The 70,598-nt window shown below is 49.7% G+C and overlaps 3 protein-coding genes across 3 annotated transcripts; 2 read left to right on the forward strand and 1 right to left on the reverse strand.

Moving 5' to 3' along the window:
* Positions 1–19,272: 19,272 nt before the first annotated feature.
* On the forward strand, positions 19,273–59,552 carry LOC102818118 (zinc finger protein 135-like). Its single transcript, XM_006877340.1, has 7 exons — positions 19,273–19,331; positions 19,612–19,709; positions 19,970–20,043; positions 20,497–20,613; positions 20,658–20,768; positions 25,473–25,480; positions 58,559–59,552. The coding sequence occupies exons 1-7, from the start codon at positions 19,273–19,275 to the stop codon at positions 59,550–59,552; spliced, it is 1,461 nt and encodes a 486-aa protein (XP_006877402.1).
* On the forward strand, positions 27,969–32,917 carry A1BG (alpha-1-B glycoprotein). Its single transcript, XM_006877332.1, has 7 exons — positions 27,969–27,998; positions 28,085–28,157; positions 28,378–28,650; positions 29,805–30,077; positions 30,411–30,707; positions 31,364–31,657; positions 32,598–32,917. Exons 1-7 carry the CDS (start codon positions 27,969–27,971, stop codon positions 32,915–32,917), a joined length of 1,560 nt encoding a protein of 519 aa, XP_006877394.1.
* ZSCAN22 (zinc finger and SCAN domain containing 22) lies at positions 40,514–51,216 on the reverse strand. Its single transcript, XM_006877331.1, has 2 exons — positions 50,814–51,216; positions 40,514–41,562 (listed from the first exon to the last, which is right to left on the reverse strand). The coding sequence occupies exons 1-2, from the start codon at positions 51,214–51,216 to the stop codon at positions 40,514–40,516; spliced, it is 1,452 nt and encodes a 483-aa protein (XP_006877393.1).
* Positions 59,553–70,598: the final 11,046 nt, after the last annotated feature.

The following is a 70,598-nucleotide window of genomic DNA, read 5'->3' on the forward strand; positions in this document are numbered from 1 at the left end:
TACTCGCACTCCTGTCTTGTCTTTTTATCCTAGGTTTAAATCAACAATGCAGCACGAAATCTTTAACCTATAGTTCTTGAGTACAGGGGAAAGGTGAGTCTGGGCAGTAATGATTGGGAACAGGATTAAAAGGGTTTGAACAGAGAGGGAAACACTAGGATGATATGAGGGCCCCCTCAGGCCCCGTGCGGGAGGCCTCATCCTTCCCCAGCCTGCCACGGGTGAAGGTGGGAGTCTCATAGTGCTCCAGAGACTGGGACAGTGGTGGGTTAGGACGAAATCAAAGGCTCAGCCAAGGGGACGTTTCCAGCATGGACGGTGGTGCCCACTTTGACTACCCGCATTCAGCCTGGTGTGAATGCAGGTAGCTAGGCTGTGTGCTTTTCTTCCAAGGCCTTAATTTCCCCAAAGTGGAGATAGTACAGGCACCCACCTATTGGGGGTTAGTGAGGCCCCGCTGGGGCTGATCTTTGGGAGTTGTCCCGGATCTGCTTTCAAAGGAGCGCGTTCTGAAGACTTCTCTAGTCCTCTCTATTGGTAAAATGGACGGGATGCTCCCACCTTCCTAGACTTTCGGAAGGACCAGTGGAACCCAAGAGTCCAGTGGCCACACAATAAACTTTGTAATCACATGGATACACTGGCTGTGAGCATGGGGCAAGATACCAAACCTCTTGGGGCCTGTTAATCTGAAAGACGCTTCTCCTCAATAGGCTCTGCTGTGTGCTGGGCCCCAGAGAGCCACCCCAGTGGAGGAAGTAGTTAATAAGGAGCTCTGCCCAAATCCTGACTCTCACAGCATCATGATTATAATAAATAGTGTTAGAGGTAGTTTCAACCTCAACAGTAGATAACCCAACTCAGGACAAAGGGATCAGTGCAGTGTTGGGACAAACAAATGCATTCTTTTTCCAAAAGTAACATCTACTCATTGGAGAGAATGCCTGAGAGGTATGATCACAAAGGCACAAACACCCAGTCCTCGCAGCCATGTTGATTTGGATGTTTGAAATACTCTCTCGTGTGACTCCACTTGGCACCCTCACTGTGGAGTCTTAGATCCCTCAGGTTGGATGGGGAGGGAGTATGAGAAACTTTGGTCAGTGGGGTGGGAGGAATGGGCATAGACAACAGGACTGGCTAAGTCACCAGCAACTCTGCTCCAGGCTAGATGCAGATGGTACAGGGGGCAAGACCACTTCCTAGGGTTCTAGCTGGATGCTTGGCTGTTGAGGGCAGGGCGAGTCTAATGTGGGTTCAGACTTATTCCTGGGAGTCTGGAAGTTGGGTACAACCATAGGACTTATTACACTCCTCATTCCTACAGAAGTTCAGAGAGTCACCATGGCAACAAGGGAGTATCTATAAAAACCTAAATGTGTCCTTCCATCCTGGAATCACTCAAGAAAAGCCAGTTTGAACAGTGGCCTTCAAGGTCTGGAAGATAAGTTCTCTGTCACCCATCTTCTGCCCTCCACCCCACCTCTCAACAACAATCCAGCCACATAGGCCTCTTAGATGGCCCGGTCCTGTCTCAGGCCTTTGCACTTGCTGCTCTCTTAACAGACACACTTTTTCCTGAAGAGTCCCATGAGCGACCCTCACTTCCGTTCATGCCTCAAATCCCACTTTTTACACGAGCCCCTCACTAACCACTCTATTTTAAAATTTGAGAGAGAATACACATATCATAGAATTCTTTGGAAGTGTGTTATTTAGTGGTTTTGAGTGTATTCAGGAGTCCTGGTGTGACACTGTAGGATAAGCACTGGACTGCTAACCACAAGGTGGGCAGTTCAAATCCACCAGCTGCTCCTTGGAAACACTATACAGGGTTGCTATGATGGCATTTAACAATCACGGTGTATTCAAAGTGGTGTAACCCTAACAGTTTAATTCTAAACATTTTCATCATCCCCAAAAGAAACCCCATAGCCATTAATTGTTGTTGTTAAGTGCCATTAAAACGATTCTGACCCAAAGTGACCCTGTATAGGGTTTCCAAGGAGTAGCTAGTGAGCTTGAGTCACTGACCTTGCAGTCTGATGCGTTGGCCCACAGTGCCACACCAGGATTCCATTAATAGTCACTTCCTATGTCTCCCTCCCTCTAGCTCCTGGCAACCACTGACCTACATTCTGTCTCTAAATTTGCCTACTCTGAACATTTCATATAAATGGAATCAGAGTATGTGGCCTTTGTGTCTAACATCTTTCATTTAGTGTAATGCTTTCGAGGCTCATCCATGTTGGAATCACAGGTCATCTTACCTACTGAGCTGGTCACCTTCAAATCCTGCTGAAACTTGTTACTATTTTTTCTCCCCTCTTTTAAGCTTCCGAGATCCTGTGGAAAGTTAGTCAAGTTGTCCATAACTTCTCAGCCATTAGGGTTTACATCCATGTCTCTCAGAAAATGTTGGATTTTTTTGTATCTCTTTGCTTTTCGAGATCCAGCAATCAGGACTCTGGTTGGGGGTGGCCCCAGGATGAAGGCTCAGTCCTGGGATGCTGGGCAGAGAGGAGCTCTTAACACTGAATCTGGGGAGTCACCCTGAGCCCTAATAAGAGGTCCTGGACAAAGTAGAGGCTCCTTGACACTCCTCTCAGGAGGGAGACCACTGTGGGAAGGAAATTTCATAGCCAAGATGACTCCCAGGGATTTTCCCACTTGCTTTCTAGTATCCCACTGACTCAGGATCCCCCTTGTGTTAGGGCCAATGTGTCAAGTGCTTCTCTGATGCTGTACCCAGCATTAGCCATATAGGATAAACATAAACAACAGGGCGTGTCAAATCAGGGTGGGCATGCAGACCTCCCACAGATCCTGGGTGTCCAAGTGGCAAGGCCTTCAGGGAAGCTACAGTCTCCTAGAGTGTGAGGGGCCTGTAGCAACATCGGATCACTCAGGGGAGTGTGTGAAGACGTTTCGGAAGAGCATGCAGCGTCTTCAGCAGTGCACTCAGAGGCGTGAGAAGCCCTGTGTGTGTTCCTGTTGTGGCCAGGCCACCTTGAGTACGGGAGGGCTCACCTCAGAAGCCACACAGAGTTCATGTAGCCTTCAGCCAGCAGTCCAACCTGCCTAACCCCCATGTCAGTTCCAAGCATGGCTCAGGCTTTTATGGTAGCTCTGAGCCACGGCAGCAGAGGGCATGTGAGCCAGCAGCAGGTGCACACAGGTGAGTCGATCTCTGTGTACGGTGTGAGGAGAAAGCCCTTCGGCTGCTGCTCCAAACTTACTGAGCACAGTAAGCTGCACAGAGCTACATAGGCCAGAGTTTGTCACTGAAAAGGGAAACAGATTCTGAGGCAAATGTTGAGTCTCTAGACACCCACAGGTTCAATAAAACTACTGCTGTTGAGTGAATTCTGACTCAGAGATTCTAGGACAGAGTAGAACTGCCTCATATGTAATCTTTATGGGAACAGACCGCCACATCTGTCTCCTTTCGGGCGGCTAGGTAGGTTCTAACCTCAACCACTGCACCCACAGAGCTCCTTACAGGACTATGGAGAGGACCTATTGGAGCGCCCCTAAGGAAGACATACAGTGAGAGGAGGTAGGTGGGACAGGCAATCATTGGATGCACTGTGTGGGTTAAGGTGTCCTTGAATGTGAGAGCTACAGACTCAATCCAGACAAAACGAGGTAACATAAAGCGGTAGGAGATGTGACCACCTCATTCTAGTTGGGAAAGCAAATAGGGTAAACAGCACATTTGGGGCCAGGCATGCACAAATCAGAACCAGTGGGCAACACGAACCACCTCACAGTTAAGTGTCGTCAAGTTGGTTCCGACCCATAGCGATCCTATATAGAGTTTGAGAAGCAGCTGGTGAGCTTGAACCACCGACCTTTAACCCGCAGCGCACACCAGGGCCACCCAGAGCTGCTCATTTCCCAATCTCAAAGCCCCGCGGCTGATTCCTACCACCAGCTATTCCACCCGAACGAGGCTGGGAATGGCCAGAAATGTGTGGACCCAGGTGCAGGGACAATCGATGATTGCTGTCTTGCTGTGGCCACCTCCTTGGCGACTGCACAAACCCGGCTTCACTTATTGAGCGGCTGTTGCCATGACAACCAGAAGCCTACGGTGGACGAAGAGGTCTTTTCCAACGTCTTTCCGGCTTTGTCTGGACCCAAGCAGCCGGCCTAGGTTTCCCAGCAGCCCCCGTGTGGACTCCTATCACCGCTGCCGCGGTCCCTTCTCAGAGCCGCGGCGGCCCGGAGGCGGTAGAAGTCTCCGCGCTGCGTACGGGGCGGGAACCAGGGGGCCCGCGCGGGCCGCTCCCACCGAATAAGTGGCATCCTGTACGGACGTGCCACCCCGGCCCGCAAAGCGGGGCCCTCCTGGTGCCCGGCACTGCCGCCATCCCCTGCCCTACGCTACCTCACCCTGCCCTAGCGAGTCGGGTTCAGGACTGCGGCTCCAGCTGCCTCACTTCCGGTTCGATCTCGCTATCCGGGTGAGCCGCGTGCGCCACGTGCCTTTAGTTCCGGTTGCTGTGAGCTCTGGCGCCCGCCTGCTCACCTCCTGGGCAGGGCGAGTGAAGCCTAGGACCTGGTGTAGAGACTTAGTACATGCCCGGGATATCAGTACTGGGACTCGGCGTTCTGCTGGAGTCAGCTTTGAACACGTTAACCCACCCTTTGTCCCCTCTGCGACTCCAAATGTGGCTGGCTATTGTGCGTCCAGCCCATCCCCTCAGTAGTCCCTGGCGAGGGGACGTGTCCACTAGAGTAGCCGCAGTGCAGGGTCAGGGAAAGGCTTCCTGGAGCTTGCAGGACCACGAGCCGGGGTTGTACCTCCATTCCACGTTATCACCGTGGGGCAAGGGAAGGCTTGTGAGAATCCCCCTGGACAGGAGTTGGTCAGGATCCAGTGTGAAATGACACAAAACGCCTTTCTGGTGAAACTACCTGATGTGGCTTTAGATGAGCTGTGTGCAGGCTTTTCTATTCTTACAAGGAGTCATTTGATACCTTGTGAGAGTTTTTCTTTGTAAAAGTAACTATTAGCATTGTTTACATGCAATTCACTTAGGATCCTGATTGAGTCGTAAAAGGCCTGGAATTAAAATGAGGAGCGAAGGGAAGGCTGGCGCTGGGAAAGACTGACTTGTTCCCGGCTCTTGCCTATTTGGGAGAAACAGAAAAGTGGAGGAAAGGGTACGTTAGTCCTTTCAAAGATAAAGATATTCATTCACTGATTTATAAAACAAAATAGTTAATGAGCACTTAATATGTCAAAGGTAGTGTGACTAAAGCCAGGGAGGGCAGTAGGGTCAGAGCAGGGCTAAGCAGAGGGCAGCCCTGAACTCTGATGAAGGAGGGTCTTTTGGGCTGCCGGGACCTGAAGCTGGGAGCTTTGACCTGGGGAACAAGCACACAGAGGCACAGGTGACAGGAGGCTGGACCAAGCCACAGGGAGAGGATGGATGAATTAGTGGCAGCTGTAATAAATGATGGCATACAACAACAACAATAAATGACAATGCACTTAGTATAAAACAACACAAAATGATTCTCTGATAGTTTTTTGAGACCCAAAGTCTAAAATCAACGTATTAGCAGGGCCATGTTCCCTCTAGAGTCTCTAAGGGAGAGATAGTTTCTGACTTTTTGCATCTTCTGACGTCATTCTGTCTCCCTGACTTGTTAGCTCATCACTGCTAACTTCAAGGTTAACATCTTAAAGTCTCTGTCTCCATCTTCCTGTTGCCTTCTCTTCTCCCTCCTAAATGTCTTTCCCCTATAAAGGCGTGTGCCATTGGATTTATGGGCTACAAGGGTAATCCAGAATGATCTCGTAGTTAAGTGCCTTCATGTTGGTTCTGACTCATAGTGACCCTGTATAGGGTTTCCAAGGAGCAACTGGTGAGTTTGAACCGCCAACATTGTTGTTCAAACTGAGATCTGTAACTTAATCACTTTCTGCAAAGACCCTTTTCCCAAACCAGTGTTCAGAGTTACAGGGGTCTGCATTAGGATGTGGACATACTTTGTGGGGTGGCTCCACTCCACCCGCGGCAGCCTCCCGGAATGGATCCTACCTGGTCCACAGTGACCCTGTACTCTAGTGGGCCTCCACCCTGCCTTAGCTACTTCGCTGATTGCATGATCAGCCATTTTGGTTTGGCCAGGCTGACCCACGTGTCTTCTCTTAATCTTGGAGGGGTCTTTGGCCCATTGTCCCTGAAGGTTCTGGAGGTCTGAGTGGGCACCTAGCCTGGCTGCCAGCCATGTTCGGACTGGTGCTTGAGGCTGGTGCTGTGCTATTAACTGTGCAACAGCACCATGAAAATTACCAAAATGTGACAGAGACACAAAGTCAGCACATGGTGTTGGAAAATGGCCCCAATGGACGTGCTTAATGCAATTGCCCAAAACCTTCACTTTGTGAAACGCAGTGTCTGAGAAGTGTAATAAAGCAAGACACACTAGTTGTAGTTCCAGATCATTTTCATCATCTCAGAAAGAAACCCTATAGGAAGTAGCTGTCACTCCCCATTGTCACTGTTCCCTATCCCAATCCCTGGCTCCTGGCACCCATTGATCTTGTCTGTCTCTATAGATTTGTCTATTCTGACATTTCATCTAAATGGAATCGGATTATCCATGTGACTGGTTTTGTCACTTAGCAGAAACTTTTTAACAATTCATCCATGATGTAGCATGTATCAGTACTTCCTTTTTATGCTAATAATACATGGGCAAAATTTTTCATTTCTCTTCAGTATATACCCAGGAATGGGCGCTCTGTAATTCTGTGTTTACTAATGGGTAACTAATGGGTAACAAAACAAACAAGTGAGATGTTAGGGCTCATGGGTTGTAGCTTTCCCACATACAAGTAACCAGCCTCCTTACCCAGGTGGCCTTCTCCCACTGACCGGTCTGTATAGTGGTCACACAGCTGAATCAAACCCCTCACTTGGTGTATTACAGCCACGACGGGTCCAGCTCTTTATCAGACATGGCTTCTCTGAATGGCCAGGGTCGGGGTGGTGTGGGGAGCAGGGGAACCTCAGGAGACTGTTCTCTGGGCTCTAGGTGGCACCAGGTGTGGCAGGGGTTGTGAGAAGGGTCAGGGAAGTTGCTGGCTGTAGTGTCCTCAGCCCACGGCCCTTCTCCCGTTTTCCCCAGGGCTGAGGAATGCTGGCAGCTGTCCAGTGAGTATCAGTTGCTGGGTCATTTTTGGCCCAGCTTTTTCCCTTCTCCCTTCTGGGAATTGCCAGCCTTCCCATTTCTCTTCTGCTCTTCCAGATCCAGCAACCAGGACTCCGAACTGGGGTCGGTCCCAGGATGGAGGTTGAGTTCTGACAGAGAAGAGTCCCCGAGGCAGATTCCTGGGAAGCCACCATGAGCCCCAAGGAGAGAACCAGGGTGGACACAACCATCAGGCGTCCCCTGCAGGAGGGCAGCCCACGTGGAGGGACTGATGGCTGCAGGATGCATCATCCCGTTGGCACGAGTCCTCAGCCTCCCAACCCACTCTGAAACTAGACGGCGTGTGTGGGAGCCGTGTGGCCTGGACTCTGACCTGGTCACTCCCCAGGACCCACACACGAGGGACAGCCCATGTCAGTACCCGACAGGTCCCAGTTCCAGCAGCTAGAACTGCCCAATGCATCAATTCACAGCCCCCCATGGGGACCAGCCGGCTGCATGTGCCCTCCATGCTGGCCAAGCGTTGCCCCAGAGCGATCCTCAGAACACACCATGTGGGATCCTCACAGATGACAAACCAGACGCCCCTGCAGCCGAGCCTCATCCATCAGCTTCCCTCCTGGGAGGGACCTCACCCTTGTGGCCGGGGCAGGAAGCTACAATCAAAGGGCCGCAAGTCCAGGGCCCAGCGTCGCAGCCCAGCGTCTGTACGTCTGCTCTGCGTGAGGCATGGCCTTCACGCGCACCTCTAACCTGCTGCAGCACGAACGCATCCACACCCGAGAGCGGCCCTATGAGTGCGCCCAGTGCGGCAAGGCCTTCGTGCGCTGCTCCGGCCTCTATCGTCACCAGAAGACCCACTCGGCCCGGAGGTAGTGCCGCGGCCTGGCCTTGGCCCGGAGGACCCGCGCTGACAGTGGCGAAAGGTGCCCACGGCCCCACTGGGTGCCCGCCTGCACCGAGAAGAAGCCGTACAAATGCACCGAGTGCACCAGGGCCTTCGGCCTCCTCTCCCACCACGTGGAGCACCAGCTCGTGCACACGGGCCAGAAGCCCTACGCATGCCTGCTATGTGACAAGGCCTTCAAGGGCCACTCGGGCCGGGTACACACCGGTGAGCGGGCCTACGGCTGCCCAGAGTGCGGCCAGACCTTCCGCGGTTGCTCCGAGCTCCGTCAGCTCGAGCGCCTGCACTGGGGCCAGAAGCCCTACGTCTGCGGCGACTGCGGAAAGGCCTTTGTGCGCAACCGCAGCCTGGTGCGCCATGTGCGCACGCACACTAGGGAGCGGCTCTACAGCTGCGATGTGTGCGGGTCAGGCTTCAGCCAGCGCTCCAACCTCAAAGAGCACCGGAAAACGGCACACGGGGCGTCCATGGCGCCCTGACCCGACGGGGAGAACAGCTGGATGGGTTGGGGCACCACGGCGCTTGCGCAGGGCACTCCGCCGGGTGAAGGGCCCGCCTCCTGGAAAGCAGAATTCAAACCGTAAACGTTTATAACAGTTATTAAACTTCATTTTGTACACATGTTGTCTACATGTGTCCTGTCAGTGGCTCTTGCTCAAGAATTGCATGTTACACTCTCTTCCCCCACCTACTAAATCCTGGAGCTCTGGTGTGGCTCTGTAGGATCAGCATAGGACTGGAAACCACAAGGTTGGCGGTTCAAAGCCATCAGCTGCTCCTTGTAAGCTATTCAGGTCACTAGGGAACAGTTCGACTCAACAACAACACTGAGCTTTGGTGTGACACTGTAGGATAATCACTGGACTGGTAACTGCAAGTTCAGCAGCTGGAACCCACCAGCCACTCTGGGAATCCCTATACAGGGTCCTGTGAGTTGGAACGGAATGGGTGGGCTCCATAGGAAGCAGTGCTAACCTCCTGAATGCAGCACTGCTGGATTAACCCAGATGCTGGGCTCAGGGAGATTTTTAGTACTGACCCTGTCCCTGGTAGTCTGTGGGAAAGAGAGGTGACTTGATGCCCCAGGATCATGGTTAGGTAAGAGGCACCGTGTCAACCTAGGATTTCTCATTGCCCTATGTGGCTTCAGTAGTCCTTGGTGACCTCAGGGTCCTCTCACACTTTGTGTGTAGCCAGGTCCCTAACAACCTCCTGAGACCTGGAGGGAGGGACCCCGCACACCTACTGATTCTATCCAGGGCTAATGGTGGGAGGCTTGGGATCTAATCTTGGAGAGGATTCCCCTTCCACAGGGCAAGAATCCCAGGCAACCTGAGCCAGCGTGTGTTTGGTGGGTGAGGGCAGTTGCAAGTTACTTTGGATTCCGGGCAAATCCCACATTCCAGTAGCCTTCGAGGTCTGGGAGGAAGCAAAGATACCAAGAGGCCACCAGAGAGGTGGCAGTCCACCAGATGCCTAGAGCGGCATGTTGCCTATTAATCACCCTACAAGGTTTTCTTGGCTGCAGGGCATCAAACTGGTTCTTCATGGTTCAGTCACAGATGACCAAGCGAAACTGAATCTGACTAGGGGAAGGTTAAAGCCAAGTAGAAATTTCATCTCCTTTTGAGAGAACATGGCTACTGTACACACTACGTAGTAATTACATCTCTTGATCGGTGGAGTCAGAAACAACTGTTCCTACTTAAAGCTGGCGACCTGAGCACATAGCTTTCAATGTGTATCGCTCTCCACAGTACTGACAATCCAGTCTGTTGAGCCCCAGATGGCCCTATCCAGAAGGAGACCCCAAAAAGATTACCAGGACTCGAGTTCGATGCAACAGCAAGAGGTTTATTTGCCAACGTGCTGGGGTCCATCTTCACTCCTAAAACCAGGAGACAAAGGCGACCCCCCTTTACAGTACAAGCCAGTTTTTATAAGGTTTTAGGGACAGAATTGTGCCGTACCATAGATACAGTTTCTGATTGGTTAACAATTGGCAAAGTATGAGAAGTTACAGTTTAATTGGTCAGTACTGGTGGTCTTTGTTCTTAGGCTAGGGCAAAGGAAAACATCTGGCATCTGGCCTTGGGTCCTGTTTATTTCTTATCTAGTTCTGCTGTTGCTAGGGGTGAAAGGATATTCTAAGGCAGCATGAGCTGATTTAGCACGTTCCTGGAACAGGAGGACGTGTTCAGGCTAATGTACAGAATGGAGATTGACCTCGTCTCTGGAGGGAACTAATAACTGAGGCCTTGTCTATTTAAAATGCTTTCCTGAGCCTGACTAGAGTTTAGTCAAGCAGTCTCTAGGGTAGGCAAAATCAGGTAAAATCAGTTAGGTCCTTACAAGTCTTCCTCATCAGCTTCCTAAAAGGCCTCGCTATGCCTCTTTTAAGGAGCTCTGGTAGCGTAGTGGTTATGAATCGGGCTGCGAACTGCAATACCAACAGTTCGAAACTACCATCGGTTCCGTGGGAGAAAGATGAGGCTTTCTGCTCCCGTAAAGATTTACAGCCTTGGAAACCCTGTGCATGGTCACCGGCTCCACGGCACTTAACAACAACAACAACAATATGCCTCTTTTGGGAGTCCTGGTGTGGTGCTGTGGGTTAATGTGCTGTACTGCAAAGTCGGCTCAAACCATAAGGTCAGCAATTCAAGCTCACGAATTGCTCCTCAGAAACCCTCTACAGGGTCACTAAGTGTCGGAACTGACGCTTTAATAACAACATGCCTCTTTCAAGTCCCCCATTCCCAGATTCAACCTGTATTTTTTCTCAGTCTGGTTATCCTTCCAGTATACCCACAAGTTACACATTCTGAGTCACTCGCAATTTTGCTGAATCAACCAGTTGGAACTGGTTTGCAGTCTTGCTTGGCTGGAATCTTTAAGGAGGCAGTTTGCCAGGCATTTCTTCCACCAAGTGGATTGTTGTTATTAAGTGCCATTGAGTCAAGTCTGACTCATGTTGTTGTTGCTAAGAGCTGTTGAATGGGTTCCAAGCCATAGCGACCCTGTATAGGGTTTCCAAGGAGCGACAGGTGAGGTTGAACCACTGACCTTGCGGTTCAAACCGACTTTGCAGTCCAATGCATTAACCAGGACTCTTATAGCTCAGTGGTGAGGTGAGTTCCAACGGCCGCTAAACTTTTGTAACCTCACCAAAACTGAAAAGGAGCTCTGGTAGTGCAGTGCTTACGAAGCGGGCTGCTAATCTCAGGGTCAGCAGTTCAAAACTACCACCTGCTCTGCGGGAGAAAAACGAGGCTTTCTGCTCCCCTAAAGATGCACAGCCTCGGAATCCCTGTACAGGGTCACTATGAGTCGGAACCGACTCCACGGCACATAACCACCAGCACCAAGACTAAATAGCGACTCCTCAGCAATCGGATAGTTTTAATATGACTCTGATTTCAATTTTCCCCCTTTCCATTCCCCATGCCCAAGGGACACGCCCACACTCCCCGCCCAGAAACTGAAGTTTGCAGCACTTTGCTAAGTACTCTGTTCTGAATGGCCCATTTTATTCTTGCTTTAAGCTGGTGGACATAGTGCCCGCCCCCAACAGCAAGTTTGTGGGAGGAAGAAAAACTTACGCCTATGTATTATAAAGAAGCAACTGTGTTCCAATTTAACCAACAGAATGTTTCTCACTGGGTTTAGGGAACCCTGGTGAGGTCTTTTTTGCAATTCCTGTTCACAAGCTCTCAACTCCGTTGGAGGGGAAATGCCTGGACTCTGTAGAGCTAGGTGCGGATTTGTGAGCATTCCTGGAGACACCTTGCACGAGACCATTGCAGACTTTTATTAAGTACCTACTGTGTACCAGACCTGGCTGCAGGTTTTACATTTCCCCATGTCAGAGATGTGACAAGTGTCCCCTTCACCTGTCCTGGCCAAGCGCAGGTGAAGAGAAAATCCCTCCTCCTTCACCCCTGGTCCTTCTGAAGCCATGACTAGTGACTTGTATCTTGTAACCTCTGCAGATGTACCTCTTTATTGCCCGTCACTTTACTGAGCTTTGCTGAAATCACGTTTTGTTTTTTTTTTTTTTTTGGCAAAATTGAAGGTTTGTGGCAACCCTGTGTTTAACCGTCTGTAGGTATCATTTTTCCAACAGCACACGCTCATTTCATGCCTTTGTGTCTCATTTTGCTAATTCTCACAATATTTCAAACGTTCTGTAGCACAAGCACTGGACTGCTAACCACAAGGTCGGTGGTTGACACCCACCTTGGAAACCCTATGCAGAGGTGCGATGAGTCAGAACCAACTCGATGGCACTTACCAACAACAACACGGCTTACAACACAGATGACAGTAGACTGTAGACATAACATTTTAGGTACTAGGAAATCAAAAAGTGTGTGTTACTCACTTTATGGAGATTTTCTATCGTGGTGATCTGGAAGCTAACCTGCAGCATCTCTAAGGTATACCAGTATTAGGTGTTCAGCCCATGCCAGTCTAACTGCCAGTCACTCTGATGTGTGCACTGACTGCACAGGACGCTGTTGGCAGACAGCTTTTCCTTCATCAAGCCCCACCAGATGGAAACCAGGGAGTGCACTTATAGGTGTAGCGACTGTCATTAGACTTTTAGGCATAGTGGGCCCCTCTTTTGGCATTCAGAGTCTGTTCTAGAAAATGATTCTCTATCTTAGCTGACTGTTTGTCGTTAGCAAGTGCCATAAAGTTCGTTCTGACCCAGAGCCACCCTGTATAAGGTTTCTGAGGAGCAGCTGGTGAGCTTGAACTATGGACCTTGGGATTCAAAGCGACTTTGCCATCCAGCACATTAACCCACAGTGCCACACCAGGACTCCTAGCTGACCATGGCTGCTTATAAATTAGATGAAAACTTAGTGGTTTGAAACAACAATTAAAATCTTTCATTTCACACAGTTTCTGTGAGTGAAGAACTTAGCAACAGCTTGGCTGCGTGGCTGTAGCTCCACAATTCCCATGAGATCATCACCAAGATTTTGGCTAAGACCTCAGCCTTATGTGTTTGTTAATAGATGCAAAACTGGTCAGTATCCACAGGACAATAATCAATTGTAGATCACCAGACAACATTTATTTTATTTTCTGTGGGTACAAATATCCTGCATTACTACCAGTTTTCTACGACTATATCGTTGAAAAACACCTAAAACCAAAACAAAATGATGAAATTCTCTGCTAACCCGGAAGTGTGAGCCAGACAGCAAATCCAGTAATGCTGTGTTTTTTTCCCTGGCCATTTCAACTCTTTCATAATTTTTCCTGACACTGCCCTGATCCAGTCAGCTCTGGGTTGGGTGTCAGAAGAAGAATGTGGTAAGCAGCCTCTGACCGTGTCTCCTCGCACTCACCCCTGATGATTCCCTTCCCTTGAAATGTAGGTTGGACTCAGTGAGTGACTGACTCAAAGGGCTGCCATATGGCAAAGGTGATGGATGTCACTTCCATGATTAAGTCACAAAAATGGCGGCGGGTCAGACCTCGTCTAATTACAGGGAGAGGGTGTGAACACACATCAACCTCAGCCCAGAGCTGATTTCCATGAGGTGGAGGTCAGACACACCTCGACACTCTAGCCTTTTTTTTTTTCTCTCACCCATTCTGACACCTGTCATCCCTCCCACGACACTTTGTACTGCTCTGCTGGCCGTACAGAACTCACAGACTCACTGTCGTGGAGTTTCCTAGGGAAGTAGCAGATTGCAACTCGGGGTCAGGATCGAGTTGGAAGTAACACAACAACTCAGGTACAGTTCTTCGATCAGGACATGGCTCAGTGATGCCCACAGACAAGTCTCTTGACCCTTGTTGACTCCCAGCTGTGTCTGCCCTGCTTAGGCGAGTCTAACAAAGTTCTCTAGCTTTACTAAAGCTCAGAGGCTCCCCCACTCCACCAGGAAGTCTGCTGAAAGGCACTCAGCTCTCTCATGCCACAGGTTGCTCAGACTAGCCTGCAGGTCCCAGGCTGCTGCCATCTTCAATGTTAGAATTCTCTGTGTTTCCTGGGTCTCCGCAGTTCTCAGCCCCGGGACCCTGGGTCCAAAGGATGTACTCGATACCTGGCTCTTCTTGGTGGTAGTGAGGTCTTCCACCAACCTCTTGGACTGGTTCCTTTTAAGCCTTTTAAAACTGACCAATCCCATATACGGGTTCCTTACTACATATTTGTATTAGCAAAATTGTTCAAACCCCTTGGTGGGCCACAGGCATCTTATTGGCATAGTTCTACCTAATTATGTTGTGGGAGTTACAAGATCATGGCTAGATGAATCATATTAAAGTGCCATCAATTCACTGCACTGCAGATTATAAAAGTTTTTGAATTTTGTCTTGATAGTGTACTAACTTTATTGTCTTCTTGTAAAGATGGATGAAGTAAGTTGCTATGTTGCAGAAGCCTATATGGCAGGGAATTGAGGGTGGCCTCCAGCCGACAGTCTGGAAGAATCTAAGATCCTCAGTCCAACAGCCCATGAGTAACTACAGCAGTCACCAACATGTGAGCCTGAGGGCTGGTCCTGCCCCAATGAAGACTTGAGATGCATGTGTGCCAGCCAGTTGCTGCTACTGGAGACTATGAAGCAGAAGATACAGTTAAGTTCTGCCTGGATCCTTGACCCACAAAAAGTGAGAAAACATTTATACATTGTTTTAAGCCACTAAGTTTTGAGGTAACTCAGAACAAAGCAAAAGATAGATATATTCAAAGCAGTGAAAGACAAACAGGCTATTGCTAAAGACATGATCAACACATTTTTCAGCTACTCAAGATTCCTGCCAACCTGAGTGTGTGAAGAGACAGTTAGTTGGCCACCTTGTCAGCTGATGTCAGTCTTGCTACTGTGTAGGAAACGAAAGAGGAGTAGGAGTCATTAATACTGATCCTCAAGAGCTCTGCTCTGTGGGTCAAGGGAAATAGCCCCACCTCTGTGGATGTGAAACCAAGCTCCTCGATTCAAGAAGAGCCCTTTTTAGGAGTCACACAGCATGTGATACCTTGGTAGCAAGTGGCAGAAAACCACTCCCAGGTTGGATTAAGCACAAAGGGAATTTAATGATCTTGAGAATGAAAAAAAGTAACCCTGATATCTGGGAATTGGCCTGAGACTCAGAGCAAGGACTTTTGCTATTAGGAGTTACAAGTTGGGTCACATGCCAACCCAAGGACAATTATGATGGTCCAAACAAAGCTGTTTTCTTTGAGCCAATTCTGACTTGTAGAGCCTCTAGAGAACAGAGTGGAATGGTCTCATAGGCTTCCCAAGCCTGTGCTCTTCACATCTACATCGGAGTGGGCATTAGGCTCCAAGTGCCACCCTTCTGGTTAGCAGCGGGGCACTTAATCACTATGCCAGCAGAGGCTCTTTCTATAATGGCCAGGGGCATGGAATCCCTGTTTAGATCTATGATTAGGTCACATGCCCACCCCTGCCCAAACTATCTGAAGAGTGGACGGTTCCCTAGAGGTTATTGACAACACTTGATGTTGTTGTTGTTAAGTGCCATTGAATCGGTTCCAATGCATAGCAACCCTGTCTATGGTTTCTGAGGAACAGCTGGTGGGCTTGAACCGCTGACCTTGGGGTTCAAACCAACCTTTCAGTCCAGTGCGTTGTTCTGCAGCACCACATTTGATAGTGGGGGGAAATACAAGTATTCTGGCTTGGACATATTGTTCCCCTACATGAAATGTTGATCCAGCACATGGGTGTGTGAAATGCGAGCTGGAGACGGTAATTGATTAGGTCAGTGGATGTTGGATATTCCAATTAATAAGGAAGACCATAGAAGAAGTGATTCATTGAGTTATAGTGTTGGAAGAGTATTGAAATTATCATGGACTCCCAGAAGAACAAACAAATTTATGTTGGGAGAGTACAGCCAGAATGTTCCTTAAAAACCAAGATGGTGAGACTTCATCTCTCATACTTGCGACATGTTGTCAGGAGGGACCAGTTCCTGGAGAAGGACATTATGATTGGTAAAGTGGAGGGGTCAGCGAAAAAGAGGAAGACCCTCAACGAGATGGATTGGCACGGTGGGAGCAGCAATGGGCTCAGATGAGGATGGCGTCAGACCAAGCAGTGTTTCCTTCTGTTGTGCAATAAATCAAAACCCACTCGACACACCTAACAACAACAACATGGACGTTGGATGTTGGTTCCTGTTGAACGGATGAGGGTGAGAAACAGAGGCTGGCCTAGACCCGAGAAGAGCTCCTCCTGTGTCTGAGATCCTGGCAGCCCTGCGGGAGCAAGGAGAACCCAAGTGGCTCCTCCCTTAAGCCACCTTTACCTGGGCAGCCTGTCCCTGCATTGGAAGGCAATGGGCCAACTCATGTTTGTGAGTTCAGGTCCTACCTCTTTCATAGTCTCACGGTTCATTCAAGTACAGTGTGTAACTAAGGAGCAGGGACGGGTCTGAGTAAAAGGGCGGGACTCAGGCTGCTGGAGCGTTGGCAGTCCCCATAGGAACCGAAGGAGGCGCGCCCGCGATTGCGCAGGCGTAGTGGAGAAACCCTCGACCCACCTGCCGCCCGCCACCCTAAGGAGACTGCGTCCCCCTAGGAGGCCCTACAACCACCTCACAGCTCGCCTCTACAATTCCGCTGTCCCGGGGGCTGCCCTTGCTGGGCCCGATGCGGTTAATTGGAAGGACAGCTGCTGTCCATCCAGGCTCAGACCCACGCCCGCGGTCTTGCCACTAGTCTTCGCTGCGCGGTACAGGGCGAGGATCCAGGAGCGGAACTACGGGATCATCGAGAGTGAGGCCTCCGCCCTGCCAGAGAGTCCCGGAAGTGGCCACTGTCGGGGCGGAAGCGCTGTGCCCCGAGTGACCGTGGTCCTGCGCTCCCTCAATACCGTGCTCCCTGCGCGGCTACCGATCATCTCATCTCCCGCAGCTCGCTCCTTCGTGAGCTCCTCAGTCGTTCACTTCTGTACTGCCCCTTCCGTCTGCTCATTCATTCACTCAGACCTGCGTTACTCCTCCCGCGCGCGGATCCCGCGCATGGTGCTCTAGGCCTTCGCCCAGCCATTCATTAACTCAATCTGACCACCGAATCTCTCGCCACTTTTGGGTCCATCAGGCTGGGCCTTCGAGCCTTTGTATATGCCGTCTCCTACGCCAGGAACACCCAGCTCGTCCCTCTTCTGTCCGGTGCACTCCATCCCCCATGGCCCAGCACTGACTTTGCCTCTTACTGAGTCATCACATCCCCCACTGGATACCCTTTGACCGGTGTCCCTTTCTTTTACCCAACCTGTATTTGTCCTTTTATTGATTATTTTGTTTGCTAGTCCAGCTTCCAAGTAGAGGAGAGCCCAGGCCCTGTGCGGGAGGGGGGGTGCGGAGGAGGGAGGTATTGGGAAAGATACAATCACTCCCGACCCAGCAGAGGAGAGCAGGGCCGTGTTGCTGGGGCCTGGGAGATGGGTTTAACCAGGGACGTGACCTCTGACCTGTGATTGGAGCATCACATGGAGAATAAGTGTTCAGGGGCGAAAGCTGGAGAATGAGGCCTTCAGGCAGAGAAAGGGCACCCAGGGTGAATACAGATACACAAGGGCGCTAGAGTTGAGAAGGGAAGTGGTAAGGATCGTCAGGGGGACAATTTCTGTTGTCATTCAACCTTCAGGTCTGTGTCCTGCTCTATTATCCAATTGAAATAAAGTGGACCTTGGTGTACAGAGAAACAGATTTTATTGTCTTCGCAGACAAGGAGCAACTCAGGGTCTTGTGACCAAAATTTTACAGGGTTCCTCAAATTGGGGGCACCTGGGTGTTTATTACCTTAGTCTTCCAGGATTGTGACTTCTTCCTGTCCCTCCCTGCCTCCTAACTAACCTCTGTCCATAAAAGGAAGTCCTGTGTGGAGTCATGTTCTCCCTGATCTTCTCTAGGTTTACCCCTCAATTCTAAAGTGGGTCCTGGGTCAGCTGGAACACATTGGTTATGGTCTGCGCATGCTATCAGATCTGGTTCAAACTGGAGGGACCCTGCAGTTATTCTTTGCAGAAGGGTTTTGCGATGGGTCGGTAGCAAGTAGGGGGTCACAGAAAGAAGAATACTGGCCTAAGGGTTTTCTGCTCACTTCAGGATGGGGCCAGATCCCAGGCTGGGCTGCATCTGAGAAGGCAGGAGCTCCGGTGGACAGGTCTTCCTATTCTTTAAGAGAAGACACAGTCTGGGTTTCTACTGAACTCTAATGACTTTTAAAAAGGTATTAGATACAGTTTACAGACCATAACCTTCACCCTTTAAAAGTGTATGCTTCATCGGTTTTCAGTACAGGCATACTTTGGAGGTAATTATGGGCTTGGTTCCAGACCATTGCTATAAAGTGAATCAAATGAATTTTCTGGTCCCAATGCCATTTCACCGCCACTGCCAACCAGACTCACTGTGTCCTGTGAGCAGGCAACACCGAACCACAAGGATGGATGTTTGGAGCTTCAATATAGAGGAACCTGGAACAGGGAGGCACTCCTGTGTTCCCCAAACCCCACCCTGATGGGCTGCGTCATCATCCTCAGTAGGTTTACCTAACAAGTCTGTTCTGTGGGCATAGAAGAGTGGAGGAAAGGAGACAAGGGAGCCAGAGCAGGGGCCCTCAAGAAACAGAAAGGAGAGGGGACCTTTGGGAGATGACATACTTCAGTGTGTCACCAAGACACATCCACACACAGGTGGGCAATGATGCTGACGTTCAGGGGCTGACTGCAAACACTGTTAACCTGACTCACTGATGCACACGAAGTCACAGACCTGCAGATGCCACCCAATCTCAGAAGGACCTCAGCTGTGCTCACAGCCCCACCTCTGTGTTTCCAGGTCCAGAGGGAGTGTCCTCGGCCATGTGACTACTTGGTCCTTCGCAGGAAAGGGTATGATGGTTCTAAGTAGAGCGAGGCGTTGGTCCTGGCTCCTGGGTTACGCAGGTCCTGCGCACACTGATGACAGATGAACCCGCCCCAGGGGTCCCTAGGCAGCGTTTCCGGCATTGGCATTTCGGATACCAAGAGGCAGCGGGGCCCACGAGGCCCTGACCTGGCTGTGTGTTCTTTGATGTCAGTTGTGGCTGAGGCTAAGGCTCACTCCAAGGAGCAGATGCTGGAGCTTACTAGGGCTGGAGCCGTTTCTGGATGCATTGCCCTCCCAGCCCCTGAGATCAGGTCCACATGTGGGAGCAGCAGTCCAGCAGCCCTGAGGAGGCTGCAGCCCTCATTAAGGGGCTAAGGTGGGCCTCGGTAGTCCAGGTGAGCAGGGACTGAGCCGGAATCTGTGCTACTTTCTTCAGAGCCTGGAGCCTGGAGCTGAGCCTGGCTCTGGGCCGACATGGTGGTGATGGGGACTCTGGGAAAGGAACGTGGCCTCAGCGCTGTTCCAAGTTCGAATCCTAGAGCCAGATAGTCCTCCAGTCCATATCTACATGTGGGCGGGGGTACTGAGAAGAATGGACCACTCCACAGATGACCCCACATTTCCTCACCCTGCCCTGCCTGCCTTCTTGTCCCCAGGTCTCAGCCCCTAGTCCCAGTGAGGAGGCTAGCACACAAGACAGAGGCGGGAGAGGGACAGGAGACTCCCTCAGACGCCCTCCCGGCCTCCCTTTCAGGTGTGATACACATCTGCCAGCCTGCTCACAGCCGGGGGGTGACCGTGTTCCCTGGGATCCGGGCTCATGGCTTTGTGCTGTGGGCACCTGCTTTGCTATAGACTGAGTAGGTCTGAAGAGCTCCCACATGCTGACTGGGGGGCAACGTTACTGACTCTGGGGACATCATGTGGGTTGGGTGGTCACTTGTAGGCTTCTGACTGGGGTCACATCTGGGCTTGCCTTCCCCACATAGGCGCCTCTACCCCTCTGGTGCTCAGCACTGTCAGAAGATGGGAGTGAGGGTCCGGAGCTGCTTGGTGTGCAGGATGAGGCCCGAGGCAGGCTAGTGCAGGTCAGGTGGGCAGAGGGCACTTTTGAACTTTTCCAGAATCCTGTCCCACCCACAACCTGGTCCCCAGCAGCCCTCCTCATGAACAGCTGTGAGCAGCCTCCAGAGTTCTCCTGGCTTCTAGAATCACAGACAGGGCTAACGTTTGAAGCCCAATCCCAGGCTTCCCTGTACTAGGGTGGAGACAAGATTGGCTTCTTTGGCTGGCCCCTGGTCTATTATTGTACTCATGTTCAGGTTCAGTTGACTTGAAAGAGAACTGCCCTATAGGGTTTCCTAGGCTGTCATCTGTGGGTGTGTGCGCCAGAGTAGACCACGGGGAGCCTCGATGGGAGCCGGAGCCCAAGGAAGCTTCCCAGGCCAGATCCCTGGGGGGTGGGAGGTGGAGGGTGGGGGTGGGGACAAAGCCCCAGATCCGAGTCCCCCATCTCTGGTTGCTGGGGAGCTGGGCTGCAGTGTGGCAAGGTGTTCATCCCGAGCTCCTACCGCCTGCACAGGGGCGCCGAGGGTGGCAAGGCCTTCGCCTGGAGCCCCAACCTCAGCCAGCACCAGCGCATTCACAGCGGGGAGTCAGTCAGAGACCTTCCGCACACGCTCGCAGCTCATCCATCCACCAGCGCACACACAGCGGCGAGCGGCTCTTCGTCTGCACCGAGTGCGGCCAGGCCTTCATCCCTGGCGCCAACCTGGCCGAGCACCAGCGCGTGCTCACCGGCGAGAAGCCTCACGTTGGCGCCCAGAGTGGCAGGGCCTTCAGCCAGCGCTCCAACCTGCTCAGCACCAGTGCGTCCAGTCGGGCGCCAAGCCTTTGGTCTGCGCCGACTCGGGCAAGGCCCAGCACCGGCGGCGCACCCACAGCGGCCCTTTGCTTGCTCCGAGTGCAGCCAGACCTAACGCGGCAGCTCAGAGCTCTGCACCAACGCCTGCACTCTGGGTAGAAGCCCTTCATCTGCTGCGACTGTGGCAAAGCCTTCGGGTGCAACTCGGAGCTAGTGAGCCGCCGGCGCACGCGCACTGCACACGGGCGAGCGGCCCTAAGCGTGCGGACAAAACCCTTAAGGCACGATTCCAACCTCAACCGGCCCTGCGAGCCCAGACTCTACAGGGTACTTGCATTGGCGTCACTAGGGCTAGTGACAATCATGTCTCCCCCCCCCCCCAACTCCCTGGATCCTCTCCAGTACCAGATCATATTGATCCTTGTTATTGTTAGGTGCCATGGAGTCGGTTCCGACTCACAGCGACCCTAGGATTTCTGGGGAGTAGCTGGTGGGTTTGAACTGCCGACCTTGAGGTTAGCAGTCCAGTGCTAATCCTACAGCGCCACACCAGGACTCCCTAGCGATCCTTAGTAATGTTTATTACAAATTTTAATCATAGAATAATATGATCAATATAGTTGTAATTGCTTAGATGTGGAATTTCTTAGATAACATGAATATGAAGGACAAATGTTTTGTAAAATCCTTCTACATTGAATTGCAGCATTATTAAATAACTGCAAAGTCATTTGAATCGCAAGACTGGCGGTTCAAGCTCACTAGTCACTCCTTGGAAACCCTATACAGGGTCGCTATGGGTCAGAATCGACTCGACGGCACTTCACAACAACAATTACAAAATTACATAACTGAGTGGAAGTTGTTTTTTACTTTTCTCAGTTTCCTTTCATTAAGGAGCCCTGGTAGTGGGTTAATTAAGCACTGGAATGCCAACCCTACAGTTCAAATCCAGCAGCCTGTCTGTGCTGTGCTGGGAGCTGGGAGATGAGGCTGTGTGCTCCCTTAAAGATAGAGTCTCAGAAACCCTAGGGAGCAGTCCTACACTGTCCTGCTGCGGCCCTGTGAGATGGAATGGACCCAGTGTTGGTGGGCTTCCTTTAATTACCACTTGATTCTCAAAACAGGATATTGACACAATACTACTGACTACAATGTTGTTGTTGTTAAGTGCAATGTTCCGACCCATGGCCACCCTGTTTAGGGTTTCCAAGGAGCAGCTGGTGAGCTTGAACCACTGACCTTGCCGTTCAAACAGCTTTGCAGTCTGAGGCATTAGCTAACAGCGCCCACCAGGACTAGCTAAAACCCCAGAAATTTGGACAAAATCAGCGACTCTAAAAACGCGGGCATCAAGGAAAACAGCAGCTATGTTTGTAGTGTTGCAGATGGATTAGATGTGCCATTTAATGACAGCTCTGACCCAAGGGTACTAGAAGGTTCAAAAGTAAGTTAGCACAGAGTCTGCAGGTCTATAGACACAGGTAAACTGGGTTTATGAAAAATGTTTTTGCTGTTGTAACTAACTACAGGAATATTTTTATAAAAAGTAATAAATTCCTGCTGAAATATGGCACAAAAACTTTATGGGCAGTCATTTTGGTGCCACCTCCTCTAACAGTGTCACTTGGTGGTGTTTACACCTACACCTGCCTCGTGATGCTATTGGCCCTGAGCCAGAGGTTGGGGCAACTTGTAGGGCTTCGGGGTTCCTCCTGGGCTGCACGCTGTGCTGGGAACGTGGTGCTGTAGGTGGTGAGGCAGTGCAAACCCTCATAACTGGACAAACAGCCCCACTTGTGAGCCTCAGGACCTGAGGGAGATGGTTCTCAGCAAATGTCTGTCCTGGGAGTGGATGACCCACAGAAAGGGGAGGCAGGAACTGGGCCTGCCGCTGGCATGGTGCAAAGATTGAGATCCATTCAGGTTCCTGGAGGGAGAGCTGGGGGAGTCCCCTCCCTGCGCCCTCCCTACACCTTTCAATTTGTGCAAGGACATTCTGTCTCCAGCCTTGAATGGGAAGGACAGAGGTTTTGCTTAGGGAACACCAGAAGGCCTACAGTAGAAGTTTGGGGGTGATCTCACCCTTGTCAGCTCTCAGTTGCTCCCACCCACCCTGCCCTGCCTCCATTCTCCCCAAGACAGTGAGGCAGAGAGTCCATTTGATTAGTTAGGGTGGGGGTGGTATGGGCATTAGGGTTGGGGGGGGTGATGTGGGCATTAGGGTTAGGGTGGGTGGGTGGTGGTGTGGGCATTAGGGTTAGGGTGGGGGTGATGTGGGCATTAGGGTTAGGGTGGGTGGGTGGTGGTGTGGGCATTAGGGTTAGGGTGGGGGTGATGTGGGCATTAGGGTTAGGGTGGCTGGTGGTAGTGATGGTGATGATGGTGGTGCCCGTGAAATCCTTCAATATTTCAAATTGAGGCTTGAATTTTTTCATTTTTAAGTTCTTTCTACTTTGAAATGCTGAATATGTTCTCCCCTTTTGGTTTTCTAGATCCAGGATTTAGCCCATTTCATTATAATACTTAACTTCGTCTTCTCGAGCTGCCCTTTGAAATTTTCTGTTTAGTTCTTTTAGGCCATCATTTCTTCCATTGGTTTTAGCTACTCTACGTTCACGAGCAAGTTTCAGTGTTTCTTCTGACATCCATTTTGTTCTTTGTTTTTCTTTCCTGACTTTTAAATGACTTTTTGCTTTCTCCATATATGATGTTCTTGATGTCATCCCACAACTACTCTGGTCTTCTGTCATTAGGATTCAGTTTGTTAAAACTGTTCATGAGATGGTCTTATATTCAGGAGGGATATACTCAAGGTTCTATTTTGGCTCTCATGGACTTGTTTTATTTTTTTCAGCTTCAGCTTGAATTTGCCTGAGTAACTGATGGTCTGATCCACAGTTGCCTCCTGGCCTTGATCTGGCTGAGGCTAATCCACTTCTCCACCATTTCCTCCCACAGATGTTGTCAATTTGATTCTTGAGGATTCCATCTGGCAAGGTCCACCCATATAGTTGCCATTGATGTTGTTGAAAAATAATATTTACAGTGAGTGAATAATCCACTGATCTTGCAAAATTCTATCATGCGATCTTCAGTGTTGTTTCTATCATGCGATCTCCAGTGTTGTTTCTATTATGCGATCTCCAGTGTTGTTTCTATCATGCGATCTTCAGTGTTGTTTCTATCATGCGATCTTCAGTGTTGTTTCTATCACCAAGACCGTATTTTCCAACTACTGATCCTCATTGTTTCCAACTTGTGCATATTAACTGCCAGTAATTAGAAATACACCTTGATTGCTTTTGTGATGAATTTCAGAGTGAAAAAGTTGGTAGATTTCTTCATCACTGGCTTTGGTGGTTGGTACATAAATTTGAACAGCAGTCATATTAACTGGTCTTCCTTGTAGACATACAGATATTATCCTATCACAGACAGCATCGTATTTCACAATAGATCTTGAAATGTTGTTTTGGACAATGAATGAGACATCATTCTTCTTCAATGTATCATTCCTGGTATAGTAAACCACATGATTGTCTGACTCAAAATGGCCAATACCTGTCCATTTCAGGCCAGTAATGCCTGGGATGGTGCTGTAGGATAAGCACTGGACTGCTAACCACAAGGTTAGAGGTTCAAGCCCATTAACTGCTCCTCAGAAATCCTATACAGGATCACTATGAGTCGGAACAGACTCTGTAGCTCTTAACAACAACAACACCTATGATACAGATCTTTGTATGTTCCATTTTATTTATGACAACTTCCAATTTTTCTCGATTCATACTTCCATACATTCTGTGTTCTGATTATCAATGGATGTTTGCAGCTGTCTCTTCTCCTTTTGAGTTGTGCCCCATCAGCAATTGAAGGTGCTGAAAGCTTTGCTCACTCATGTCACTGACGTTGACTCTAAAGAGTTATCTGTGGCGCTGTAGGATAAGCACTGGACAGTAAGGCCGGTGGTTCAAGCCCACCAGCCGCTCTTTGGAAACCCTATACAGGGTCACGATGAGTCGAAACCGACTTGACAACACTTAACAACTGCCTCAGTTGTACCTTCCAACCTAAGGAGGCTCATCTTCAGGTACTGTATAAGACAATGTTTTGCTGATCTTACTAAGGTTTTCAGGCACAAATCCTCAGAAGTGGGCCAGCTATTCCTTCTTCCTCGTCTCTCTTAGGTGGGACACTCCACTGGGGGTCACCCTGCTGGTATTTGAAACACCAGTGGTGCAGCTTCTAACATGACAGCAACATGCAGGCCACCACAGTACGACAAACAGACACGTCTGGGGCCTCTGACCGAGACCAACACTAGATAGAGTTTCTGAGACTGAATCTTTACAGGAGCGGATCGCCTTGTCTTTCTCCCGAGAAGGTGGTGGGCTTGACCTGCTAACTTGTGGTTAGCTCCCCAAACCTAACCCATGGTGCCACCAGGGGCCCTACATTAACCCCCAGAGGTCAGGATTTACACAAATGGAGGCTGATTACTCCGTTACGACCATGAGGGTCTACTTGGAACCATGGACTAGCCAAGTTGACACATGTTCTTTTGGAACCATTAAATCCATGACAAGATCTAGTCCACACGTTTCTCCCACCCTCTCAGGATCCGTATTTGAGACCCCTCTTGATACTAAGTACTGTCAGTTAGAGGATGAATGAAAACCACACAAGGTATTTCAAACAGAAGGGGATTTAACTCAGGAACGTAGTTGTGCAGGATTTGGAAAGCTCGGTGAGCAAAAGTGAGACGTTTCAGAGACTCAGAGACAAATGCTTGCTGGAAACTGTGGCTTCCCATAGGGCTGAGGCCGTCAAAGGAAGAGCAGGGGCTTAGGAACCCGCCAGCTAAGAGGAGGATGCAGCAAGGCTGGAGCAGGCAGTCCTGCAAGAAACTGTCTGCCCTCCATTTGCTGGTTGCCAGAACCATCTCTTCAGATCACTGGCTGACCTTGGCCTGGCCTACTTGGGCACTCCCTCAGCCATCTGCCTGAGGTTCAGCCAGGAACTAGAGTTCAGACAACAAGAAGACTGCAGGGTCCAGAGAAAATGAGCTCTGTCAGAACATCCATTGATTTACGAGAGGCAGACAACACACTCCAGGGAAACTTCCCTTTCAACTGATTTCACACTAGATCACTTTATGGAGTGTGATCCCATTATATCAACACCCACGGATGCAGCAGTCAAGGAATCTTATTGTATTGGGAAAATCTGCTGCTGCAGTATAAAACAAAAACACCTCTGTTGTTGTTGTTGTTAAGTGCCGTTGAGTCGGGTCCGACCCATAGCGACCCTGTACAGGGTTTCCGAGGGTGTAAATCTTTACGGGAGCAGAAAGCCTCATCTTTCTCTCACGGAACCGCTGGTAGTTTTGAACTGATGACCTTGTGGTTCGCAGCCCAATTTGTAACCACTACGCTACCAGAGCTCCTTCAGGTGCATAGTAATGATCAATAAACACTAGTGGAATGAATGAATGAAGACAGGGAGGCAGGAGTCTTGCAAATAGGGAGGTTGCTATACATCTCATCTTAGCAGGAATCCTTCATGGTGCAGTGAGTGGTTAAGCTCTCAGCTCCTAACTGAAAGGTCGGTGGTTTGAAACTACCAGCTGCTCTGGGGGGAAAAAAGATTACAGACTATAAACCTTCACTCAATTCTCAATAAAAAGTTAAAAATAAAAAAAGGTAACACCTAACTCAGGGTCTGAGTTGAGGAATCTGCCCACGGGGCCTTCTTTGGGGTTTTCTCACCACCACGGGTCAGTTGGCACCATGTGGGATACCCAGACTGAATTTAGTAACCAGACAGACCAGCCCAGCTGGGAGGGCCTCTGGGACCAAGAGGGTCTTGGTTTTGGGGATCATTCAATGCCTTTGATGATCTCACCTTGCTGACTTGCCCGTGGTTTGGCCCCATTATCATCACAAACCACCCAGCGTACTGCAGTTGTTGTTATTAAGTGCCGTCGGTTCTGACCCATAGTGACCCTGTATAGGGTTTCCGAGGAGCACTTGGTGAGCTTGAACCACCGACCTTGCAGTTCACACAACTCTGCAGTCTGACGCCTTAGCCCACAGCGCCACACCATGAGTCCCATCGCAATAGTCATCTTTATTATCTCCCTGCCCACCTTGATACGTTGGGGACCTTGAGATGGGGAGATTATCCTGGACTGCACACTTCCAAAGGAACCCTGGTGGTATCATTGTTAACCACTCAGCCACTAAAGGTTGTTGGGTAGGACCCACCTAGGATCCTCGCAGGACAAAGACCTGGGGATCTGCCGAGAAATCCTATGGGGCAGCTCTGTCATTCAATGGCACAGGTCATGGATTGAATGGTGTCCCCACAAAATAGTGTCAAGTTTGTTAGGACAGGATTCCCAAGAGTGTGTGGTGGTTCTTCACTTTGAGGCCCCTAGTGTCCGTGGAGTCCTGGTGTGATGCTGTAGGATGAGCGTTGGACTGTAAGGTCGATTTCAATCGCAAAGTGGCACTTCAAACCCACCAGTTGCTCCTTGGAAACCCTATACAGGGTCGCTATGGGTCGGAACCAACTCGACGGCACTTCACAACAACAGCCTCTATGTATGCTTGTGGTGATGATACCATTTGGGAGTGAGTTTTCTGTTATGTTCATGAGACAGGATTAGGTTATATGTTAATGAGAATTAGGTTATGTTGGTTCAGGATTAGGGTGGGATGCATGACCTTTGCTTGAGTCACACCATTAATATTACAAGAGACAAAAGGATAGAGACATAAGCAGAGAAAACAGACCTCATTATCATCAAGAACGAAAAGCCAGACGCACAGTGCATCCTTTGAAACTGCCGGACTCAGGAGAGGACTGATGCTAAGATACGGGGAGATCTCCAAGGAACGCTGAGCCAAGGACTTTTCCCTAGAGCCAGCAGGGAGGAAGTCTTCTACCAGAAACTGTGGCCTCAATTCTGACTTCTAGCTCCTAAACTAGGAGAGAATAAATATCTGTTACAGCCACTCACTTGTGATGGTTTTGTCACAGCAACACTAGATAAGACAGTACACAACTGAACATTCATTATTGTCATGACTGAAATCCTGAGGCTCTGCTTGGTCTCCCTAGGGACACCCTTTGCCCTCCCCCATGCCGGCTACCGCCCTCGCCTTCCTGAAAGTAAAAACAAACAGGAGGAGGTCAGCGCCCCACAACCCCACCTCTGACAACCAGCTTAGCCTTATCACCTCGGACACTCACTCCAGATACGCACTGGGCCACTGGACAGAGGAAGACTGACCACCATGTCTGCCTTGGTGGTCACCCTGCTGATTTGGGGTGAGGAGCACCTAAGCCAGGGCCCTGGGGGTGGGGGTGGGGTGGGAAGGGCAGGAATGGAGTTCTCAAAGGTATTGTTCCCACAGGCCTTGCCTTGGTCCCAGCCACTAGGGCAGCTACGTGTGAGTATCAGGGTTGGGAGCTCTGGGAGGTGAGACATATGCAGTAGATAAGCCCCTAGTCCTGGCTTCATCGTGATGACCGTGGTCTCCCTGTGCAGATATTGACACAACGCCAAGCCTATGGGTGGAGGTCGAGTCACTGCTGGACCCCTGGGCCAATGTGACACTAACGTGCCGGGCCTATGAAGGCAGCCTGGGCTTCCAGCTGTTCAAGGACGGAGTAGCACTCGAGCCCGTGAACCTACTTGCTTTGGAACACCGGTTTGTTCTGGGAGCAGTGACCAGTGAAACCCGTGGAATCTACCGCTGCCGGACAGGCATAGATAACAGGTGGACACAGTTGAGCAACCTGGTGGAGGTGTCTGGCACAGGTGAGCAGGGACACTATGAAGAGTCCATGGGGAAGAGGCTATTGGGGGCAGCTCTTCCCTAGTCCTCACCCTCCATCCTGGCCGTTGACCCACCTTCCTGAGGGGCTGCGTGTCCTGGCTGAGTCCTTGATGTTTTTGAACCTTGTTTTCCCAACCTGTGGTTACAAATCGGGCTGTGAGCCACAAGGTCATCAGTTTGAAACTACCAGCTGCTCTGCGGGAGAAAGATGAGGCTTTCTGCTCCCGTAAAGATTTACAGCCTCGGAAACCCTGTTCAGGGTTGCTATGAGTTGGAATCGACTCTACTGCACATAACCACTACCACCCAATGATATGATATTCCTATGGACCCTAAATGTTGTGAGAAACAAATGAATAAAGCCCCAGGAAAGTCTTAAGTAAGGCAGCCTGATCTACCCTACGGCCGTATAAAGGCATTGTTGATGTTGTTAGGTTCTGTCGAGTTGTCTCTGACTCATAGCAACCCTATGCACCACAGAAGGAAATCTGTCGGCTCCTACACCATCCTGATTGTTTAGCTTCAGCTCACTGCCGCTTCCACTGTGCCAGTCCATCTCGTTGGGGGTCTTCCTTTTTCACTAATCCTCCAACTTAGCAAGTGTAATGTCCTTCTCCAGGGACTGGTCCCTCCTGATAATATGTCCAAAGTCTGAGAGACGAAGTTTTGCCATCCTGGTTTCTAAGGAGACCTGTGCCTTACTTCTTCAAACATACCTTGGCTATATTATTGCAAGTTCAGCGCCAGACCACCGCAATAAAACAAACATTGTAATAAAGTGAGTCATGAATTTTTAGGTTTCCCAGTGCATAAACAAGTTATGTGTACACTAAGTGTGCAACAGCATGATGAGAAATTTGAAATGTGAGAAATACCAAAATGTGATAGAGACACAAAGTGTCTAGAAAAACGGTGCTCAACAGACTTGCTTGATGTAAAGTTACCACAAACCTTCCATTTGTAAAACACAGTGTTTGTGGTGTTCAATAAAGCAAAGCTGTAAATTGAGGTATGTCTGCCCTATGCTCTTCTCTGTCTACTTCTGCCTCCCTCCTTTTTCCTCACGAATACCCTCATCGCCCTAATTTCCTTCACAAGACCACTCACCTTCCCCTATTCTGACCCTGTTCTGCAGAGTCCCTGGCCCCACCCTCCCTCTCAGCTAAACCAGTGTCCTGGATCACACCCGGTCTGAGCACAACTTTGGTGTGCCGTGGGGTGCTGCGTGGTGTAACCTTCCTCCTGAGACGGGAAGGCGATGATGAGTTTCTGGAGGTGTCTGAGGCCCCGAAGGACGTGGAGGCCACTTTTTTGGTCCATCAAGCTGGCAACTATAGCTGCAGCTACAGGTTGCACGATACCGGCAAGCCCTCCGAGTCCAGCACCGCTGTGAGTGTTGAAGAGCTCGGTGAGTGCTCGCTGCCCTCCACCTTCAATATCCCTCTCGCCCAGGATGGAGCCCGAGAAACGCCGGCCATTCGGGTTCCTGGTCTTGATAGTTGTACAGGACCACGAGGACGGTGTTCCTGGGGGGCTTTGGGGAGGGTAAGGTATGGAAGAGCTTGATTGTTGCTATCTAATCAGTTCCGACTCATAGCCACTGGTGAGTTTGACTCGCTGACCTTGTGGTTCAAACCAACCTTGTAATCCAGTACTTTATCCTACAGCGCCACACGCTGGGCAGACGGGGATTTCCTGGAGGGGGCGGGGCCATTCCCACAAGACCCTCCTTGCCTTGCAGAGGCCCCGCCCCCACCTGCTCTGAGCGTCAAGGAAAGGGCAGCGGCTGTCCAGCTCCCCGGGGACCACAGCGTCTGCTTCTGCGTGGCGCCCGTGATCCCTGTAGAATTCCAGCTGCGGCGGGGAGAGGTGGAGCTGCGGGTAGACATGTACTCCAGCAATCCGGGTACAATCAACTTCAATATGGGCAGTCTGACCCCAACAGACAGCGGCCTCTACACCTGCCGCTATCGGATGCAGGACGAACACAGAACCTGGTCCAAAGATAGCGTTCCTGTGGAGTTACTGCTGAGTGACGGTAAACTGGGAGGACTTGGGGGCCAGGCGAGCTTAGAGACCTGGACGTTCCGTCCTGGGGGGTGGACGGTGTGTGGAGGAAGAGACGGCACTGGGTGCCGCCCGAGCGTGTGGCTCTGGGATCAATCCTGACTCACCAGCTGAGCCTCAGTTTCCCATCTGAGAATGGGGTGATGACCACAGCAATCCTCGAGGGACCGGGTTAACGCTAGGGCCAAGCACAGGCACCACCTCCCTGGGGTCCGTTCCCGCCTCCAGGTGGACCCGGTGGGCGCTGAGGCAGGACTGTCCAGAGGAGGCAGTAACCCCAGCGGTCAGGCCGGTCCTGGGAGTGAGTGACCTCCACCCTGAGTGAGCGTAGTCACCATTCTCTGAGCGCAGACTGAGCCCCGGACCCCAACACCTGCCAGTTCCCGGCTGGGGTGAAGCCAAGACTGAACTACCTGTGTCAGGAGCCTAGCCTCGTGTTTCTATAGACTAAGAAGGAACAGTGTGTGTGTGTCTGTGTGTTGTGAGTGTGTGTGTGGAGGCCAGGTGGTGGGGGCGGGGCGGTTTTCAGCAGAGTAAGTACACCTGGGGGGGCTCACAGAGGAGGCCACCGGCTCTGCAGTGATGGGGGAAGCGTGAGTCCCTCACCAGCCCGCCACCTCCTCTCAGGGACGCTGCCGGCGCCGAAGCTGCAGGCCGAGCCGAGCGCCAATCCCACGCGCGGGGCGCTTGTGCGGCTGCGGTGCCAGGCGCCCCGATCCGGCCTGCGCTTCGCCCTGGAGCGCAGTGACGCTCAAGGACACCGGGTACAAGACCTTCTAAGCCCCGAGGGCTCCGTGGCCGTCTTCGAGCTGCGCGACGTGTCTGTTCTGGATTCCGGCAACTACAGCTGCGTCTACGTGGACCCCGCGCCGCCCTTTGCGGGCTCGGCGCGCAGCGCGCCTCTGGAACTGTCGGTGGACGGTGAGTGCGTAGGGCCTTCGGAACTGTCCTCTCGCTGGTTAGCCTGCTTCACCTGGGTGCCAGACGGTGTCAAACGGGACGCACTGGCGGTGGTAACCCAGGATTCTGGGGACGCCAACCTTTTCCGTTTATCTTCCACGGTGGCGGTGTGTAGTGACCTCGTGGTTGAAAACACGGAGGCTGGACTTGGGTTTTTTTCTCTTTTCATTGTTGCTAGCCTGCTTTTCCCTGTGGTAAACACATGTAAGTTGTGAACATCACACTAATTAGATTCTGACCCTCCAGGTCCACCTGTGTCTGAATCCCGTAGGTGGAGAGTTAATGTTTAATTTCTGCAGTGCCAGCCCCGATGTCCCTCAGTAGAGCCAGTTGGGCCCCCGTCTTTGTTGTTAAATGCCATCGAGTCGGTTCCGACCCATAGCGACCCTGTATAGGGTTTCCGAGGAGCGACTGGTGAGCTTGAACCACCGACCTTGCAGTTCAAACGGCTTTGCAGTCTGACGCATTAGCCCACAGCGCCACACCAGGACTGGACACTTTGCTGGGACATAGTTTCCCTCCATCATTTGATTTCGTTTCCTCAAGGGTTGGAGGCCTTGAGTGCCAGATGCTGGGGACCCCAAGAAGTATCAAGAGCAAACTTGGACTTGGGAACTGCAACCCCCTGGGTGGGGCGGGGTCATTCACCAGGCAGAGGGTTACAGGACAGGCTGACCAGAAGTGAGGGCAGCAGGAGTAGGGGCATAGGGGACCCGCCGGAGCCATCTCTGCTCAGGGTCAAGGATGGGGAGGAAGGGAGGGCAGCAGCTTGGAGGGTGGAAGGGTTTTAATCGAGGTGTGGGGGGGGTGGGGGGGTGGAGGCAGGCAATCGGAGGTAGATCTGGGGTAGCCACTGTCCTATTCCAGGGCCTCACCCTACTGACTTGGCTGCTCTGTCTAGGTCCCCCTCCCAAGCCTCAGCTCCAGCCCTTGTGGCAGGGGGCAGTGACCTCAGGCCAGGACGCTGTCCTACGCTGCAAGGGTCCTCTGTCCGACTTCAGTTTTGAGCTGGTGCGGGATGGTGAGGTGGTGGTATCCAGCTATGGACAGGACCTTGTGCTGATCAATGTGAGTCCCCAACATGCTGGTAACTACAGCTGCCGCTACCACACCTGGAGGCCCAAGTCCTTGCTGTCAGAACTTAGCGACCCCGTGGAGCTCCGGGTGACAGGTAAAATTCCCTTGGTCCTGGGGGCTGGGGGGCATCCAGGGGCACAGTGATGCTCAAGGGTGCCAGGTAAAGGCTTCCTAAGCTCCTAAGTTGCCAGACTTTACCGCATTGTGCCTTCTATCAGGAGTATCCACTCCTGGCCAGTGTGTCTGGTGTCTCAGTGTGTGTGTGTGTGTGGGGGGGGGGGGGCAAGAAGGAATTTGCAGGCTGAGGGATGACAAGTGCAAAGGCCCCAGGGCAGGAAGTGGCTTGTTCATGAGAGGCCTGTTAGGGGGCGAGGTGGGTATAAGATCCTGCCCCCAAGTTATTGTGGTCCAGAGTTCAACCTCTCAAATTTCACTTTTGTCAGATTTATCAAAAGGAAATTGATCCTGCTGCAGACCTGGGCTGCCAAAGTGACCCCTGGGAAAGCGTCTCTGGTCTGACTGCAGCTGGAGGCTGGGAGCCCTCTGTGCGGCTGTCTAACCCTCATTCTGCCCAGGAATTAATAAATGTGGAGAGACTTTGTTTTAATAGGTTTCTGGCCAATGGGTGTCCAACAGCCTTCAGAGGGACTTTTAGGGTGGGGGCTGAAAGTGGGCAGATGGGCCCTGGGGCTAGGCTCTGGGACCTGTGCGTTGGCAGGCTGGGTTGTCTGTTTTTTCCCCACCAAGCTGGTGAACCACAAAGTCCACAGTTCGAGCTCACCAGCTGCTCTGTGGGAAAGATGAGGCTTTGTGCTCCCTCACAGATTTAAAGCCTTGGAAACTCTATACAGAGTTGCTATGAGTCGAAACTGACTCGACGGAACTTAACAACAGGTCTGGGTAGACCTTCCTTGAGCGTGGGTAACCCCAGACACACCTCCACCATTCTTGGGGGCATCTGTTCATAACTACAACAAAACCAACACAAACACTGACGTCAGGTTGATTCCTCGTGGTAACCCTATAGAACAGAATGGCTTCCCAAGGCTGAAATCTTCACTGAAGTCTAGTGTCACATCATTGTTGTTTTTATGGAGTCACTGGAGGGGTCAAACGGACCGACCTTCCATTAGAAGTCCAGCACTAAGGCACTGCGCACCAGGACGCAATTCAGAGGCCGGCGCGTTGTGCGGACCTGTCCGTCTGCTTAAGCAGCCACGCGGGGGCGCTGTGGACCGGATTCCAAGTTCGACACTGCAGCTCTCCTCTGAACTCATCCCTCTCCCTGGACTCTGGCTTAGGGTAGTGTCTTCTTTTGGATTAAGTATTTTTTTTGTATCCTATTTTTAAAATTCCTTTTTTAAAAAAAAGACTATTTTTTTTAAAGTAGGTTTAATTTTACAGAAAAAAAATTGTTAAAAGATTTGCACATGAATCCCTTCCCTGGCATCACTGTTTGTTACTTTGAATTTGGTGGTTTCATTGAAAAGCTGTTCATTTTGAGGGATATCATCAAGGTCAGTTGGCATGACAAGAGTCCATAAAGACAATGTAATATTGTACTTTGGTTAGTGGGACTTCAAAGCTTGAGAGTGGCTATCTTAGATACAATTACTGGTTGGTCTCCATCTGGAGCAAAGAAGGTTGATGATCATCAAAGATGCGTGGTAACAATTAGTCCAAAGGATTACTGGAGTTTTGGAACCTCAGCTCTATGCCCCTGAGATGTGATCACCACCGCTGACCACTCTATAACATTGAGGTTCTTAAGAGGAAAAACTGTGGAACAAAACTCAGATCATAAAAACAAGATGAGGTTTACTGGTTCGTCAGACAGTCTGTAGACTGTGGTTCTTGGTCACCCTTCAAGCCTGGAACTGAACTCACTTCCTTGGCTAACTTTCTGCTGAACAATAGACAAACCTAGCAGATGATCAGCAACACTCCTTAGAACAATCAACTGTATGAGATCAAAAGGGTGACACTTGGCAGGAGACCAAGTACAGACGGCAGGAAAGATGAGGAATAGAAACGGAGGAGTGCTGTTACATTTTGGGGATTCCAATTAATATGAAGCAAAGTATGAATCGAATGAAAACCTAATTTGCTTTGTAAACCTTCACTAAAATCATAAGCACAAACTACACACCTAAAACTACTGATTCAATTATTTTATTTTTTATTGTAGTTTGGGTGAGCTTTTACAGAGCAAATTAGTTTTCCATTCAACAACTGATACACATTCTCTTTCGTGACATTAGGTGCAGACCCTTGATGTAACTGCATTCTTCCCACTTCCTCCTCCGCTTCTCCATTTCCATTTGTCCTTCTTTGCCGTCCCTTCCCACCTTCTGCGTTTTCTCGGCAAATACTGCCCAAATAACTAGTAGTGGTTATGAGTCAGGCTGCTAACCTCAAGGTCAGCAGTTCGAAACTACCAGTCATTCTGAGGAAGAAACATGAGGCTTTCTGCTTCCATAACGGTTTACAGCCTCAGAAACCCTATACAGGGTCGCTATGAGTCGGAACCAACTCCACGGCATATAACCGCCACCACCACGCTGCCCTTTTGGTCTCCAGGGGTTGATTATATAGTGATTCTGTTGAGTAGTTATGTAGATCTTCTTCTCGACTTTTTATTGTGAATTGAGAGCAAGTTTACAGAGCAGATCATCAGTTTAACAGACAACAGTTAAACAAGTCATTGGTAGCTTGTTTCATCTCATTGACTGTATGCCTCTCAGTGTAACAGGAGTCTTGGTGTAGCACTGAGGGTTGATGTACTGGACCGTAAGGTTGGTTTGAACCACAAGGTCGGTTCTGATGGACTGCACAGTTTCAACAGCTGCTCCTTGGAAACCCTAAACAGGTCGCTATGGGTCGGAACTGACTCTACAACACAACAAGAAGTGTCCAGTTTCAAACTGCTAAACCTTCCTGAGGCATTGTTCCTTTTACCAAAATACAGTGACCCTGGTGATGCAGATGGCTAAGCACTCATCCACTGAACGGGCTGTGGTCAGAATGCACCCAGAGGTGTCTCAGAAAAGCTTGACGATTGACTTCTGAACAAAAATAGCCATGGGAAACCCTGCGCAGCAATTTCTCTCAAACACATGGTATCGTCATGCGTCAGAACTGGCTGTGTGCCCCCAACAAGGCTTTTTGGGCTAGAAGTCTACTTTGTCTGAAATGAACACAGCCCTATCATCTTTCTTTACGTGAATTCCTGCCTTGTGTCTTTATCACCTTTCCCCTCAACTTTCCTATAGCTTTCTTTTAGGTGTGTCTGTCCTAAAGAATACATGGCTGGATTGAAAGGAAATGTAGCCTTTTACTTGCTCTGTTGAATACAGTTTTGTTTATTGACACTACTGATATATTTTGGATGCTTTTCAAACCCCATTCATGGTTGGCTGACCTTGACCAGTTACTACCATATCTACTTATCTCCTCCATAAAACAGGGATGACCCAGGAGCCATCAAGCCAAGTGGTCAGGTCCCCTCAGGGCAAACCCCCTTCCAAGACTAAGACTCAATGGGAATACATGCTCTGATTAGTGACCAAGTTAGTCTCCGATAAGGAGAAGTGAGGGAAAAACAGCAATGAAGCTGCGAGCTAAGCCCTACAACGTTCAATAGACTCCTGTGAACCTGGGTGGAGACCTGGTTGGCCAGCAGTGTGGCAAGACCTGGGGACTCTTGGGCCCAGAGTCAGTGACATAGCCACAGAGGACTAGATTGGAGAGTGAAGTGTCCAGCTGATAAGAAGAAAGGGCATATGTATAAGAACACCCACACTTGCAGATAATACCCACTTTAGAGCTCAACTAGAAGAGGAGGAAAAAAAGAGTAATCTGATACAATTTGATGAACTTGACCTACACCTATGGATGCAGTAGCTCAAAAGAGGGAGCAAATCTTTACAGCAAGAATCATTCCCACCCCCTCCATACATAGACAGGGATGGGCAACTTGGACATTGGCTACCCAAAGTGGGGGGCGCTACAAAGGCAAGAAGTGACCAGCTTACAAGCTTTCAAGAGGGAACCTATATCCAGAAGGCATGGAGGAAGGTAGAATCTCCACTGAGTAGTATACAATCTGTCTAGGCAGGGCTGATGAAAGGAGTTGGGGATAGGTCTCTTGTGATACAATAGTGAATAATTGTTATCAGGACTGACTGTGAGGGTTGGAAATGTAAAGGTAGACGTTTTGTAGCAAAAGGAGGGGAGTAAGTGACTTTGCAGTCTAGGGGTGGAGGTTCCTGGGACCATCAAGGGAGAAGAGCAGACAGCGGGGAACCCTACCCAGAGAAGCAGTGATACCAGAGATGGAGGCAGAGAAGATGACATGGAGAGATGGAGCAGCTGGGGACTCTAGACCCAGAGAGGGAGAGGGGCTGTGTGCTGACCACCGGGGGCAGGCTTGCAGGGTGTATTACCTTTTGGTTGGTTGATGATGCATGGATGGGATTGTAACCATGGCAACGAAACGCTATAAAATAGGATGAACGTAAAGCTAATGTTCTCCCATATAACCTATCATATAATTCACAATAAAACATTAAAAACAAAACGAAAACCAGGATGGCCATGCTGACCTCAGAGTGCGGTGTGCGGGTTAGAGGAGAAAATGCATATGATTATTTAGCCAACTGATGTATGTCTCTCTCTCCCCTGATTAGACAGACACGGGCAGACACACATCTCCTGATACAATGAGTGGAGATGCTCAGACTTCACGGAGACCACGCTGCAACTCCTCAGTGGCAGAGACTGAGTGAATGAGGCCTGGAGAGTTGTGGGGCAGGATACTGCGAGTCCGAGCCAGTAGATGGGGCCAAGCCCCAGGTCAGGTGCTACAGAAGATGAGGCTCAGTATTCCTAACTCAGAGATGAGGACGTCACTTACCTGAGGTCCCTGGTGGTCAGGGACAGAAACTGCCTCTGCGACTTCATTTTCACCTTAACCCTTTTCACCCCTTGCAGCCCGCAGAAACTCCTGCAGTCATCTCACTGGAATCTACAGCTCTCGTCTTTGAGTCTGTCCCTCAGTCTCTGCTGCATTGCGTGTGGCAGTTTTTGTCTTCTTCTGGGCATCTCATGGACTCTCTCTGCTGGGAGGGTGGTCTGCCTTTACAATGCCCATCAAGGCTGCCTACGTGGAGACCTTTGGCTCAGAGCATCCTCTCAGGGAATCTGGGGCTTGGGTTTCTCAAACACTGTCTCTTGGTCTCCTCTGCTTGTCAGAGTATCTTCCCTCTTGTCCTGAACTCACAGGAAGATTCTCTGTCTCTATGACTACTTAATGGTCCTAAAGTATATCATCTTGTAGCTAAGGGGGGAGACATGTTCCTTCTGGTCATGTATTCATGCTGTATGACTTGGAACAAAACTTGGCAATAGTATGGTCAGGCCAGGTGCACCTGAACAAAGGTCGCTTCCTCTTACCCCTGTCCCCCATTCCACGCATTCTGCGGTATAAAACCCAGAGACCCCTTTGTCTCATGGTCTTTTACCTCCAACATAAATATGGAACCTTCTGTGTACAGATTTCCTGTGTCAACTCACCCTGGGAAGCTGGCCCCATGAGGAACCTTATCCCATTCTTCTGTGTCCTAACCACTGTGTAAGTAAATAAAAGCTTGGCATCTCACCGTTGGGTGATGTCAGCGAATTGCTGAGCGCTGCAGCCCTCTCTAAGTCCATTTCCTATCCCAACTCACCACGCTCTTAGATGTACCCACCCAAGGTCTCTGTCCATCTAGATCTCACTGCCTGTTCGCTGTCTCTCTTTTCAGCCTGTCTCTGTTTACTCACGGCACAGAGAGAATGAGTGCCAGCCAAGGAGAGAAAGGCAATGACCAGGATACGGTAACATGGCAGGTCACATGGTTCACACGCGATGGGATCATCAGAAAAACAGGCATGGACACCGACCTCCTGACAGAAACAGAGGTTGAAAAATCCAGAGAGCTGGAAGGATGCTAAATTGGGAGGAGTCAAAGAGAGAACAAAGACAGATTGTTGGCCTCACCAAGCCCACAATTCCAGGAGGCACTGTGACCCTAGCGTGGGCACACTCAATACAGTAACATTTTACTGAGGCTGCTACATGCCAGGTAAGAGGTCGCTCTTGCCCTGTAGGGCCATAGCCTGGTAGAGAAATGTAAGAGTGACGGGGTCAGAATGCAGTGATGGCCACAGGGTCAGGACCAGCTGCTGCACATTCATCCGCGGACACTGGTCAGGGCCAATTATAGCTGGTATGCTGTGGGTGCCAACATTAGACATGGCCCTCATTCTTGCGAAGTCAGTCTCCTCTGAAACACAGAGGGTGAGCGCCAAAGGAGTAAACAAATGCATCATGGCAGGAGTTGTGAGAGAGGTAAGTGCAAGGTGCCCTGAAATCAGAGAGGGGGTTGCTAACCTGGCTGGGGGACTCAGGGGAGATTCCACTGGGGAAGAATTCTGAAGCATCTTGGAGGATGAGAACTGTTGCCAGGTTACCATGAGGAGAGAAGCAGGTTTCCAGGCACAGATATGAAGGCACAGAGGTTGGGAGAAAAACATGGCCTCTTCAGGGACCACAAGCAGTTTCACAAGGCTGTTCCCTGCATGGCGGTGCTGCCTTAGGAGACGACGAGGCTGACCGGAGGCCAGGTCATCAGTTTCCTTGAATGTCAGGTGAAGGAATCTACAGTTCATCGTGTAGGACACTTTTAAATCCTTTTCACACTCAGAAATATGGCAGCATTTGTACAGCACATATGAGGGGAACCAGAAAATCTCCTCGAGGCTCAGATTATACCTGGAAGCCATTCAGGGAGTTTTGTTGCAGCAGGTGACACAGTACAGAAGTTTCTGTAACGGAGTGACATAGATCTGTGTTGTAGAAAGAGTCACGTGGAGGTTGGAACAGACTGGGAGAGAATGACATCAGAAAAGGTGAGGAAGGAAGGAGAGCCCTGAGGTTATCCAGGTGAGAGGTGGTGAGGGTTTAGATGAGGTGGCAGTAGTGAGGATGATGAATTCCAGGTGAGCTTCAGGTAAGGTCCACAGGGAGAAAATGACAATGGCCAAGTGCCAAGGCATCATCATCAATTAAGACGGGGAAACAGGAGGGAGACTGAGTGTCTGAGGGAGGCCCCATGGGAGAGGGAACCTCACAAGTGGAGCCTGGAGTTAAATATGAATTAGGGTGGGGTGGAAACAGTTGGCTCAAAGGCACAGAGGTGGGTGTGGTCGGGCACACAGGAAGGAACATGTAAGAAAAGTAACCAGCTGGGAACGAGCAGCTTCCTGACCAGAGCATCTTGGGATCCGAGTCTTGGCAGACACTTCACACCAGTTGCTTCTGTGACTTTGAAAACTCATCTCACTCTTCAGTTCAGCTATGGTCTCTGAGCCAACCCTCAGTGTTAGGGAGGGTGGCAGGATCCTGCTTGAAGCTTCTCCAGCTGACCTGAAGCATTGGGTGGTCATTAAGAATCTCCACTGTAGTTGCAAAATGCAGAATTGCTCCTGGATAGTTTCAGAGTCTTTTGCATTTATTAATTTGTGGGACTCATCACCCCATTCTTTTTTTCTAGGATTCAGGGTTTCTTTTAGATGTTGAGTCTCCAAGGGGAGGCTGCACTGTTCCTTGAAGGCATTTTCAGTCACCGTAGCACTGTGATGTGAATCCTTAGAGGAACCCCGAGGAGGGCTGAGCTACGGCTGAAGGCTTTCCCACAATCACTGCAGCACTGTGATGTGAATCCTCAGGTGAACCATGAGGGCTGAGCTACGGCTGAAGGCTTTCCCACAATCACTGCACTTGTAGGGTTTCTCACCTGTGTGAGTCCTCTGGTGCTCGATGAGGGAGGAGCTCTGGGCAAAGGCCTTTGGACAAGCCTTACACTGGTATGGCTTTTCTCCAGAATGGATCCTCAGGTGTCGGATCATAGCTGAACAGTCACTGAAAGCTCTTTCACACACATCACACTTGTATGGTTTTTCCCCAGTGTGGATCCTCTGATGCTGAGTCAGATGGGTGCTCTGGCTGAAGGCCTTCCTGCATTCCTCACACTCATAGGGCCGCTCCCCTGTGTGGACCCGCTGGTGCTGGGTCAGGTGGGTGCTGCGGCTGAAGGTCTTACCGCATTCCTCACATTTGTAGGGTTTTTCTCCAGTATGAATCCTCTGATGCTGAGTCAGGTGGGTGACTCGGCTAAAAGCTTTTCCACACTCTTTACACTCATGGGGCTTCACCCCTGTGTGGACGACTTGATGCTGGGCTAGGTGAGTGCTCCGGCTGAAAGCTTTCCCACACTCTCTGCAGGCGTAGGGTGTCTTCCGAGAATGGCTCTTCTGGTGAGCCTGGAGGGCTGAGGGGCTCCTGAACATCTTCCCACAGCCATCACACTTGGAGGACTTGAGCCCTGAGTATATGCATGGAGGACACTTCTCTTCTGAAGGAGCCTCTTCTCCGGAGGCAGAGTTTGGACACATAGCGGGACTGGGCCTCAAGGTACCAGAGTCACACCTGGGCTGGTCTGTGGAGGCATCCTTGTGAGACCCTGAAGTTGTCCTGAACTCCATCTGTTGGGTGACAGACTTGGTCCAGGTCTCCTCTGAGAGTCCTGCCCACCTCTCTGAGCCGTCCTCAGGGTCCCAAGCATTGCTAATAAGTGCTGGAGACGTAAGCGTCATGAAGGTTTCGGTGACTGTGTCTGATGACTGTGACTCTTCCCAACTGCTCTGCTTGCAGCTTGCTTCTGCGGGCTCTGGTCCCGGCTCCCACCCTGAAACAACCCGGACCACAGTGTCACTGGCTTCACTCACACAAAGCTTCTCACCCCACCCAGGCTCTGACCACACAGGCCCCGTTTCCAAGAGGGCATTTCTCAATGAGTGTCTTCGATAATAAAGGCGTTATGAGGCGTCCACCCACCACACAATCCAAAATTGGGTCAGGGGATCCAAGTTCTCATTTTCTCCCCTGTCTCCTGTACCCAAACCCTATGCTTTAAGGCTCTTCATTTTGGCTGAAGTGTCAGAAGGAAAACACTGAAGTTTAAATAATCCAAAAGAGTAAGGGAAAGTGAGTTGGACCTCAGCCGAATTCTGGGCCTAGCATGGGCCTGACATGCTCAATGAATATTGGTTAAATGAGAGAATCCATCCTCAGTGCCAGTGACTGACATGTGCTTCACCCGGAGGCCCAAGTTCATCACCGCTGCTAGGGGTAAGTGGGGACGGCTACGGTGGAGCCATGGTCTCCAGCCCCCAGGAGGCCTGAGGCTCACCGTGTCTTAAAGGCCTAGCACACATCAGGGTAGTTGAAGGTCAGAGTGTATATGAGATAGAGGTGTGCCTCTACTGACTGCCCTTGTTGGGTAAAAGGGCTTCCGAGGACACTTAATCTGGCAACGTTACTGGACAGATTCCAGGAGAAGAGAAGCCAAGTGTGGGGAGCAGTGGGGAGCAAACGCTAGCGGAGCCGACAGTGGGGGTCCAACAGCGCCGAAACGATTCCAGCTGCAGCTTGGTTGCTGTTTGGCTCTGGGGCCTCAGGCACGTACTACCTGTCCACCTCACAGGACTGCAGGCTAGTATCAGACTCTTGTCACATGGCAGGCCCTGATGCACTGTGTAAATTCAATGGCCTCATTTCACCCTTAAAACCGCCCTCACAAGAAGGGACTGTGACAGGGACATTTCACAGATGGAGAGACTGAGGCCCAAACAAGAGAACTTACGTAAAGTCCCAGAGTCGGCCAGCGGTCAAGTGGAATTTCAACCGGGAATCTTCTCCTCCCAGCTCTGGCACCCTGTCCCTGCCACCACCCACAACCTCTAGCTGGGTCCCTTTCCCTGTGGAAGTTTCATCAACTTTACCTGGAGAATTTGGTCTTTGTCCTTGGTTCTTGAGAGACAAACGCTAAAACCCTGTAATTCCTCCCAGTGACTGAGATGCTTTAGTTGTATCTATAGGCTTCCAGATTACATCTGAGTTTATGCTAATGAAATGACCCGTTAGTTAAGGAGGACCACAATGGGGTCTGATATCAGTTTACCTCAGGGGAGGTAATCAATCATGACTGGCCGATCCAATCAATCCTGACTATGTAAGGAGACCCCTCTAAGGGCTCCACACAGAAGCTTAAGGGTTTCCGGGTTGGTGAAAGATCCACGTTGGAGGATGGTGGTGGTTCTGTGCCGTGGCGTCGGTTCTGACTCACAGCGACCCTGTACAGGGTTCCCGAGGCTGTAAGTCTTTATGGGAACAGAAAGCCTCATCTTTCTCCCACAGAGCAGCTGGTAGTTTCGAACTGCTGCCAGACTTGTAATCGCTCTGCTACAGCACAGCCCTTTTTGGACACGGTAGCTCCATGTGTTTCATTGTTTGCATCCTTCATAATGATACTAAAACTGTAATAATTAAATATAGCCCTTTCCCCAAGTTCTGTGAGTTCTTACAGTGAATTCTCAAACCAGAGGGAGTGGTGGGAGACACCAAGTCAGAAGTGAGGAAGACAGGGAACCTCTGTCCTTATAGCTGATGTCCTAAAAGGGTAGACGGAGCCCCTGAATTTATAACCAGCAGGTTAGAAGTGAGGGAGCTTGTGGCCGGTATCCTGAGGGGTTCTGAGGGCAGGACCAACTGCTGCCCTGTTAATTTTTGGATTCCAGACCCCAGTCCTGGGCTGGCCACAAGCACCCCTTGGTGGAATCTGCTGAACGAGTGAATCAATGAGCAAGCAACTGGGGATGGCGCACGGAGCCCTCTAAGGCCTGGAGGTAGAGGTGAAACACTCCCCAGGTATGAAGGGAAGCAGATAAAAGGCACAGGAGGATGATCTGAGCCTGGGAAAGCCTGTTAGCCACTTCTCCCCATTCAATAGCAGAGGAGAGTCCCAGGACCTGAGAGCCAAGCCCATCCCAGGACCTAGAGGGGAGGTGCTGCCTGTCCCAGGCAGGGGCTGAGCACAGGCCACACATCTGCTGGAGGGATGCGCCTCGGGGAGCTGTATCTCCATCCTGAGCCTGTTTCTCGATCTGCAAAGTGGAAGTGGTTCTTCCCTCACAGGACTACGGTGAGGACTGCTAAGGCACCACATTCCCCTACCTACTTCTGTCCCTTTACCAGGTGGGGAGAGACACTTCAGGGACAGTAAAACAGCCTGAGAACACAAGGCTCTCTGTGCTCCCGCGTCTCTGTCTCTTGGGAGCAGCAGCGAAGCTTCAACTGCACAGCTTGGCCTATCTCCAAGGGCTAAAAGGAAAAAACCCAGGCGATGGGAAGGTCTACCGGCCAGTTGGCCAACTCTTAAAGAGGAGCTGGACACAGCCTGCAGGAAGATGATGGACACAGCTAGCCAGAATGAACACTTAACTTACCGAGGAACTGGAGTGTCCCACGGTTGTCCAGCTCCCTGCTGTGGACTGAGGCTCCATGCCGAGGGTTCAAGTTGTGTGTCTGTTCGTGGTCCAGTTTCAAGGAGGCTGGCCCCTGCGAGCCAAAGCATGAGGTACGTAAATCCTAACTCCTAGGCCCTATATTGAACTCCTGGTGTGGCGCTATAGGGTCAGCCTATTGAACCACAAGGTCCACAGTTCAAACTCACCTGCTGCTCCTTGGAAGCCCTATACAGGGTCGCTATGAGTCAGAACTGACTTGACGGGACTTAGGAACAATGTACCCAATATTGGGTTCTTGTGGTGCTATAGGGTCAGCACTGGGCTGCAAACCACAAGGTTAATATTCAGACCCACAGCTGCTCCTTGGAAATCCTATACAGGGTCCTTATGACACGACACGACAGCATATCCTCTATTGGGGTCCTGGTACGGCGCTGTAGGGTAAGCTCTGGACTGCTAACCTCAAAGTCGGTGATTCAAACCCACCATCTGCTCCTTGGAAACACTATACAGGGTCACTAAGAGTCAGACCCAACTATACAGCTCTTAATAACAACAACATACTCTATCCTAATGGCAAAGATGAAGAAATTGAGACTTTTACAACTTCTGCACTCTGAAATTGATCAAACGTGCAATCAGGATGTATTGATAGCTACTAGTGATTAGAAAGAAGGTACAAGTTAGGGACAAAGAAGAAGAACTGGTAACTGAAGAAGGTGCCGTTGGTGACAAAAACGATGCCAGAAGTTTGCAAGACCAACAAGTTATTCATCGTAAACACTTTTTTCAAAAACATCAATGGTAACTCTATACATTGTAAAATACTCAGAAATCAAAATGGACTATATCTGTAGGAAGAGATAATTGTTATTGTTGTTAAGTGCCGTTGTAAGGTTAGTTCTTAGCAACCCTGTACAGGGTTTCTGAGGCTGTAAATCTTTGTGAAAGCAGAAAGTCTCATTTTCTCTTGCAAAGCAGCTGGTGGGTTTGAACTGCTGACCTTGTGGTTCACAGTCCAGCGCTTACCCTACAGATATGCGGAAGCTCCATAGCATCTGTCAGAACAAAGTTGAAGCCGAGGAAAATGAAAATAAAGTCACGAAAGCCAAACTACAATCTTGAATATATTCTACTTAAATGTAGGAACCATCTCAAGGTCAGTTCTGATGCACTGAACACTAATAATCAAAGTCCATGCAAGTTGTGGGAGGGCATCAAGGACATCATGCACGAAGAAAGCAAACGTTCATTTAAAACACAGGAAAGAAAGAAAAGACCGAGATGGATGTCAGAAGAGACTCTGAAACTTCCGCGAGTGTAGAATAGTGGTGATGGTTATGTGCCATGGAGTCAGTTCTGACCCATAGCGACCCTGTACAGGGTTTCCGAGGCTGTAAATCTTTACGGGAGCAGAAAGCCTCATCTTTCTCCTGTGGAACAGCTGGTAGTTTCGAACTGCTGACCTTGCGGTTCACAGCCTGATTCGTAACCACTACGCTACCAGAGCTCCTTTGAATGTAGAAGAGCTAAGGTGAAAGGAAGAAATAATGAAGTAAGAGAGCTGAACAGAAGATTTCAAAGGGAGTCTTGAGAAGACAAAGTATCATAACGAAATATGTAAAGACCTGGAGTTAGAAAACCAAAAGGGGTGAACATGCTTGACATTACTTAAGCAGAAGGAATTGAAGAAAACATTGAATGTTCAAGTTGCAACAGTGAAAAATTTGATGAGTCTTGAACAATTCAGGAAACATCAAAAGAAGGTGGAAGGAATACACAGTCACTGTACCAAAAGGTATTGTGCGATGCTCAAGGATTTCAGGAGGTAGCATAGGATCAAAACCGATGGCACTGGTTTCTAATAGTACCACTAATATCCTACACAAGTTTCTTGAAGACAAAAAATGGTATATTAACAGGAGCTGCCAGAAATTCAAGTTGGATTAAGAAGCTGTGGAATGAGGGATATCATTGCTGATTTCAGCTGAAAGCAGAGGATATCAGAAAAATGCTTGTTTATGTTTTGTTGACTATAGAAAGGCATCTGACTGTGTGGATCATACACATTTTAGATACCCATGAGAAGTTAATTGTGCCCATGTAGAAACGGTACATAGACCAACAGGAAGTATTTCAAACAGAACAAAGGGACACAATTCAGAATTTCAGACATGTCATCAAGAGGGACCAGTCCCTGGAAAAGGACATCATGCTTAGTAAAGTGGAGGGTCAGCGTAAAAGAGGAAAACCTCCAACCAGATGGATTAACACAGCAGCAATGGGTTCAAACGTAGCAACTGTGAGGAAGACACACGACCGGCCGTGTTTCATTCTGTTGTGCGTAGGTTTGCTATGAGTTAGAATCAACCTGACCATACCTAATAACAAGGGGCTACTGCGTGGCTTTAAATCAGGACAGATGTGTGTTAGGGTTGTACCCTTTCACCACACTTACTGAATTTGTATGGTGAGCAAATGATCTGAGATGCTGGGTATATGACGAACAACGTAGTATCAAATAGAAGGAAGACCCATTAACAACCTGCGATATGTAGATGACACGGTCTTGCGGGCTGAAGCCACGAAGACTTGAAGCAGCTACTGATGAAGATCAAAGGCTACAGCCTTCAATATGCATTGTACTTACACATAAAGAAAAAAATCCCCATAACAGGTTCAATAAATAACATCATGATAAACAGGAAAAAGATTGAAGTTGTCAAGGATTTCTTTTTACTTGGATCTACAACCAACACCCAATGAAGCAGCTGTCAAAAAATCAAATGGCCAACTTTATACTGGTCAAATTTGCTGCGTAATACCTCCTAGTAAAAAAGCCAAAGTTAAAAGCCAAGATGTCACTTTGAGAAGCAAGTTGTGCCTGATCCCAGCCATGGTGTTTTCACTAGCCTCATATGCATGGGAAAGGTGGACAATAAATAAGGAAGAATTGATGCATTTGAATCATGGTGAAAAATACTGACTATACCATGGACTGCCAGAAGAAGAAAACATCTGTACTGAAGTCCAGTGAGAATGTACCTTAGAAGTTAGGATGGTGAGACTTTGTGTCACACACGTTGGACACGTCATCAGGAGGGCACAGTCCTCAGAGAAGGACATCATGCTTTGTAAAGTGATGTCAGTGAAAAAGAGGAAGGCCCTCCATGAGATGGACTATCACAGAAAGCTCCAACGTAGTGAGGATGGTGAGGATGGTGTAGGACGGGCGGGGTTGCATTCCTTCGTACGTATAGTCACCGTGAGTGGTACCTAACAACAGCGTGCCTGGTTCCGACTCATAGTGACCCTATAGTGTTTCCAAGGAGTGGCTGGTGGGTTTCAACTGCCAGCCTTGTGGTTAACGTTAGCCTACAGCACCGCACCGGGACTCTGACAACATAATACCTGTGGTATAATCCCATTTTGAATGGGTTGTCTTTGGTACACTAAGAAGAAAGTATCAGTGTAGGATGGGTCTTAAACCAATCTCTCCTGAGAGATAAAAGAGCAGATGAAGCAAGCAGAGATTTGAGTAGATACCACGTGGCATGGAGGTCACCAAAGAGCCAAGTTACAGAAGTTGAAAAGAAACAGGGACCTTCCCCAAGATCAGACAGACAGAGAAAGCCTTCTTTTACAGCCTGCACCCCGAATTCAGACTTCCAGCCTCAATCGTGTGAAAATAAGTTTCTGTTCATTGACGCTACCCACTTGTGATTTTACTATCTAACGTCTAGAGACGTCCAACTAAGACGTCTCCCTAGACTGGTCACTGTGGATCAGGCTGCTGGGCTGGCTGGGGAAGATGAGGGCATCATTCTGATGAGTTTGTGGGCCTTACTGGGCAAACCATGCAATGACAAATGGGCACCTGGTCCCTAGCATTCTACCGTTCACCGAGTCACCGCTGCCCGCGCCTGTCACCTCCTCCAACATCCAGTCACCATACTCCCTCTCACCGAGTCACCAGTGCCCGGGCCTGTCCTCCTCCAACATCCAGTCCCCACACTCCCTCTCACTGACTCACCGGTGCCCGGACCTGTCACCTCCTCCAACATCCAGTCCCCACACTCCCTCTCACCCTTGCACCCACTCTTCCCCTCACAGTGCCTGTTGGCTGCTCCACCAGAGGTTACTGTCAAAGCAGAGTTAATGCCCAAGGCAGAAACAGAGCAGCAATCAAAATGGTCGAGGGTGGGAAAACAGCCTGGAAGTTTCTTAAGGGTTAAACAATTACTATTGTTGTTGTTAGTGACCACCAAGTCCTCCCTGACTCACGGCAATGCCAAGAGCTCTCCTCGCCATAGGGGTTTATTTTGCTGTGACTTTTCCAGAAGCTGTTTGTCAGGGCACTGGGTGGGTTCGAACCACCAGCCTTTAGTTTAGCAGCTGATTATAGAACAGTGTGCCACCCAGACTTCTAGAGTTACCACCTAACTCAGCAATTCCCTTCCTATGTGTCTACCCAAGAGGACTGAAAACCTAATGTGATCGTTTGTGGAAGCCCCAAAGTGGAAACACCCCAAATGGCCATCAAGTGATGGATGGATGAACCAAATGAGGTCTACGCCCACAATGAACCAGTAAAGGAAGCACTGATACAGACAGACTTCCAGGTAACGGAGTTGGTTACAGATCGCTGCAATGACGGGAAGGTCACAATAAAGCTGCACCTGTGTTTTGGAGCCCTGGTGTGGTGCTGTGGGTTAGTGCACTGGGCTGCACAGTCAGTGTGACCTCAACTCACCAGCTGCTCCTCAGAAACCCTATATAGGGTCACTATGGGTTGGAACGAAGGAGCTCTGGTAGCGTAGTGGTTACGAACCGGACTGCGAACCTCAGGGTCAGCAGTTCGAAACTTCCAGCTGTTCTGTGGGAGAAAGATGAGGCTTTCTGCTCCCGTAAAGATTTTCAGCCTCGGAAACCCTGTACAGGGTCGCTATGGGTCAGAACCGACTCCACGGTACATAGTCACCACCACCACGTTTGTGTTAGGTTGGTCCTAACCCTAATCCCTGCTGAGTGGAGTCTTAGAAAAACAAAAGAGCAAACATTTGTCTTTCCAAGTAATTATGTAAAGCCTCTGCTTGAAGTGGCCCCACCTTTGGCTCGCCTGATTTTCCAACTTCCAATCAGAATGTTGTATCTTCAGCTACTGGTTTTACCCATAAATATGCCACCATTTTGGAGCATTTGATTTCACTTTGTGAGACCAGAAGAAACCCTGGTTCAGACTGTTTTGAACTTTCAATGAATCTCTTTGCTTTAAAAAAAAAGGAGAGACTCAGACACACAAGGAATGATCCCCCCTGGGAAGACTTCCTGATGCGCCCCATTCTGCTGGGCTCTCCAAGGCCTATGAAAGCCGAGTTGTCTTTATCCGAGTCCAGCTCCCCGCCAGCCTGGAAGGTCCTCAGCTGTTGGGACTGCTGGCTTGAGGGGAAGGGCTAGGGGGACAGAGACGCCCAGGTAAGGGCCCACATCGCACCTCAAGTCCTGTGCTGGCCTGCTCCAGACTGGGAGGAGGTCCCTTCGCCTGGTATTTGATCGTCAGGAGCTCTGCGTCTGCCCACCTGCCACTGAAGGTCCCATCTGGAGGAAGCTCGGAGTCGTCAGTGAGCAGCAGCACTGAGGAGAGAAGAGCTGGGAGTGAGCCCGGCGGCCTGTCTGTGGTCCCCAAGAAGCCCCAGGGGGACCCTGCCAGGCACTACCAGTTGAGTTCCGTTTCTCAAAAAGCTAGCCAAATCGTGGTAACAGCCACATTTATCATGTGATTAGTCTGTGCTGACCACGGTTCTCAGTAACACACAAGCTATTACCTTGATTACATCCTTCAAAGGTACTGAGGTGGGTTTTGAGCATATTCCCTGTTTACTGATGGGTAACACAAGGCACGAGAGTTCCCACAGCTGGGAGGAGGTGGTACTGCCCCCCCACCCCGGGGGTCGGCCTCACTCCCTGCTCCTGTCAGGTTCAGCATGGTCCCTTCTGGAAGGAGCCTGGACTCCCCACTCTGGACGGCCCCACGGCCGGGGTCCTCCACCTGTCCCACCCAACCTCCCTGAGTTAGGGCATTTATGGGAACCTTGATGGATAGCTGGTGTTTCTGGCCCCCTTCCCCTTGGCATCCAGCCCACTAGCACCAACAGCTTGGTTTTTCCTTTGGAGAATTCCCCTTTGCTCACTATTAATCCTGGGATCAGGCCGTGGGACTCAGCCTGGGATCTCTTACCTTCTTCCCTTGGTGGTTTCCAGGCTGCTCGGCCATAAGCCTGCAGTCCATGGACCATCCATGCTCCCTCCCCTCTCCTGTCACTTCAGCAGCAGAATGATACTGCTGTAGGAAAACCCACTGACGAGAAAAGAGTGAGAGAGGAGAGTCGTGCAGGCTTCTAGAGCCATAGCTGAAATCTCTTTGTCCTATTTGCTTAAGCCGGTTCGGTTGGGTTTTTTTGTGATAGTTTACACTCAAAACAGCCCTGACTGGCACAGTTGTGAGTGTAGGGAGGAAAGGAGAAACATGAGAATGAATATGTGGGTGATCCTGAAAAAGACCCTATATTTCCGCATTCCATCTAGGCTCTGCCGAGCCAGCCGTAAACATCTGCCCCAAGTTGCACCTCACCTCTCTTGGTGAGCACCTGGGTCAGATCCTCCACGAGTCTGGCCGCCTCTTCACCACTCTCAGGGCACTGGGGCCCCACCCAGGCCTGGATCTTGGGGGGCAGTGCCCCCAGGAACTGCTCCAGCACCAGGAGCTCCAGCATCTGCTCCTTGGATCGCACCTCGGGCCGCAGCCACTGGTGACAGAGGTGACGCAGCCGGACCAGGGCCTCGTGGGGTCCTGCCACTTCCTGGTAGCGAAACTTCCGGAAGCGCAGACGTGCAGCCTCAAGGTGCGCAGTGTGGTCACCACGGCCAGATTCCGGGCTCTGGGAGAAGTCTGCCTCATCATCTTCTACTTTCACTTGGAAGAAGCTCTCCTGTTCCCAGGGTGTCAGGCTCAGAGTGCTCCTGGGGACAGCCATCAGCAGGCAGCAGTACTCCACTGGGATGCACAGTGACTGGGTTCTGGGGACTGGAGCTGCAGGACGGTCAAAGCTTTGTCACCATGTCAAATCTGGGGACCTGCCCCACACCTACGGACCCCTAATCCAGTTTCTCTACTTTCTCTATGGATTGACCTGATGTGTGAAATGAATGGAATCATATACTAGTATAAGACCAAAGAGAAGACCAAAGACCACTGCCTTCAGCATGAATTGTAACTCAGTGTAAAGAAAACAAAAATGCTCACCACTGGACCAGTAAACAACACCATGATACATGGAGGAAAGACTGAAGTTGTCAAAGGCTTCATTTTGCTTGAACCTACACCCAATGCTCATGTAAACAACAGTCAAGAAATCAAATGACATATTGCATTAGGCAAATCTCCTGCATGAGACATTTTTAAAGTGTCGAAGAGCAAAGTTATCACTTTGAGGACTAAGGTGCACCTGACCCAAGCCATGGTATTTTTAGTAACCTTATGTGCATGCAAAAGTTGTGAATAAGGAAGACCATAGAAGAATTGATGCTTTTAATTTATGGTGTTAGAGGAGAATACTGTCGGTTCTTTTGCCATGGGCTGCCAAAAGAACCTACAGATCTGTGTTGGAAGAAGTACAGCCAGAATGCTCCATACTTCAAACATATTATTAGAAGGGACCAATTCCCAGAGAAGGACATTATGCTTGGTACAGTGGGAGGTCAGCAAAAAAGAGAAAGACGTGTGACGAGATGGACTGGCCCAGTGGCAACGGCCATGGGCTCAGGTGTAACAACACTTGTGAAGACGACGCAGTAAGGACAGTGTTTCCTTCTGTTTTGCATGAGGGTCACTAAAGAGTTGGAACCAACTCAACGGAACCTAACAACAACAACAACAATGACATATACAAAGACAAGTAAAAAAAATACTGCTATAAAATCAGAGAAAACTGTATTACACAAAAATGAAAAAGGTGAAGCTATTGTTTTTCAAAACATCCTCCATCTAGGTTTATACACTTCTGAAGGCATTGTTTCCGTCTCCCTAGGCATTCCTGAAGACTTTTAGATTTACACCACATCAGAATAGCCCTTTTGGTATCCTAGGAGGACTCAAATTGTATTCCTTTTCAATGTTGAATTTGGTGATCAAAAAAAAAAGTCTGAAGGGGTAACAAGACTATAGGGTGGGTGGGGTGAATTTTCCCAACAAAACTCTCTCTGGACAGTCCATACTACCATAGCTTGAAGAATGAGCAGGTGCACTGTCATGATGGAAAAAACTTTTTATCACCAATACCCTTTCCAAGTTTCTTAAAACTTCTTCCTAAAAAGTTCCTGTAAACACGCTGTGTCCTTTGAGAAAATTTATGTAAATAACTCCTTTGGAACCCCAAAAATGAGCCATCATAACATTCTGAGCTCCTCTCCATCTTGAATTTTACTGGCCCAGCAAATTCTTTTGGAAGCCACTATTCGGACTTTTTCTTTTGAAGGTACCCTAATGAAATTAAGACAAATGTATTACTTGAGAACTTGTCTGTAGACATCCACTTTGACCAACAGACATGTTTAAACATGTTTTGTTTGTAATAAACCCATGCATATATGTACTGGAACCCTAATAGCAGTACTTTTGGACTTATTTTTATATGTTATATGGGAAGAGGGAACAGGGACAATAAACATAGTGACAGCTTCTACATTTGCTTTCTCCCCCTTTCTCACTCTGGGGACCCTGTTCTGGAAATTCCTGAAGGCCATCTCTAAGAGACCGCTATGTGATCTTGCCTGTGAATCTGTCCAAACCTCTTCAGCCTTGTTGTTAACTGCTGTCAAGTCGGTTCCGACCCATAGCGACCCTATACAGGGTTTCCATGAAGCGACTGGTGAGTTGAACTGGCGACTTTGTGGTTCAAACAGACCTTGCAGTACAGTGCATTAACCAGCCTACTCCCTGACAAAATGTGGAGACCCCCAGGCCTGGCTGCTAAAGCCAACACAGCAGGGTGGATCTTTCATTTCTGAGTCCTTTATACATTTGCTGAAAACAGTACGTACCTCAGAGGAATGGCATGAGGTTAGCTGAGGTGACCCATGATAAGCATCCAGCATGGACTTGGTGCAGAGCAAACGTGCCCTAAATAGTCACTCCTGATGGTTCCCTGGTTCTCCTGACAGACTCCAGTCCACAGAGGGTTCTGGGGGGATGTAGCTGTACACCCAGACAGATGACTCTCAGTCACACAATTTCAGCTGTAGACAGCAAAGCATAACCCCTCTGTTACACACTCAGTAAACACGCCACGGCTCACTCAACTTTTAGTTGTCCATACAAAACCTCAGGCAACCACACAGTCACACACACAGTCTAGGCACTGAGACTGTCAGTTGTACACCAAACTGTCTCCTGCTCATTGATGTCCCCGCACTCTCTTCCCAAACAAGAGAAGGGTAAGTCAAAATGTATTGCTGCTAGGATTCCAGTACATACATGCAGGGTTTATGCCAAACAAAACATGTTTAAACATGTCTCCTGCAACTAAACACTGGCTACCTAAAATGAGGGGGTGATAAAGGCATGAAGTAAATGGCTTACAAGGTTTCAAGAGGGAGTTAGTTTCAGAGTGTGCGGGGTGGGGGGACGACAGAGTCCCCACTGAATAGTTTTTATCTTGTCTAGATGGGTCTGGTGAAAGGAGATGGGAATAAGATTTTTATGATTCAATAATGAGTTATCATGACTAATTGCAACTGTCACAACTGTAAAGATAGACGTTTTGTAACAAAAATGGGAGAGTAATCTTTGAGTTTGGAGTCCTGGTGTGGCGCTGTGCATTAATGAACTGGACTGCAAAGCCGTTTGAACTGCAAGGTTGGCAGTTCAAGCTCACCAGCCGCTTCTCGGAAACCCTATACAGGGTCGCTATGGGTCGGAACCGACTCGATGGCACTTAACATTAACAATTTTACAGTTTACTCTGTTTCTGGACTGTAAGAGTTAATCTTATAGTCCAGAAACAGAGGACCCTAGGACCATCAAGGGAAAGAGCACAAGCGGAATGTGGGATCCTATCCAGAGAAGCAGCGACACCAGAGATGGAGACAGAGAGGAGGACATGGAGAGAGGGAGCAGCTGAAGACTCTAGATTCATGGAAAGAGAGGGACTGGGTGTTGGCGGTCAGGAAGCAGGCTTGTAGAATGTGCCCTTAGGTTATTTAAATGATTACAAATTGCGGAGTGTTTTTGTGTACATTCCTTCCCCCGCTCCCCTCCTCCCCCCAAAAGAGGGTACAGAAGCAAATACAGTTGAGTGAGGATGCATGGTGCGGGACTGTAATCATTACAATGAAAACGATGGTGTAAAGCCGGTGTTCTCCCATGTAAACTATCACTCAGTTCACAATACAAACTTTAAAGCACCAAACATGTCTCCTGATCAGAGTGGATGGCTGCAGACACACTCGTCTCCCAAAGGGATCTGTCTGTCTGTGTGTCAGAGCGACGCAGGCGTTCAGAGCACACCGTCAGTGCGCGGTTCCCTCACTCAGTCCCCTCGTTCTCAGTCTGACGCAGAATCTCAGTCACATGCCCACCCTCTCATTCAAAACCACACAGCCCACCTGTAAAATCACACACTCAGCCTGTCAGAAACACACCCCCAAAATGTGCCAGACACAGTTCGTCCATCGGTCCAAAACTCTCCGCCTCGGTCCGTCTGTCCCACACTTAATCCATGGACAACACACTCCCAATCCATCAGTCTTTCCCGTACTCAATCCTTAAAACGGTCACGCGGCCGGCGGTCAGCCCTTGGGCGTGTCGCCGGTCTTTCTCACACCGACGCCCGCTTGCCCTGCCGCTGGCGTGAGTGGTCTCGCAGCCGTGGTGGACCTCTCACCCGTTCGTCCTCTCGCCCGCCTGCCAGTGGTTCCCCGCAACTGTCCGGATCCGAACCGCTGCTCCGCTGCTAATCCACCTTCCAGGCACAGCGGCGGGCACTTCCGGGAGTGGACGCTTCCGGGTGTGAAGGGAAACGCCCTCGCGCCTCATTACTTGGACTACAATTCCCGGTATGCTCCGCGCCATCCGCCCCTGGCCTCCGGTCGCCCGAGGCACGCCGGGAATCGTAGTCCCCGCGGGCGTGCGGGACCAGCCTTTGTGGGATGGTGCTGGCGGTGAGCGGAGGCCCCGGCGGGGCGGGGTGCTTGTAGGCTGCATGGTGCGTGGGTGTGAGGGTGCTGGTGTGAGGCGTCGGGGGAGCCAGAGTGGGGCGTTGGGGTGAGGAGTTTAGGGTGCACGGGTCAGTGAGCTGGTGTGAGTGCAGGTGTGACGGAACTTGGGTGCCAGCTCCTGCGTATGACGACGACGTGTGTGACCTGGGGAACCAGTTGGGTGGGTGTGCCTGAAGAATACAAGACTGACTGACTATTTTATTATTATTTACTGACCTATTTATTATTTATTTCCAAAATTTATTTGGATTCTTGATGTGATGCTGTAGGATAAGCGCCGGACTGGTAACTACAAGGTTGGTGGTTCAAACCCACCAGATACTCCTCGGAAACCCTACACAAGGTTGCTATGAGTCAGAACTGACTTGACAACTCTTAACAACAACATTTACATTGATCACTTATTGTAATATTTGTTTACATGTATTTTAAATATTATTTTTGCATTTATTAGTCTTAAAAAGCTTTCGAGATATAATTTACAGACTCTACATTTCACCCATTTAACATGTATACTTCAGTGGTTTTTAATATATTCACAGAGTCGTGAATATATGGACCCTGCTCTATTTCACAGAGAACCTGATTGATAACTTTCGTGTGTTTGAGCCTGTGGTTGGTTTGGGGGTCTCTGTTTCACGTTGGCCTAGGTCCTTTCACATGATAGAATTGGGCTCAGCAAATGAAATGGTGAATCCAGTGGCCTTGGGGTGGAAACAAGCTTGGTGGTGTGTTTGAGGAGCAGCAAGAAAGCAATGTTCTTGGGGAATCCTGACAGATGGGGCCACAGCAGTGGGCCTGGTGAGAGCAGGGGAAAATGAAGAGTAACCCACGGTGGTTATGGTGAATGTAGAAGAAGGGAGAGGAACAAGAAAGCTAAAGGTTGTGCAGCCCCAGGGTTTTGGCTGATAAGAATGAGACAGTGGTCAGGGGCAGATTGGAAGAACCAGATGAAGAAATTGGGAGCCAACCACAACTTGTCTAACCTTTTCCACAGATCACGTGCTGATAGGCAGTTCTGTTGTGTGTCTGAGTGCTCCTGGGACCCACATCTGGGGAATGGGCTGCAGGCTCCTGGCTGGTGGGCCATGGATCTCGGAGACAAGGTTTTGCATGAGAGGTTAGTTTGTCACTGTTGGGTAGTTGGAATATGTATATGAGGGTTTCTAAGGAGACAGAAATAAGAAACAGCTAACCTTTCTTGGGCATTTCCTTTGTACCAAACTCCACTACGAGCTTGGCACATAGAAACTCATTGAACTCTTGCGGCATTTATGAAGTGGTATTTTCACCGTTCCATTTTACAAAGGAGACAATACGGAAACTTAAGTAGCTTGCCTAAGATCCTACAGTGGGAAGATAACAGAGCTGGGTTTTGAGCCCTGTACCCAAGATATACCCAGGAAAGAGGGTGCAGAGCTGGGCACTGAGCCCTGGGGAACTGCAGCATTCCTCAGGAGCGTGAGGGCTAGCCTGGGAGCCTGAGGAAAGATTCTGATCATGGAGTGGGTGTGAGGACATTGAGGTTCTAGTCCTCTTTTGGGATGCTCACCTGAGAGTTAGGGAAGCAGTTGAGAGCGAATCAGATGTCAGGAAGAGTGAGAAGGAAACCCTTGTCTCATGGGTGTTGCCAATATTGACAGGTGTGGAGCAACTTTCAAAACTGACGGCTCACTTCAGTGACTTCTTGGAAATGGAGTCTGAGGTTAGGACGGGAAGACAGAAGCCTTACCATTGCCTGAGGTCAGGGTGTCCTTAGGACCCAGCTGAGAAGAGTTTGCTGAAGAATGAATGGGTGAATGAGTGGCAGATAGACAGTGTCCCTTGGTCTGAGCACCAACTATGATCTGCCCGGTCCAAACCCCTCACCTTGGAAATCCTGAATGCCCTGACTACCCTCATTTCGCTCTTTGATTATTCAGCTGCTGCTCTGGGCCTTTGATTTTCCAGAGAACTCTCCACTGGTCCATTCTGCTTCTGTCTTTTTTATCTTTCCTCCCACATTGCAAACCTCATCTTTTCCCCGAAGTATTCCTATTAATTTTGCAATTGTATTAGTCAGCTATTGCTATTTAATGAATAGCTACAACCTCTCAGTAGCTTACAGGGATAATCACTTATTCCTCTAATGTGTCTGAGTTGGCTGAAGGCTGCCTGATTTGGGCTGGGCTTGGGTCCGTGTCTTGCATTTGAAGAAAACATGGGTGAATCATTCTCACAGTGAGGGCAGAGATACCAGAAGCCTTAGACCTCGGTTTGGGACCAGCACACTGTCACTCCTTTCCAGACTCCACTGGCCAGAGCAAATCACCAAACCCTAAATCGAGGAAAGGGTGGGCCATCCACTTTGCTGGTTGGACTGCTGTTGAGTCAATTTCAACTCCTAGTCACCCCATATGACAGAGTAGAACTGCCCCACAGGGTTCTCTAGGCTGTAATCTTCACAGAAAGATTGTCAGAGCTTTCTCTCATGAATCCCCTAGGTGAGTTTGAACTGCCAGTCTTTTGGTTAACTGTCAAACAGAGCGCTTAACTGGTGCATCTTCAGAATTCCTTCCTTTCATAAGAGGAACCACAAAATATGGTCAAGGAGGGATAAAATACGCAAACAGTTTCATCTACCTCAACAATTCTTTTTTTTTTTTTTTCTTTTAGTGTGAAAAAGTCAACAAAGTCAATATTTGTGGTCTTGGTTGCTTTGGGATTAAGGCAGGGACAATCCAAAGGCCTATAATCAGTCACGGAGATAGTAATGGAGGTCAGCAAAGAAGAGGTCTTCCTGGGCTCTGCCCACACAGACATCCACATACCCAAGGTCCACTCGAGGAACCAGAGGAGAAATCCTGCTGAAGGTGCAGAGGGACAATCATTTTCCCAGGAAGAAGATTTTAAACCACGGTCAGTCCCCAACATGGAAACTCCTAGTGGGGAACGAGGCTTTGGGGGCTTTGAAATTGCAAAAACTATCAGGATGCCTTCTAATCCCATCAAACAAGAAAGTGTGATGGTAGAAGAGAAAGACCCTGTGTTAGTCACGCACGGAGGAAGCTTTGCCCAGGGTCTGCAGTCAGCCTGTTTAAGGGGGAAACTCTGCTTGTGCAGCATTTGTGGGAAAGGCTTCAAGCAGCGTTCGGCCCTCATTGTGCACGAGAGGACTCACACCGGGGAGAAGCCCTACCCATGCAGTGCGTGTGGGAAAGTCTTCCGGTGCCGGTCCAACCTCATCGAGCACCAGAGGATCCACACTGGCGAGAAGCCCTATGAATGTGATGAATGTGGGAAGGTCTTCATTCAAAACTCCACCTTCACACTGCACCAGAGGACCCACAGTGGCGAGAAGCCATACAAGTGCAAGGAGTGTGGCAAGGCCTTCCGGGGGAGCTCGGACCTGCGGAAACACCAGCGAATTCACACGGGCGAGAAACCCTACCAATGTCAGGAGTGTGGGAAAACCTTCCGGTGGAGTTCACCCCTGATACGTCACCAGAGGACGCACAGTGGCGAAAAGCCATACCAGTGCATTGAGTGTGGCAAGGCCTTTGGGCAGAGCTCCACCCTCATTGAGCACCATAAAATCCACACAGGGGAGAAGCCCTACGAATGTTTAGACTGCGGCAAGGCCTTCAAGGGGAGCTCGGACCTCAGCCAGCACCAGCGGATCCACACGGGCGAGCGGCCCTACTCGTGTGCAGAGTGTGGGCGCACCTTCATGTGGAAGACAGCACTCGTCACGCACCAGCGGACGCACAGTGGGGAGAGGCCCTACGTGTGCGGCCAGTGTGGCAAGGCCTTCATGCAGAGCTCGCAGCTCAGCCAGCACCAACGGAGTCACACAGGGGAGAAACCCTACGAGTGCCCGGAGTGTGGGAAGGCCTTTAGTGTGAGCGCGTACCTTGTGGAGCACCAGCGGATCCACACGGGCGAGAAGCCCTATGCCTGCCTGGAATGCGGCAAGGCCTTCATCCAGCGCTCACACCTCACCCAGCACCAACGGATCCACACGGGCGAGAAGCCGTATGCCTGCGGCAAGTGCGGCAAGGCCTTCCGATACAGCTCCTACCTCCTCCAGCATCAGAAACTCCACACCAGGGACTAGCCTCTGACTGCACACTAGTGATGCCTCAGAGCCCACTTCCTGAGGCTGGAGGTACCTCCCCATCCTGTTTCCACCTCACAGACTCTCCACATTCCCTCCCGTTTGCTCAGAGCACATCCCTTTCCCTAGCCCCCTCTCCACGTTTTGTTTTTTTCCCCTCTTTTTTTAATGTTGAATGCTCTTATTGATATATTAGTGACTTCCTGTAAAGTTTACCTCTTGAAAGCGCAATTCATTGGTTTTTAGGGTATTCAGAGTTGTGCAAACATCCTGTGTCTTTTGTGAGTCTCCTGCTGCCTCTGGAGTTCCAGGACATTTTCATCAGTGTAAGAAACCTCATCCCATTAGCAGTCACTCCCGACCCTCCCTTCCCGCCCCCCCAGCCCTGGCAACCGTGAACCTACTTTCTGTCTCTAGGGACCTGTCTGTTCTGGACACTTTGTGCCAATGGCCCCTTTGCGTCTCCTGTCCACTGGTGGACACACAACTGGTGTCATAATCCCAGGAACCCGTAGCGTTCCCTTGCTGAGCTTCATCGCATTACCTTTCCCCACACGCTAACTCAGCTCTGCTCTGTGGGCAGCCAGCCCCCTTTCCTTATTTTGCCTTCCTTGAAGTTTTACCCCATCACACTTCCGTTGAGGAAGGCAGGGCCCCACAGTAACTTTCTGTTGCTGAGGGTTCACCTCCAATAATTGTTCCCAAGAAACCACATTTTCACTGAGTCCCTTCTGTGCACAAGGTACTCCCTAGGTCTTATAACTGGAATTGCCAACTTGCCTCCTCTCTGCTGTTGCTGGCATTATTTCTGGCAATTCCCGATTCTCCAGCCAAGTCCACTACTCAGCCCAACCTCACATCACCAACACCTTCTGTATTTCATCTGACACCCCCTGTCTCCAAGCAGAAGCTGCCTGTCCATCCATCCACCAGTGAAGAGCCCCATATTTGCCATGTTTCTGGATTACCACTCTTGTGAACGCTCATTCTTGTTTTGATGCCTGGGTGAAGTTGGGGTCTGTGTCTGGTTTGTGTCTAGAGTCTATTAGTTTCTTATTGCCAATGTAACTAATCACATCAAATGTAAAGGCTGAAAACCACTTACAACCTGTTATTTTGCATTTCTGACCTAAAGTCATGGTGATGGCAAGGCTGTTGCTGCTTTTGAAGGCTCGTGGGGAGAATCTGTCCCTCGTCTTTTCCAGTCCCTGGACACTGCCCACATCTCTTGGTTCATCATCACACTTGCTCTGCCGTCTCTTTCCATAGTCACAGCCTTCTCTGACTCTCTCACCTCTTTTACAAGAACATTTTTGATTACACTCGAACCACTGGATAATCCAAAATAATCCCCCAATCTAAAAGTCATGCCTCGGATAGATTGTGGGTTCAGTTCCAGACCACAATAAAGCGAATGACGATTTTTTTGTTCCCAGTGCACACAGAAGTTATGTTTACACTATAACTGTAAGTGTGCATTAGCATTATGAAAAAGTGTGAACTATTGTGAAAATTACCAAACTGTGACAGAGACATGAGGTGAGCACAAGCTGTCGAGAATATGGCGGTGATGCGCTTGCTTGATGCGGGAGTGCCAGAAACCTTCAATTTGTCCAAACGGCATCATCTGTGACGTTAACAAAGTAAAGTGCAGTCCAAGAAGACACGCCTGCAATTCATACGCATAGAAACAGGACTATACAACATGTGGTCTGCTGTGACTGGCTTTAGGAGAGACGCGGCATGGTGTCCCAGGGGGACCGGAAACGATGTGACAGTCATCAGACCTTTGAGGTGCCAGTTGTCCTAAGGGTCACACTCCCATGGGGACTCTCCACCGGCCGGCCACGGAGCCTTGCTAAAGTGGAGACAGTGAACGGTGGGGAGTCTGGAGAGAGGCTGTGACCGTGGCAGATACAGGTTTCCTTCCTGAGTGACCAGGTGTAGGAACTCGGAGGAGCTCTGCTGCTTGCAGTCGGCCCCTCTCGGCCCTGCTTGCCTGTAGAGCAGAGATGGCTGAGGAATCAGCGGTAAATTACTGTCTTTGGTATTTGCCATCCAAGTACATGTGAAGTGTTCCCTCACTGCGGTTTTGATTCGTTTCCCTGATTAATAATCACTGGAGTCCTGGTGTGGCACTGTAGGATTAGCAGTCTACCACAAAGTCGATTTGAACCATAACGTCAATCCAAACTCATCAGCTGCTCCGCAGAAACCCTACGTAGGGTCGTCGCTATGAGTTGGAACCAACTCCACAGCACTGAACGATGAATGACTGCCATTTGGCATTTTTTCATGTGCTTTTTGGACATTTGTATAGCTTCTTGAAGAAATGTCTACACAGATCCTTTACCATCTTTAAAAAACAATTTTTTAAATAGGTGAACTCTGAGTTCTTTATATACAATGAGGTGACTTCAAAAAGCTCACAGGAAATCTGCTCATTTCCGTTTGTTCAGGAAGTTTGAAGCCTCTCATCTTGGATACACGTCTGTGTGTGTGAGTTGTAGGAGTGTGACTGTCTGTCCCGCTGTCTGTCCTGCAGCCTGACCCAGCACAGCACTGGCGATCTCTGCTGCCTCTGGGGTTGCCACTCAGCAGGCCCCCATCCCTCCCTACCCCCTCCTCCTCCTCAGAGCAGCTTTCCTTGACCATCCCCTCCTGACTACCTGAGGTCCCCCCACCACACTTGTCACACGGTGTAGCCATTGTTACTACTGAAGCCACCAGGGGACTGAACACAGAGGCAAGTGGTGGGCAGCCATAGGCGCTCCTGACCACACACTCCTGAGCCAGTGGCCACGGATCTGGACAGGAAACAATGGAGGTGGTGGCAGGTGTAGCCTGAGGTAATGCTGGATTGGGGGTTCCATGATCTCTCAGGGACCCAGCCATGTGTCTCAGTCCCTTGGTCACTTTGGTGTCAGTGTGGCCCCACTGAACCTGAACTCAACAGGTCAAGATGTCCCCACCTTGTCATACTGAGTAGCACCTTCACAGGAAGTGGATCTAGGTTTCCCCACGCCAGCCCCCAGACATCCACCCTGTAAGAGCCTCGCTAAACGCGACATCCACCCATCTGTAAGTTTCAGGCCATAAGGTCTAGGGAAGCTTCTAGAATGGCCAGAACTGAAGACTGCCTTCCCTAACGCACAGTGCTGTAGATGGAGACCTAGGCATCTCATCAGGGAGAGCATGTTTCCTAGGAACACAGTGACTTCACACACAACTCTTGCATGTCAAAGCTCTGCAGGACTGAAGGCTGTCATGGGCCTCGCTAGATGAAAATCAAGGTGTTGGCAGAGCTGTGAACCTCCTGGAGGTTCTGGGAGAGAATGCTTCTTTGCCAGCTTACCTTCCACAGGCGGCTGCCTGCATTCATTGGCTCTTAGTCTCTTCCTCCAGCTTCAAAGTGTACCACTCCAATGCCTGCTTCCAACACCACCTCACTGCCTCCTCTACTGAAACCTGCCATCACCACATTGTCCTTGTGAGGACCCGTGATGACATTGAAGGCCCACCTGGATGATCCAGGGAAATCTCCCCTTCTCAAGATCCATAACTTCATCACATCTACAAAGTCCCTTTTGGCATATACAAGTGCCAGGGATCAGGACTTGGGTCTCTTTGTTGTCCCTGTTGATAAATGCAATTGAAGCCCTTGGAACTCACAGTGACCGTAGGTGCTACAGAATGAAACACTGCCTGGTCCTGTCCCATCCTTACAACTGTTCAGTTTAGGCCCAGTGGTGCAGACATTTTGTTAACCCGTCTTGTTGAGGTATTCCACTTCCTGACTGACCCTCTGTCAAGCAGAATGCCCTTTTACAAGACTGGTCTCTCCTGATGATGTGTCCAAAGTACGTGAGACAAAGACAAAGTCTCACCATCTTTGCTTCCAATGAATATTCTGGCTGTACTGTTTTCAAGATCATTTTTCATTCTTCTGACAGTTCACGGTCTATTCAATATTCTTTACCAACACGATAATTTATGTCACAGTCTTCCTGATTCATTGTCCAGCCTTTGCATGCACAGAAGGCGACTGAAAATACCATGGCCTAGGTCAGATGCACTTTAGTCCCCAAAGAGACATCTCTGCTTTTTTAACACTTTTACGAAGTCTTTTGCAACAAGATCTTTTTGGGAGTGATTATTCCACAGAGGGAAAGAGGCAGCTGGAAGGGTGAGATTTCAGCTGGGGAAGTGGTAGCGGCAGATGCCCCTGGGGTTGGTCACAGGGCACAGTGCAAGGCCAGCAGGAGTGGGACCCAAGTGTCCTGGAGCCAGACACAGGACCCCACCTCCTGCCTCAATTTCCCTTTCTGAAACCAGTAGCATCCCCAGGGTGTCTCAGTTCCTCACTGAAAGTTTACAGACAAAGATGAGGTGCTCTGTTCCCTTAAAGATTGACAGCCTCGGACACCTTGTGCAGGCTCACTATGAGTCGGAAACAACTCCACGGCACTTAACAACAATGCTCCAGGGGAGGATCAGAGGCCAAGGGGGGCCCAATCTGAACTCTCAAGTCTGTTGGTTCCCAGTGCGTACGGAACTCTAACGTGGCCTGTCTCTGAAGCCACAACTCTTAATATCGTGAGGTAGTATCACTGGCCTTTGTCGAGGTTTATCAGTTGCGGGCAGAGAAGGCATGAGACTCACACATGGTTACACAGCTGGTGGTGTGGGTTACATCATGTCCTGCCCCCCACCCCCCCGAAAGAGATGTCTGATTCTCACACATGATACCTGTGAATGTGCCTTCTAGGAAATAGGATTCTTGCAGATGTGAATATTTAAGAGCAGTCACACTAGCTTAATCAAGTTCACTGTCAAAGCCAACCTCATGGGCAGTTCTGCTCTGTCCTGAATGGTTGCTAGGAGTTTGGGTGACTCCAGCAGTGGCTTCGTTCTTTGGGTTTTGGCGTCTTTTTTAAGAGAAAGGAGATTTATGCCCACAGACAGAAGACGGCCACGTGAAGAAGGAACAGACTAGAGTGAGACCACCACAAGTCAAGGAATGCCTGGAGCTGAAAGAGGCAAGGAGGGGCTCTCCACCAAAAGAGAGTGGCTCTGCTCCCACCTCACGTCTGGGCTTCTAGCTTCCTGAACTGTTAAAAAATCATTTTTGGGAGGTCTCAGTTGTCCGGTTTGTCTTCTCCTACTTGTGTATTTTATTAGGGTATTTTGCCATATAGTGTTGTTGTTAACTGCCATAGAATCAGTTTCGACTCATAGCAACCTTATATAGGATTTCTAAGGAGCAGCTGGTGGATTTGAACTGCTGACCCTGTGGTTTGCAGTCTAGTGCTGATCTTACAGCGCCATACCAGGAGACCCTAAATTTCAATATTCTTCACTTACAGTATAACTGAATATACCATGGACTGTGAGAAAAATGAAAAAAATCTGTCTTTGAGGAAAAGCCAGAATGCTCTTTAGAAGCAAGAATGTTCGTCTCATGTACTTTGGAATGTTATTCGGAGGAACCAGCCCTTGGAGGAGGATATCATTCTTAGAAAAACAGAGGGTCAGCAAGAAAGAAGACCCTAAATGAAATGGACCGATACTGTGGCTGCAGAAGCAGGCTCCAACACACCAATGTTTTGAGGATGGTGACGCACAGGACACTATGTTGTTCTGTTGGGCAGAGGGTCGTTACAAGTTGCAACGATTCAACAGCACCTAACAATAATAGCTACAAACAAGTTTGCCACTATTGATCTTGGATGATCTTTATAGTTTTGTGGTTGTTAGGTGCCATCGAGTTGGTTCCAACTCATAGTGACCCGATACATAATAGAACAAAATGCTGCCTGGTCCGCCACCATCCTCACAATTGTTGGTAAGCTTGAGCCCACTGCTGCTGCCACTGTGCCAATCCGTCTCTTTGGGGGGTCTTCCTCTTTTTCACTGACCCTCCACTTTACCAAGCATGATGTCCTTTTTCCAGGGACTGGTCCCTCTTGATAACATGTCCCAAGTATGAGAGATGAATTCTCACCATCCTGGCTTCTAAGGAACATTCTGAACTCTTTCAAGACAGATTTATTTGTTCATCTGGCCATAACTCAAATGCATAAATTTGTCTATGGTCTTCTTTATTCATGGTCCAACTTTCACATGCATACGAGATGACTGGAAATACCATGGTTTGGGTCAGGCGCACCTTAGTCCTCACACTGGAAGCTTGACTTTTGAACACTTTAAAGAGGAATTGCGTGGCAGATTTGTCTAAGGCAATATGTCATTTAATTTCTTGGCTGCTGCTTCCATGAGTGTTGACTGTGGATCCAAGTAAAATAAAGTCATTGACAACTCTAATCTTTTCTCCGTTTATCATGATATTATTTATTGGCCCAGTTATGAGGAATTTCGTTGTCTTTACATTGAGGTGCAATTGGAATCTTCGATTTTCACCAGTATTTTAAGTCCTCTTTGCTTCCAGCAAGTAGGGTTGTATCATCTGTGTACTGCAGGTTATTAATAAGTCTTCTAACCTAATGCCATATTATAATTCATATAATCCAGCTTCTTGGATTATTTGCTCAGCACACATACTGAATAAACATGGTAAAAGAATACAACCTTGGAGCACACCTTTCCCTATTTTAAACCATTGACGATCTCTCTGAACAACTGCCTTTTGGTTTATGTACAAGTTCCTCAGTAACATAACTAAGTGTTCTGGAATACCCATTCTTCGCAATGTTATCCATACCTTGTCATGATCCGCACAGTCAAAAGTCTCTGCATACTCATTATGGTTTTAGGTTTTACAATGAAACCTCTGATCTATCTTGAGTTCGTTTTGTATATGGTGATAGATTATGGATCCTGTTTGATTTGCCAATACCATTTATTAAAGAGATTATCACACATTTAATGGGTGAAAGAATCAATTTCTGTTGTTTCACCTTAAGCAGAGCCCTAGTGTGGTACTGTTGGCTAAGCACTGGACTGCTAACCACAAGGTCATAGTTCAATCCCACTAGCTGCTCTTGGAAACTACAGAGAGTCGCTCTTAGTCGGAACCCACTCCACAGAACACAAACAAGAGCAATTTTAAGCAGCCCAGTTTGTGGTAAGGTGTTACAGCTGTCCCAGAAATAATACACCAGGGTTGTTCAAATGGAACAAACCGGCTGTCTTCAAGTCTGTTCTGACTCATGGAGCCCCTGTGGGTACCAAGTGGAACAGCTGCTAAGGGCTTTCAAGGTCCTGTCCTTTCAGAAGCAGTTCACCGCACACACCTATCTTACACGGTACCTCTGGCTGGGGTCAAACTGTCAACCTTCTGGTGAGTAGTGACGTGCTTAACCTTTGCACTACCCAGGGACTCCTATAAGTAAGTGCTTTCAAAGTGCAAAATAAAGTCTGACGCTAACATTGCCATTTCAACTGACTTTAAGGAAGTCTTGAACCTGAGGGTCATTGCAAAAATTCCCAGCACCCTTTTTTTTTGTTGGTCCCCCCCCCCCAGCACCCTTGTTTTAAGAGCTGGAATTTGTGACAATCGTTTCCATAAATCTTAACATTTTCCAAAACCAAATGTTACTGTGAAGTGCTGTCGAGTCGATTCCGACCCATAGCCACCCTGTATAGGGTTTCCGAGGAGCAGCTGGTGAGCTTGAACTGTCGACCTTGCAGTTCAAATGACTTTGCAGTCTAGCGCATTAACCCACAGCGCCACAACAGGACTCCAAAATCAAATGCAGTTTTGGCTGAAAAAAAAACAACAACAAAATTTTAGGAGAGAAAAAAAATTCAAAACCTCAAACCACGGTCCAAGTTAATACGAGATACAGACAACCAAAGGAGCATCTTTTAAAAATAGCTTCTTTTTAAAAACTACCTTTTGCGTTGGCAAAACCTGCCATGCGCTGTGTTCCAGGCGCTGCTTAGGAAGCGACTCAGCTGCAGGCGTGTCCTGCCACCTGGTGGGCATCAGTAGGAATTGCACGATGGAGAAGAAGGACTGTGGAATCGATTCTGACATCGGGTTTCCTAGGCTGTAAAGCCGTTTGAACTACAAGGTCGGCGGTTCAAGCTCATCAGCTGCTCCTCGGAAACCCTATGCAGGGTCGCTATGGGTCGGAATCGACTCGACGGCGCTTAACAACAACAATTCCCTAGAAGAGACAAGCTGCGTGGGTAAGCAGCTGAGGACTTAAGCACTGCACCACTGTTGAGGAGATGCAACAGTGGCATCTTCATCGAGGACATTTCAAAAGGGTCAGGTGACCGGCCTGTGTTCATGACACACAGAACTGCGGACGGGACACCGAAGACAGATGCATAGACGAGAAAGGCCACTGCCATGCTGCGGCGAGTTTCCTTGGGCTCGCTGTATTCGCACGATCTCAGCGGCGAGGAGTGAGCTCTCCGGAGCCGGGCCAGGCATCTGCCGAGCTCACACTGGACAAAGGGCTTCACTGCGGCGTGGGCCTGCTGGTGCACAGTGAGGACTGTGGCCTTGGAAAACTTTTCTAGCTCGTGCCGCACGTGAAGGGCTTGGCGCCTGCGTGGACCCGCTGGTGAGGCAGCAGGTGCGTGCGCACACACTGCAGCTCTAGGACGCCCGAGTGCGCCCTCTGGTGGAGGGTGAGGGCTGAGCGCTGCATGAACGCCTTCGTGCAGTCGCCGCCGACGTAGGTGGATGCGCTGATGTTGTGTGAGGGACCTGCCCTGGCTGAAGGCCTTGCCTCATGCTCGGCAGACCTGGAGCCGCTCACCCGTGTGCACCCGCTGGTGCTTGGCCAGGGATGAGCTCTGGCGGAAGGCGCGTCCACTGGCCACACACACAGGGTTCCTTACCCGCGTGCACCTGGGTGCTTGGTGAGCTCTCACGAAAGCGCTGGTTGCAGACACCACACACGTCGGGCTTTGATCCTGTGTGGATCCGCTGGTGTTGGACGAGGCATGAGTTCTTGCTGAAGGCGTGTCCGCATTTCTGGCATGAATCCGGCTTTTTGCCCACATGGGCTCGCTGGCCTTGAACGAGATGCAAGCTCTGGCTAAAAGCCTTCCCACACTCCTCACACATGTCGCACTTGCACCCCTGAGAGTCCCATTCTGCGCATGCCGGTGGGTGTACCCTCCTCAGTGTGGGCCCTTTGTGGGAAGCAGCTGGAGGCTTCCTCACGCAGGCCCAGATCTTCAACTGCCCTGCACCCAAATCCCTTCTTGTGGTCATGGTTCCTAGGAGCCTGTACCCCTGTTGGGGCGGCCTGATGCTCAAAAGAGCCCTGAGGTGCTCCCCTGGGGGTTCTTCTTGTATTGGCTACAAAGCTGCCATCTTCCCGTTATCCGATGGTCTGGTTTGGTGATGTCACTCAATACGGTGAACCTGAACTTGTGTGGCTGAAACCACACCCTCCTTTGTGTGGAGGAAGGTGTGCAGCCAGGGTCCCCTGGCAACCGACTCAGCCACACAATAGACAGGCCTATGTTGTTGTTAGTTACCATCAAGTTAGTTCCGTCTGGTAGTCACCTTATTAGAATAGACTGAGCCTGCCCAGCACTGAACCACCCTCTCGGTTGTTATGGTTGAGCCCAGTGAGGCTGCCATTGTTAATCCCTCTTGTTGAGGGTCTTCCTCTTTTTCACTGACCCTCTACTTTACCAAGCATGATGTCCTTCTCCAGAGCTAAAAAGAGGAGGAAATGCGTGGTCCAGCTTTTACTCACAGGGGCCTCTCTCTAAAATTCAGGGATCTTCCCACTGCTCCAGCTTGGAGCTCACATCTGGTTTGGAATCGGGAAGTCCTGCCCGAGGTGAGGAAAGAAGGGGAGACATTGATGCTGTTGCTTTAAGCAGGTAGGCCCCGACAGGACCAGGATGCTGCAGGTGAAGGCCGCGTCCTGTGAGCTCGGTTCTGTGCATGGAGGGCACGCGCTGGCCGAAGTAGTGACACACCGGCTGTGGGTGACTGAGGACGAGGAGGCAGGTGCCGCGCGTGCACATACAGGACAACACGCGTGCAGCTGGGGCAGTGCCTCACCCAGGGACACCAGATGGCTGCAGTTCCTCAGCACCACGTCTCGTCAGAGGAACCTCTAGGTTGGGTCCAGCAGCCTCCACTCCTCCTGGGTGAAGTCCACGGTCACATCCTTGAAGGTCACTGGCTTCTGAAATGTCACACAGGCACCTGCTCAGCCGTTGGCCATGTCCAATTAGGGCAGCCCTCATGGGGTCAGGAGATGTGAACATTTTGGAAAACACCCCATTATCCTCGGTGGATGGTCCCTGATGGCAAAAATGGAAATGGAATAGGTAGGTAACATAGCAGTTGGCAGTTGGAACTCACCCAGCAATGCGGTAGAACAGAAGGCCTGACCGTCTGCTCCTTTTAAGACTACAGACAAGACACAGAGACTAGCGGAACCCTGAAACTCTGGTCCTTAGACACTCTGAAGCCTGAAACGGACTCATCCTCATGACTTAACTTTCAGTCAAACCATAGGCCTATGAGGTGAACAACACCACTGGCGAGAAACACACTCCTTAGAACAATCCTCCGTACAAGACCAAAAGGGCAGCATTTGGCCAAGGATAAATCTCCAAAGGCAGGAAGGGCTAGGAAAGAAAGACAAATGGAATGGGAAGGACAGGGACAAGAAGCTTACTGTTACAGCATGGGGATCGCAATCAATGTCACAAATCAAAATGTATACAAATTGTTGGATGAAAATCACTTTGCCGTTTGACCGAGGAAAGATGAAGGTAGCAAAGACACTGGAAGGAATGCAAGAGTTAAACTGCATATAGGTGAATACTGTTAGCTGATGGTACATGGAGGGGACTGCAATCATTGTAATGAAATGCAATACGTGATTTGTAGAATGTACAATAGATTATCTGCTCTGTAAACCTTTACTCCACTTAGAATAAAAAGTTTAACAACAACAACAAACCAATCATAATGAAAAGTTGAAAAACAAAAGAAGAAAACCTTATGGAGAAGTTCAACAAAACTATTGCTGTTGTGAAGTGCCGTCGAGTAGATTCTGACTTATGTTGTTGTTGTAAGCTGCCATCGAGTTG

This window comes from Chrysochloris asiatica, unplaced genomic scaffold, assembly GCF_000296735.1.
Source record: "Chrysochloris asiatica unplaced genomic scaffold, ChrAsi1.0 scaffold00485, whole genome shotgun sequence".
Lineage (NCBI taxonomy): Eukaryota > Metazoa > Chordata > Mammalia > Afrosoricida > Chrysochloridae > Chrysochloris > Chrysochloris asiatica.

What these genes read in the sequence shown, in the direction of transcription:
- LOC102818118 (XM_006877340.1), top strand. Translation starts at nt 19,273, where the DNA reads ATGTGGGAGCAGCAGTCCAGCAGCCCTGAGGAGGCTGCAGCCCTCATT. An exon ending in CCCGAGGCAGGCTAGTGCAG is followed by an intron (nt 20,044 to 20,496) that starts GTCAGGTGGGCA and finishes GCTGGGCTGCAG; the next exon opens with TGTGGCAAGGTGTTCATCCC. An exon ending in GCATTCACAGCGGGGAGTCA is followed by an intron (nt 20,614 to 20,657) that starts GTCAGAGACCTT and finishes TCCATCCACCAG; the next exon opens with CGCACACACAGCGGCGAGCG.
- A1BG (XM_006877332.1), top strand. Translation starts at nt 27,969, where the DNA reads ATGCCGGCTACCGCCCTCGCCTTCCTGAAA. An exon ending in GGAGTTACTGCTGAGTGACG is followed by an intron (nt 30,708 to 31,363) that starts GTAAACTGGGAG and finishes ACCTCCTCTCAG; the next exon opens with GGACGCTGCCGGCGCCGAAG. An exon ending in TCTGGAACTGTCGGTGGACG is followed by an intron (nt 31,658 to 32,597) that starts GTGAGTGCGTAG and finishes TGCTCTGTCTAG; the next exon opens with GTCCCCCTCCCAAGCCTCAG.
- ZSCAN22 (XM_006877331.1), bottom strand. Translation starts at nt 51,216, where the DNA reads ATGGCTGTCCCCAGGAGCACTCTGAGCCTGACACCCTGGGAACAGGAG. An exon ending in CCAGGTGCTCACCAAGAGAG is followed by an intron (nt 41,563 to 50,813) that starts GTGAGGTGCAAC and finishes GGGTTGTTTCAG; the next exon opens with GGTGGGAGCCGGGACCAGAG.